Below are 71,826 nucleotides of genomic sequence, written 5' to 3' on the forward strand. Positions count from 1 at the left end.
TCAGGGGACATCAGAAGCTGATCAAGCAATGATATAGAAACTAGCAACAGCAATCGTACACGTGGTAATGGAATAACAAGCCGAGTTTAGAAAAGCATAGGAAACGGTTTTGCATTAACAACTCTACACCATACAGCGCAAAGAGACGGGGGAGAAGAGAGAAGATACACAATCGCTTGTGTGCATTCTCTTGTGTACCGTTATGTGTCTTTTCTCTTCTGTCCAGTCAGTTTGAGCTGTAAACTTTAAATCATTATGCCTTACCAACACGCCCATGGTTCCACCTTGATCAACGCCATAATCCGGGGAGTCGACGCTAAACAAAATCAGCTCTGCAAATGACTCACTGCCAAATGCGCTTATGGCTCGAAATCAGGGTTGGGCGATATCGGTGTAGAATTGTATCGCAATAGCATTTCAGAAATAATTTTTGTAATTGTATTTCTATATCGCTCAACATTTTTTTTATTCTGGATCTGCATTTCAGTATTGGAGTATATTTTCTGTGAATTCCTTTTATCATGATAAAATCATGGGCCAATGTATCTCGTTACATTTCATTTTAGGAATCAATGACCTCCACGCGAAAGCTACAACGACTGTTTCCTTTCTATTTAATGCTTACGGGGACAATAGGTACAGTGATTGAGACCTGTTTTTGCCTCCTTCCCGTTTTGCATGGGTGGCAGCGCGCGCGGCGCCGCTATTCGCTGAATTCAGGCACGTGACGAGCAACTAATCCATGGCTGTGCAGGAAAGCCGGCGCTACAGCCACCCGCCGAGGATGAACACGCAACTCTGGCTCCCGTAGGGAGCTTACACAGGAACACTGATGGTAGCTAAAGCGCCTTGATAAACGAGATTTTTACAAAGTCCGCCAACCATTCTCGTGGAAACACGCAAGCCACATGCGACGAGCGAGTGCTCCGCCGCCAATCGGTTCCAAGGGCAGCTCATTTCAGTGCTCCGCGGACATACGCTTCCAGGGCTGGTCGAGACACGGGTCTCGTGCACGGTCTCAGGAAGTAAGGTCACCAGGTTAACATTAATGTTGCTTTTTCAGCACCAAAGAAACTGCTTAGCCTGTGCAGGAAGGTTAATGGGTCGGCACACCCCCGGGAAGCTGGTTGTTCAAAACAGCACCAAAGAGCTTTGTGAAATGTGTACTCTATCCCACACTCAAGTGGTAAGGCCAAACTGACAAGTGTTTGAATGATTATTAAGGGTGCATTTTTATAACACCCACCGATTCGCTTCTGGGGGCTTGGGAATCCACAGTCAAGACTGGGGTTGTGTAGCACATTTTGAGAATTGTTCCGTATAAGGTCAGGAGTCCAGACCCACTGGCAAGAGAAACAATGGAAGCCCAAGAATAGCGCACCTGAAGGACAAGTGTGTGAGTAGTCCTTCTATTGGGCAGGAGATCGAACTATAGGGGGCGCTTTATCGAGGTTGTTGTCCCCACAGCCCGGTGTTTACTAACACAGCATAACAAAGAAATGGAACCTCGTCATGCACGGCCTGGACACGAGCGCTTCGCTCTGACCAATGCTGGCCTTCGAATCGTCATCTTCAATATCACTGATCAAAAACAAACAAGAAAATTCGGTTTGTTGCCCCCACAGCTGAAGCGTGCCGCTAGAGGCGTGACTGTTCGATCTCCTCCCCAATAGCGCAATCGACCAAAGAGCTCCAATTTCTATCTAAATGATAGCGGTCAGGGAGACGGATGCCTTGTAAGTAGGCATGGGCGAATAGAGGATTTTGGGTCCGAATCGAATTCGAAGCGAATAGTGATTTTGGCCGAATAATTTCGAATCGAATACTTCGAATAGTACAAAGCAACAAAAGACCACAAGATATGTCTAAACTATAGTTTTATATTTGCCCTTATTTGGTATAGGACGTACTGTAATTGTTAATTTTAAGTGTATTGAGTTCGGGAGCATGAAATGGTCAAAATGGTCGGAAGCTTGCACCACCTGGCTAGAAATCCAAGCCAGAGTAAGTCAAACCCGTTTATATCGAACTCGCAAAAAAACGTCTACTAGTTCGATATAGCGGGTAATTATATATAAAAGTTTTAATGAATTTGACTCTCAAAAATCGACTTTCTGCTGAAATATTACACAATGAAGTAGTCTTGCATCTTCTGCTGCTTTTTCTTCATTGTATCCGCGATAACGATATTTTTCTACGCTATCAACGGACTCCAAAATGCTCAGACCGCTGCCTTCTATATTCGCGCATTAGTGCCGAACTATGCCGAGAGCACGGAGTATGTCCGAGCAGGAGCACCTTCTCCTGCAGAGCGCCGTTTTGTTGTGCAAGTTGGCTTCCTCTTACAGAGAGGCTGCGTTGGGGGAAAATTAACTAACAAATCAAGCTGGCTTTTTTTTCTGATCGGCAGCGTCAATTGTTTCGAAGAAAAAATAATATTCTTTTACGGACGGAGCGGAGAGAGGGAGCACGGAGCACCCTCTCTCCGCTGAAGCTGTTTTCTTTTCTTCCCTGCGGCCGACGCGGCCGCCAACTCCCCCCCCCCCCCCCCCCCCCCCCCCCCCCCCCGGAAAAAAAAAAAGCCAGCTTGCAGGGCAAAACGGCGCTCTTGGCAGTTGGGTATATCAGTAGCGGCGGCTATTTTTTTTCGATGCAACCATAGTTTTTGCTATATATTATCACTGTAACATTACTGTGCACAATTTTTTTTAATAAAAGGATTAATTCGATGTGAACAAGTTCGATATAGTCGGGTTTGACTGTATTTAGAAAGGTTGAATAATCATATATTGTCGAAGAATTCGATATTGCCGAATAATTCAATATTGTCAAATGTTTAAATTCGATTCGAAGCGAGTGCCGAATAGAACAGAATTCGATTGGTTATTCGTAATAACCAAATATTCGCCCAACCCTACTTGTAAGGGTTTTTCTTCTTAGAGCGCAGCTCTTAGGCGCCCGTTTCCGGCTTCAGCGGCGTCGCTGTCGCCGTCGGCGTAACCGCGCGATGACGATGACGATGACGTCATCACAATGACGTGATCCTCGTCGTTGTTGTCATTGATGACGTCCAACGTGACGTCACTGATGACGTCAACAGTGACGATGACGATAAAGCTAAATTCCCCGCTAAATTTAGTAAAAAATATTTTCCTGCTAAATCTAGCCGAAAAATTTCCCCAATAAATTTAGCGCAAAAATTTCCCCGCTAAATCTAGCGGGAAACATTTCCCCGCTAAATGCAGTGGAAAAAATGCTCCGCTAAAGTTAGGGAAAAAAATGCCCCGCTAAATTCCGGCCAAGTTTACACGCGATGCTCTCACAAAAGATGTACATTTTCTTTCCGCTTGCGTTAAGCACACGTCGATCCACACCCATGTTAGTAGTGAGAAACTTTCCACCTTTTCCTCTCAGTACCCTTCTCTCCTTCTCCTCAAGAGCTGCGCTCTAATTTGGCGTTACAGGGGATTGTAAAGGTCTTTAATTTTTTTCGTTTCTTTCTTCCTTGTTTGCCTTCTCATTTTCTATTGTGAGTTATTTCGCCTTTTTTCCTTGTAATTTGCGCTAGCTCTCTTGCTTATCGCGTTCTGGAAAGTCAATCCAGACGTTGAAGAGAAGAACGAATACACAAGAGTTGTAAGTTCAACGCGTGTGCTTGTCATTCTGAGTATCTGGTATGTGATTGTTTCTCTGCGCTGTCACGGTAATATAGAATAAAATTATGAAGGTTTGGTTTGAATGTATACATATATTTTACATTCATGGGCAAAACACAATTCAGAAACTTTTGTTAGCCCCTTTAATATAACGTCTTTTGTGATTTTCAGTTATTTAAAAATGTAAGAAATGCCTCCCACACATTATTTCTGCAGTTCTTTGATCTCGGTGGTTTCAAAGGAACTAATAAGCTTAATTTACTAGGTTCTTTTAGGTGTGTTGCCATGTCCCGCGTGTGAGGAATAACGAGCCTTTTTTCGTTTTTGCAGAGTATCCAGAACATAAAAAACGTGCCATATCAAAACTATCACTATATTTAAAAAAAAAGATAAAACACTATAAACTGTGAAAATTTTATTCAGTTATTAAAGTAATAAAAAACATACTTTCCCTTGAAGCATGTCCCTTTTAGCCAAGACCCAACTTGCGAAGGTGTACGGACGATTGAAAGCAAGGCGACTGACCACCGCCTTGACTTTGCTCGTGTGGGCACGCCCATCCGATCGCAAGCTCGTCCAAGCTACGTTAACGCACACGCTGCACGTGCTTTGCATGCACAAGGCAACAGTCGGGCTGCCTCCATGCTTACAATTTTCTATGGACGCTTTAAGCACGCGCCAAATTGAGCCGCCATAGCCGACCTTTTCTTGTCTTACCTAAAGTCACTGACTACTGGGAAAGTAGCGTCATTACCTTCCCTGCCTGCTAGCCGAACAGAAACAAACACTAACATACCGAAGCAACGCCTCCTCTAGGTAATGCCTGTCACATGAGCGTTTTCACCCGGTTCCTGCCCTCTCCTATTACCCTCTCCCATTAGTTAGAGTTTGCCGCTTGAGGCGCCGGCACCTGACAGTCAGGAAAGCCCCTCTATCCTGGGAAAAGTGGCGCCATTCATTGTTGCATACATGCTGGAGGCCCGTGCCGCGCGCAAATTCTGGGAAATTCATGGCGTCTGAAATCCAGCTCAGTGCTGCGCTGTGCCGCCATGATCTTCCCAGGGGCTGCAACGTGGCACGTGCAACACTCAAGGCGGGCAACGCGTCTCATTGCCCCAGAGCCGTTTATACTGAGAGAGTTTGGCCGATGGGCGGAGCTTGTTGGCCGCTAGAACCAGCGGATTTCGCAATAACACAATATGGCGTTACTTCTTTGTCTTGTTCATTCCTGTGAAATCGCGTAGAGTTCCTATGAGTCAGATCCACAATATGGCGGACGGAAGTAGTCATCCCCCGGTTGTCAGACTACGCTGCTGTGGTTGTCAGACTGCCAAAATCTCCTTAAGAAGGCCAAACTCTCTCAGTATAAACGGCTCTGCATTGCCCGGGCCGGGCACGCCACCGTCATCACCGCTTGGTTGTCGCACGTGCATCGGTTTCGTGATGTTTTCCTCTTTATTCTGTCAAAAACAAATTGGGTTGTGTGTGTGTTTATACAGCCTAGAACTTGGTCTGCCTCACAGGGGCGACGAGTCTCCCAGCTGTAGATGAGAAATTTAGCCAGTGCGGTACAGCCGCTAGCCTGGGGTCTTTAACGTGCATCACGCAGTAGTGATACACGACCGCACGCCGATACGATGCTCATCCAGATCGAAACGGCCAGGGGTGGGGCTCGAACCCAGGATCCCTGGGTTCTGCAGCGCGAGCTTTCGCTCCACGTGCTCCGAGCTGGTGTGCGCTAGACCACTCGGCCACCGATCCCCCTTTTATTCTGTCACTGTCGGAGCGATGTGTGGTCGGGCTGCGCCGTCATGCAGCGGGAAGTGAGAGAAGCGGGGCGTCCGCCGGTACCCATTGTTAAGCGCACGACCTGACAGGCAGTACCGTATACAGGAGGAGTTGCCGAAAAGAAACCTTGCAAGGAAATTGGTTAATAGGTCTCCATTGCTATGGAAATCGCGACTTCGGCCCCTTAAAATATTTGAAGCTTCGAGAGGGTCGTTCTAATTCAGTCGCACCAAGATCACCACGAAGCATCACCGTACGGGAGGCTTTCCTCGCCTATATAAGCGTCTTTGGCGCTGTGTATGCAATCAATTTATTAATCATGGCCATCGCCCCGTATCCAATCATACACCTCTTTCTGCGTAATTCAAAACAGGAAAATTATTTTTCAATGCCTCCACGCACCGCACCGCATGTGGTGGTTGTACGATGATGTACGCTTGTTTGCCCGGTGTGGGCATAGCAAAATCTCGGTATACAAGACACCTATATATAAAGCTAGCCATCATCAGCGAATTTAGATTGGCTCACCAATAATGGTGAGGTCAAAATGAAATTGCTAATTCCATGAGCCAAAATGGCGACCATACGGGGAACTCGGTGCTACTTTCCCACAGTCCAGTTGCTTTAGTCTTACCGAGATGCCGAGGCACTGAAGCGAGCGTTGATGAGCCTCCACAAAGGCCTATGCTAGGGAGGAGGACACAGGAGCACCTAAAGTAGTACTAACCTCTCCTGCTGTGGCACTGATGAATTGAAGCACACGGAATAAGAGGAAACCAAAACTGAAGGTCGGTTATGGTGTCGCCTATGCACAGCGTCTGCAAAGTGTTTATAGAGAGTATTCACTGGCGGTCATAGCTGTTTGCGCAACTGCTGAGTGCGCGCTGACGGCGATCTCCCACAGTTCTTATGCAATTTGCATTCCGCACAATCAAGATTACCGGTCTTAGCAGCCTAGTAACGTGAGCTCGTTCTCAGAAAATGTGCTCCAAACATCGCCCTCAAACATGGCGCCCAGTGAATCCCCCTATATAGGGAGTATTCGCTGCCTGTCATATTTGTGTCTGCGGCTGCGAAGCGCGTGCTCATGGCGAGCTTCCACAGTTCTTTCGCAACGCGCATTCTACACCGTTAAGTTTGCCGGTTTTAGCATTCTACTAATCTGAGCTCCTTCTGAGCGTGCGCTTTGAATGGCGCACTCAGCAATGGCGTTCATTATAGGTGTTATTCATGGGGCGCCATATCCGAAGGCACTGTTTAGAGCGCATGCATGCCCAGAACGAGCTCATAGTACTAATAAGCTGCCAACACCGGCAACCTTGATGGTGTGGATGCACGTTGCAGAAGAAGCTCACCATCAGCACGCGCTCATCAGTCGCGTACACAAATATGAACGCAAGTGAATACCCCCTTTCGGGTGAGCAGTTTGGACATTTAAGTCAAATAACACTGTACACAAACTTCCAAAATAAAATAAAAAATCAGGGGATGCTTATTGGGCGGTCCTTGTCTTGGCTGGGTCGTGAATGAAGCGCTGGGGGTTGGAGATATTTGCCCTGTTCTCCACGAAAATGCTGGCAGTGATGAGTTCCGTCCGGTCCTTGTAGTTCTTCAGCCAAAGCGCTTTCTGGTCCGAGCTGGCCATGTCGTTACCCTGGGCCGCGGTGTCCGCCATTGGAGCCTTGCACGGAAGCTGCCTGTACTCGAGGTGGAAGCCCTTGCCGCTGCCGTAGCTGTCCGTCATAAACGAAATGCGGATCTCCGGAGACTGCCCGTCCGGGAATGGCACTTTGCCTGCGGCGGTGAACGTACGACATCAAACAAGGACAAAAAGGGATAATATAGAGTGACCTATGCCTGTCTGACCTATCCCAGCATAACATTTCCTGACCTAATTTATACTAATCTGTCCTGATCTAGCATAATATTACCTAGTCTAACCTGACCTAACCTAACCTAGCACCTAGCATAACCTAACCTAACGTATCCTAAGCTGGCTCAACCTGATATAACCTGACTTAAAGTGGTACTGATGCGAAATTCCAGCCAATGTTTAATGTTTATATATATCGCCAGCTATACTCCGCTCCCCTTGACAACACAAGTGTGAACGCGCAGGCACGCGCAACCAAAGCACTGCGGAGCTTCTAGTCTCTAAGGGTGAACGGAGTATTAGCGTTGAGATATTTGTCTGGCGTCCTCATATGGTTACCTTTCTTGACGTCATTAACCTGTGAATAACAAGTTCGATGGTGTTTGTAATCAGAATGGTGGAAGCTGGAAATCATTGAGCTTTAAACCAATACTGCCAACACCGTCAAAATCGAAGTTCTTACATTACTCTTATTTCTGTCGATGAGGAATCCTTTGCTGACGTCAAAGTCAGCATTCGGCCAATCGTGCAGGGCCGACCACCGCGACGCTTTTGATCGGTCACGTCGCCAATAGTTTGAATACGCCACCACTGCCGGCAATGTCTCGAGGGAACTTTTGTTTAAGGGCATGTGAGACAACCTTGCTGGAGCTCTATCTGTGTAGGGCCTATGGTAGGGCACGAGACGGCACGAGCCCTAAAGTCCCTTCATGTTTGAAAAGTAGAGCAATGTTCGTCGATGCACGAGGCACGTGTAACGTGCAGCCCTCGGGAAGATCATGGCGGCACAGCGCTAGAATGTACTAGAATACTTGGGTAGTGTTGAGACCGGAGGGGCTCGCCTGAAGCGCGTGGTATTGATCGCGACAGGTGTCGACACCGGCGCGTTATCCAGAAGGTGTGCGCATGCGCGGCTGCACGCGCGAAAATATGAATTTTTGGTGCCGCTTTGGTGGAGTGCACATAGGATTTCTGATACAGCTACGATCTGCCAGCGGTCGTACCGCGGCATCCATTACGCTGCGGAACGATCGTTAGACACATGATGCTTCAATGTATTGGACGGTACAAGCTACATTACCCTTCCTTTACATAAAAAAACAATTGCGTCTTTAAAGAAGCGGATTGCAAGTTGTTTCAGCGTGGAATTAGCTGCGACTTTCGGTTTGTCGGATGGTGAGCATTTTAAAGGAAACGCCCATTTCCTTGGTCACAAAGGCCAAACATTAGATACTTAAAAGAATATCTAAAACTCGGAAGCAGTTTTCTTTTTTTTTTTTTTTCCTATCTTATTTTATAATAGAACGAAACGGCACATACTAAAGTCGGAGATTGTTTTAGTATGTTTTTAATACCCCAGGTTACCTTCTCTGTCTTCATTTCCGCCCGTCTTCTTTTTCTTGACCTTCATCAGCTCGCTTCATTTGTCTCTCATTCTTGTGTTCATTTATGCGACGAACCACCCAAGCGACGGTCGCAAAGAGGTGAGAACCTTTTATTTCTTCATGGCTGCCACGACCATTCGAAGACCGCCCGACGCTTACTTGTAAGAAAAGGTTTATAAGCCGTGACAATTTTTATCACGCATTTTAACATTGAACCTAAAACGCCGAAAAGGGACGCCGTTTTCACTCCTTTCACTCGGATGTGGCCCGTTTTGCATCCAAGTGCAGAGCAAGAGTTCTGTCGCTGTTTCGCCGACGGCATTTCGGCACTACCCTCTCGCGTTAACCATCCGCAAAATCAGAACACAAGATTCAAAGCATATTACGATCGAACACACGGAACTATCAAATCGTGGTCCCGACACGCGCACTGCTCGAAGTGAAAAACTAGGGTCCCTACATGTCTGTCTGTCTCAGGGTGAAGACATTCATGGTTGCCCTGATTGTGCCAGAGCGTGACGCTTTCACGCACTCGGTGCGTGACTCAGGCGGTAAAATGGCGTCTATGCATTAGCCAAAGCTACGCGCTCGAGCTGAGTGACACCTTATTTTGCGCACTTCAAAGTGCATAAAAAAAAACGATTGGGCAGAAAAATGGCTGAGATGTCACCACTCAAGCAAAAGCGCGCGTGTGTATGAGGGCACTTTATGAAAAACACACGGAACTATACTCTGTTTCACCTTGTGTCGTACCGCAGGAAAGGCTACAAGCGCGAGCTGCTTGCCCTAGGACATATCTCGGCGGCACAAGCTCTCGTGCACCAAGGGCAGCTGCCAACGCTATGAGCTCGCGCTTCTAGCCTTCGCTGCGGCACAACCTACGGTGAAACGGAGTGTATAAAATCGTGGTACCGCCAACTGAACCGCTCAAAGTGAAAAAAAAAAGCGGGCTGCGCGATTTTTTTCCGATAACTCGACTACAGCGCCGCGACGAACTGTCAATACACGCGCCCTCACGAGCTCCCGTTGCCGAGCCGCTCCGGTCCCAACACTACCCAAGTAGAGCCACTAAATGAGCTGCGCTTAGAGTATCGGCACTCCGTTCCCCGGCATTGATGTGGGCGCCGCCATTTTGGCTCGTATGCAGAGCAGACGCAACTGCCGATCGTCATGACTCAAAAGTGAAACTTCTTCAGCATTAGTTTTGGTTGTGGAAAGGTCAGGCAATATTGGTTTGCTCTGTCACGAAGTATTTAAACATTTGTGGAGGGCGGAAAGGCGTTTCCTGTCATTTCAGATAAAGCTTCAGATAACTGGCAACCATGATTTTACGACACAATATGGCCAAGTGTCGTTACTCTGAAGCGTAGCTTATTTAGTGGCACTATACCCAAGTATTCTAGTAACTGTAACAGCGCAGCACTGAGCTAGATTTCAGACGGCATGTTCTTCCCAGAAGTGGCGCGTGGCACGTGCCTCGAGCATTTCTACAATAATGAATGGCGCCACTTTTCCCAGGATAGAGGGGCTTTAACAAGCCCTCTCGTTCAGTGCCGTCTGCCTTCTGTGAACTAAAGCACGGTGGAAGAAACATGTAGTAGATGACTCTCCGCCCTAGCGGCGACCACATTATGTTCGGCGCACCGAGCGCTTCACTCGCACGGGGATAGATGGCGCCCAAGTGTCGGGTTCCTTCTAGGGAGGCTCAAGTGAGGGTGGGTGCAGCTGCTAGATCGGCGATCACGAGACATGGACGCCATTTAATTGCTAAATTTTGCTGGGAGTCTATGGGGCAAAGGGTCGTTTTCTTTCCTAACTCGGGTCATAAAAGCCCATTAAGGTGCTTGAATAATTTACACAAGGTATAAATGATTACTTTTCCATAGCCACCAGTTTTGTTGCGATAGGTTAAGTATTTTTTTAACGCGAAAAATGGTAAATTCCGCCATCTTGGACGTTGGTGCTTGTCTGGCAACTTTGCTTTCTCCACTCGACGTTTGCAATTCTCGGAGCGAGAAGGAAGCGAGAGAGGCTGCGCCAAGGCGCTCGTTGCTTCCAATGGGAGGCGAGAGGAGGAAAGGCGCATGGAGCAACAGGGTTGCAACAGAGCGGGCGCCTGCTCTCGTGCAGGCAACACTGGCGCATATCCTTTCTCGAATCCTCTCCCTCTGGCGCCGCCATAAAATTGCAAACGCTCTCCAGGTTTTGAGTTGCGCCCACCCTCACTACAGCCTCCCTAGTTCCTTCCAAACCGAACGCTCCGGTTGTTTCTCCCAAGGGTGGTCCCGTATTCCCTCGCTCACTGCTCGCTGTTGTGCCCACGGAGAAAGAAACACATTTAGGTGATGACTCTCTACCCGACGCGGCGGCCACATTATGTTCGGCGTACCGATCACGCTTCACTCGCACGGGGATAGATGGCGCCCAAGTTTGGCGTTCCCCCAAAACCGACCGCTCCGGTTGTTTGTCCCAGCGGTGGTCCCGCATTCCCTCGCTCACCACATCTTGTTGTACCTCACCGCCGCCACGCCGCCACCAAGTCACCGAAGTCCGTAAATCTGTGTTCCCTTCCTCCTTTTTCTGGTTAAGGCTCACCTTCGTGCACGATGGTGGCACCTGTGATCAGCACAGCACCAAAACAAAACACGAGGCCAGCCACCGGCCGCACTCCACCGCCACACCACCACACCGCGAAAAAGGCAAGCACGCTACACCGCCGACACCGTGGCCACCCAGGGCCCGTTTGCTCGAAGCACTAACCGCGGCTAAAGTTAGCCGCAGTACCTAGGAGAGGGACTTTGAAATCACGTCACTGGCTCGGTAGGGATGTGAAGAAACATGGCGACGCCCCAGTGAGTCAGCGCCGCTCGCTTTGGAAATAATATGTCGTTGTAGCTGCAATATCGGGTGCGTTAGTCAGCAACGAACGGTGCAGGAGGCTTTCGCTTTGCCTTACGTCACTTAAACCGCAAAGCATGGGCAATGATATCGCCGCATTTCTTAGATAGTGTTTCGATTCTGGGCATTCCTAAGCCTAAATGAACGTGATAATTGTCGGCAGGGCAACGTTGTTGAAAAGCGGATTGCCTTGACTGAATCGGTCGGGTATTGATAGCACACAAAAGCAGACAGCGTCCCAACAGACTTCCTTCTAAATTATCCAAGCATTGCGAGGAGGACGCTGGAAGTGTGATTCTACGGTCCACACGCGCTGGCCTTCCTCTTATAAAAGATTCGAAGTAAAAAATAATAATAAGGCTTTAACGAACGCGCGTGCAAGGCAAAATTTGTTTTATACTTTTTGCTATAGAACGGTTACTACTGCAGACGCCAGCACGTGTGACGCGTGCAACTACAGTCGTAGCATGCACCTCGGTGTTTGGATAATTCAGAAAAAATGTCTGTTGGGACGCTGTCTGCTTTTGTGTGCTATCAACAATCCGCTTTCCAAAGATGTTGCCATGCCGACAATTATCGCGTTCATTTAGGCTTAGGAATGCCCAGAATCGAAAGACTATCTAAAAAATGCGGCGATGTCATCGCCCATGCTTTGCGGTTTAAGTGAGGTAAAGGAAAGCGAAAGCCTCCTGCACCATTCGTTGCTGACTAACGCGCCCGATATTGCAGCGACAACGACATATTATTTCCAAAGCGAGCGGCGCTCACTCACTGGGGCACCGCCATGTTTCCCCGCATCCCTGGCGAGCCCCATTCACGTGATCCCAAAATCCCTCTCCTAGGTACTGCGGCTAACTTTAGCCGCGGTTAGCGCTTCGAGCAAACGGGCCCAGAAGGCACCCAATACCGCAGCGCCCTCCGCGGCGGCGCGGCACAAACTACTCCTGTTTCGAGGCTAGCTTCGAAAACGATTTGTTCGGTCACTTCCCGCAGGAAGAACGGCCAGAGTCCTCACTTAATGTGTTCCTTCCACCGTGACCAAAGTCATGCATGCGCTCGATGCTTAATGAAATCGGTTCATTGTCCAAATGTCGACAACGTTCTTTTCACACCACACAGACGAAATTTGTTTATCAAAAAGACACCAAAACAATATTTAAAACAAATAGATGATTAAATCATATTTGACCCATTTCTGAACGTGAAACGTATATTTCTATTTTCATTTCAGTATCCGGCCATTTAAAGGAATGCTGAAACAAACATTTCAGTGTCTATAATACGGGGCGCACGATCTTTCCACGAGCCAGCAGCCGCCGGTGTGCGCGAGAACACGCAACGAAATTGACGTCATCATATCCCCGATTCACGCGTAAGCGTGAATGTTACCGTATTCTTCATTAGCTTGAGCACGTTAAACTCTTTGGGTGAATATACGATATATGTACTTTCGACAAACAGACTCTGATTGGGTGAATATATATATATATATATATATATATATATATATATATATTTGCCTTGTAAAAACACTATTCATAATAGATCTGCCTGGAACCTTTTAGGCCTTTCAAATTTTAAGTTTACTGTCCTGTCAAATTTCGATAAGAGCACGTTTCCCAACCACTTTCCGATCTGGCAACGCTGTATCGAAATAAATTGAATTTTTTTTGGCCCAAACTGCCAAGACGGTTAGAGCAGAAGGTAGTCTATGCAAAGCGCAGATTGAACGGTAATGAACCAGCTTATTTCGGGGTCGATTGGGATTGTACGCACGTATCGCCTTGTTGAGGTCGTTCCCACAGTTGCGCTGAGTCTTGTCCAACTCGAGGAAGTCTTTCTGGCAGCCTGGCGAGCTCTCGACGTCGAAGTCGTGGAAGTACACCTCAACCTGGCAGTGACCCGGCACTGGCTCTATCCGGTAAGTGCAGCGGGTGTTGGGCCCGTACGGCTGCGGGTAGTTGGGACTGGACAGCTGGCCCCGCTGCTCGCGTTGGCAGTAGTCGCACAGCGGGTTGGGCGGCGGAGGGGCTGCAACACGACGATAACATCGGGCACGTGGGCAGTTCTTACGCTCAGGTTTCAAAGATTCGGTTCCACGCCTGTCGGTAGCCACAGTTTAAATAAAAACAATATGGCATAAAACTTTAAGGTCTGCGTGTATATGTGAAGCGTTAACCCGATGGCGCGTGGGCACTTTTAATGGATTGCATAAATCGGTACAATATTTCATTTGCAATGTAATTTGGTGTAGGCGCGTGATGATGTGGTGCCTTTGATTTCTACAAATATGGAAGAATTCATTCATCTGTATTAAACACAAAAACATGAATACCTTCCATTACATGGTCTCAGCCTAGTTCTCGTGAAACCATCGAATGGCAGGGCGCAATAACGCTAAAAGTATTTTTTTTATTATTATTTCATATAAGCGCGTCATGTCTCATATTGGCATTTAATGATTTCGCTAAAAAGAAAGATAAGCTGGGCGTTAGTTTTTTTGTTTTTTTTTTAAATTCAAATTAGCCAATAGTTTTACAGTTTCAGACGATAAATGTGCAACTCACACTGTCAATTCTGAACTCAATTGTAGCGTGAACCTCCATGAAATAGATTTCTTTGCGGTATTCTCAAATGGTCAAAGCACAATTGGGTCCAAGCTGTAAAATCATTATTTCCTGCTAATACATGCGGTGCCACAGTCCTCTGGCTGTTTCAATAGATCACAGTAATCACAGGGTGAAAGCGGAATGTGACGGAAAAAGCACTAATTTACGGAGTAATTTCTAGTAGAGAAAGTCTCAAGCGGACCTTACTCCGTAAAACTAACCAGAAAACCCACGCCTGCATGTACAAAATTCAAATGTCCACCAAATGTGCACTCACCAGGTCAGTTTGTAGAGCGTGAAATATCAAGGTCTAGTTCTTTTTTTTATATATAAAAAATGATGGCAAAAAACTGCATGCATGAACGATGCAGCATGCACGGTTCTCATGCCCAACACGAACGCCCAAGTGGCTCAAGCTCGCATTCTCTGACCGCTACTTTCAGGGGGGATCCGGCACTAACTATAAACGTCACTTCGTTTATTGTTACTATTTTTGCGTTACACTGTGCCTCGCGCTCTATTGAGGTCCACAGGCCTTGTGTTCGGTAAGCAGTGATCTGTGGGGAGGACAAACAAGTCAGAGTGCCAGTTATAGTACGGTCTTCTCGCCAATACTTAATAATTATGAGACACTTCAAAATTCACTCATTATTTCTTTTAGTGCCATTACACATACCCTCTCGGATTAAGCCATTCATCGCGAAATCGCGGTTCAATATTTGCTGGGTTCAAAATTTGTTTACATCGTAACACTAAAAAATAAGGCAAAGTATTGATATGTTCGCAGATCTGACATAACAAGTATGTCACATAAAATCGTGTCAAAATTTAAGGGAAAACGAGCCTGCCTATATTTTTCTATTAACTTCAGATTTCTTAAAGTGTGCACGGCGAGGCACTTATGTGAAACAGGATTTGTTCTATGAACCTTTGTCACGTTTTGGTTTTCTCGAAAATTTGATGTTTTTTTTTTATTCGTTTTAGCCTTCGTCGCTTTCGTGGAAATTACCCATTACGAAGATTTTTAGTGCATTTTGTTTTAATTTCTAGCAAATCTCTTATCATTTTCTCAAAAGGCGACAATGAATGTAAATGGTTCTTGTGCGCAGACCGCTCGGTGTCTCTCAGCTATTCCGTTTGGTAACGACTTTAACTCCAAGGAAATATAGGAGGATTATGAAACTGTCTTCGTGCGTACAAGAAAGGCATTTCATAAGAAACTCTTGCATATGCTCATGCAATTGCAAATATTAAAATTTGCGCACAATTTTAAAATAAATTAATCCAAATGTGTTGGGTCATATTACGAGGTTCGAGTAAATTAATAACTACAGGTAGTTCACGAGTGATATTTAGTCGTAAAAAACATAATGAACCAGTAAGCGAAATAATTTGGACCTTTTCGTAAAGTTGTTTTAGTTGGTGCGTCTATCACGCTCAACTACCAGGCTACGAACATGACGCGACGGGAACATGACGCTACGTAACATGACTGGCGCGGCCACCACTCCTGTTTCTGACGGACGATGGTGGCATTGCATGAAACCACACGGGAAGTACCAGCGCATCAGTTGAGGCGATAGAAGCAGCCCTACTGATTCCTTCAGCTTCACGTTTCGTGACAATCACTTCTACACCGGAACGTTTCCGGTTCATCTTCCGCCAATGTGGCCAATGAGGGCAGCTCCGCGAGCATCGACATCAATCGCGATATCAGCGAAAGCAGCATCGCGCGAATCGTTATCCAGTGGGCGCGGCTACGAGGCCAAGAACATGTCGCTTAACATCCCACTTCTGTTCACTATGCAGGTGAGTAGAAATGAACTTCCGTGCTCCATTAGCTGCAACGACGTTTTTCATGTTTTTCTACCGTGCCCACGGGTGTGTCTAAAGCGTTTTCTTGACCTGTTATTGCTTCTATGTGGTGACATCGAATGTAACCCTCGTCCCACGATTCAGGAAGAGGCACAGTCAGTGTTTAAGATTGAATCTTTTTGTCCAATTACACGAAGGCTATGCACGTGTTGCGAATCAATTAGAAGAGATAGCTGAAGAAAATAAATGTACAAGTGACTCGCAAGCTCAAGCAATATCTGTTGGGACTACAGAAACTGATCTTGCAATTGGCAAATTTAAAGTAAATGGCGATGAAGAGACAAGGATGCCGTCTTTGCTTTCCAAGATAGTATATCTAAAGCAGCGTTCCGACGATGCCGATAGCCGTTCACGTCATTCTTAGTTTTTTTTTTTTTTCGGAACGTTGCTAAAGAAACTTGGGCCGATTCGGAAAAAAACTAGTCCGCAACGTATGCAATGAAAGTCTTGGCAAATATATTAACCCCGATACAATCGAAATGGCAGGTATAAACCTGCTAAACACCGACTATGATCGAAATTATTTTTTTTTTTATAAATATAAAGAAGCTGAGTTAAGATCATGCTCCAAGCTAAAATATACCAATGTTTCGGTTACCGAGGACTATCCAAAGAATTCACAATTCTCCAGAAAAAAGCTCTTAGAATTTGGCCGAACCTAAAGAGATGTGATTGAAAATTTCACGTTAACAAGCTCTAGATGTAGAAGAAATGATTTCTTTTTTTTTAATCCTGAGATTAGCGAAATTTATAAAAGCAGCGGAAACAAGCTAAACTATCCAATATCACACCTGCGACTTGAAAGCTAAATAATGTCGCTATTAAACAACCGCTTTATTCCAAATTTGTTTCACACAACATTTCCAGTTATGTTTATAACCGCTTTATAAGAAGTACGTTGAATTAACCTGAGACTCGGGTAGAGTAGAAATATCAAAACGTAGAAGGGACAGAAAATACACAGGACGACGTCTCAAACTCAAATTCCTGTCCAGTCTCAGGTTAATTCAACATGGTTAATATTCACCAGCTCGCCTGCACCCTTACGATTTTTATAAGAAGTATTCTTCAAAACCGCGATGACTTGTCGTTCGTTATTGATGCGTCATCAAGCGATGTTCTCATTTTAACCGAAACTTGGCTTTCGGGTGTTGTTGGCGAGAATAAAATGTTTTACTTTGTTAATTATTGATTTCACCGGTGTGACCGACTTGATACACGTGGGTAACCGCTGGATATAATCACAGTAAATGAAAATATTGAATGTTATCATGTATATATTGCCCCCCCACTTGATCTGGTTGGCGTACGTCTAAACTCTACCCGTAGAAATGTTATTTTGTGCGCCTGTTTTTATCCGCCTAATGTGCCCACTTATTTTTTATCTGACTTCTATGACCCGTTATGCGCAACAGCAACTAGGCTTCCTCTTGCACCCTCGTTTTTAGTCGGCGATGTTACTTTACCGCTTATTCACTGCACTTCGACTACTACTTGCAATTCAGCAATTTACTCCGACTTACTCAACCTGTGTTTGGATGTTTGTCTTTGCCATTTGTTGCTGAACCCACTCGAGTCTGTGATTCAAGGGTCACTGTACTAGATCTCACTCTCTCCTCTGACTTTCAACTTGCCTCTTTCATAATCTACCTACTGGGTATTAGCGATTATTCCATTCGACAATTCAGCTCGCTTACTTCAATCTTTATTTCAAATAAATCAACAAAACATTTCTTTGATTGTAATAAGGCACATTTTGATAAAATAAATGAATTAGCTGGCTTCCTTGATGAATATCTTCTTTATTTCTCGAAACGTTTGATTGAAAGCAATCGAACCATATTTAAAAATAAATTAGTCTAGTTAACTTGTACATTCCATATAGTTCTATTAAGTCTAATTCGCTGTCTGCTTGGTTTAATGTAAAACTTAAGCGCCTTAATGGTAGAAAGAAACATTTGTTTCGTACTGTAAAGCTATCTTGTAGTTGGGAAACTTATAACGTAGCGGAGGATTCTTATAAATTAGCCATCGAGGACGCCAAGCAAAAAATTTTAGTGTGACCTTACCCTCTAGCTCACCTAATAGTACAAAACAGTTCTAGGGTGTTACGAATTGGAAAAAAAAAGGAGCGCACTCCTCGCTCACTGAGAATAATGGGGTTGTTATCCCAAATGATCATTGTGCCTCTGCTCTAATTCATATATTTGTAAAAGCTTTTTGTAAATATGAAGATTGCCCCCCCCCCTATGTACCCTAATTTTTACTTTCTTTCAATGGAGCCACTGGTTATTGACGATGACTGGATTGTAAAGCTGATTGATAACTTGAAATAATATTCTGACATTGTTCTTAGCAATATAAACTTTAAGCTTCTTAAGAGCACAAAAATGTATATCCCAATTTATCTTTTCATGATTTTTCAGCAATTCCTTGCTTTTGGTGTAATACCTGAGGAGTGGAAAATATAAAAGGTGGTTTCACTTTGTGAGTCTAGTGATCAACGCAGCCCTCTTAACTGCCGCGCCATCTCCTTAATCAGCACACCTTGGAAACATTTAGAGCACATAATATTCACTCATTTGGTTAGCTGCTTAGACTCTTATTCTTAATTTTCCCCTCACAACATGGTTTTAGCAGATAGCTTTCTTGTGAGACTCAACTACTGACGTTCACCAAAGATCTGCTCTCCATACGTGACCATGGATCTCAGATTAATTGCGTGTATTTTTCAATTTTTGCAAAACCTTCAACGAAGTTCCTGATAAACCTTTACTTTTTAAATTCAGTCAACTTAACCTCGACCCTAACAAGCTGTCCTGCTTTACGTGTTCTTTTTTTTTTAAACTAATTCTCAGTTTGTTAACGCTAACAATGTAAATTCTTCTGTGAAATCTGTTACTTCTGGTGTTCCGGAAGGTTCTATTTTGGAGCCCTTATTGTTTTTAATTTACGTTAATGACTTCTGTCTACCTCCATTTCTTAGCCTCTTCGCAGATGATTATGCATATTATCGTGAAATTACTGATAATACTGACGTCTTTTCCTTCAAAATTACACGCACGCGGTAGCTGAATAGTGTGACTAGTGGCAAATGTCTTCTAATACTAAAAAAAGGTAAAGCTGTAAAAATCTTTTGTAGAATCACTACATCCTCTATTTACTTAATTTCTGACATTCCTATTAAAGCTGTAACCTGCTTGGCGTGCATATCACTTCTAACATATGATGGAAAACGCCTACGGATCACATTATCGATAACACCAATTTTATCCTTGGTTACTTGAGGAGTCATTTTATGTTAGCCCCATTGTGTTTAATACTGCCAAAGTAAAGAAAAAAACTTGTTTGTTTGAAAGTAGTCTTTAAGATACAGGTCTCACAAGCCACGTGGCTAACCTTGAGGAACTACAGAATCGCGCCGCCCAGTTCATATTCGCTATCATTGCTCAACTAATGTCTCAGCTTCGAAGATTAATTTACCACTTCCTCCTTTTTCATTACACCAAAAAATCTATCGTCTCTGCCTTTTCTACAAATTTTATAATTTCGATGCTTCAATGAAAGACAAACTCGCGTTAAGTCCAGCTCTTTCACTGCGCGTCAATCATTAATTTAGAGTCGGAATTCCTCATTGCATTACTTCCATTACCCTGCATAGAAAGAACACTTGCTCGTTGTGTCTTTTTGAATTTTGTTTCCAGACCCCTGCAGTCACAAAATTTGAGTACGATAAATGCTCCACATAGAGACACCTCTCTGAGATGTATTTCATTGTGCTCCGTTCGTTGGCCTGTGGCTGCCTTTCTTTTGATGAGCGAAGAGCGCTCGCGATGCCCGAGGCGGGTTTGCTTACGCTTGTCCTTGCCAGGCATCCAGCTGGTGCCCCCGGCGCAGTCGGTCACCTGACGCACCCGTATCGAGAACCCGGGCCGGGGACTGCCGCGGTCCGAGCGGAACACCAGCACCTTCTCCGTCTCCGGTTGGAAGAAGGGGAACTTTTCTGCAAGTCACGCGAGAAGGAATTGGCCTTTGCTACACTTCCTTTCACCTTAAAAGGCAACTCCGCTCAATTCCTAAAAAAAATCGGGATACCACACCATTGCACATTAAAAAGCTCGAATGAAAGGCACTGCGCCATTTGCTTCGCAAACAATTGAAAATATATGGTTAAATCGTAATTTAAACAAGATCAGAAATTTAAACTAAAACTTCGACTCCGTCTGGCAACATTCGCCTCGGCAGTCAAAAACGTGGCTATTATGTGGTACGCCATGTCACGTGATTCTCTACGCCCTTCCGCCTGTGTGCCAAACGCAAATGTCGTCTGCACCGGACTGTTCACAACGTTTTGGTGTCTACGACATTCGGCGACATCTGCCCACTGCGGCATCAGTCTGCGCACGTATTGTCTACGGATCTCCAAGAAACTAATCACAAACGGTGAGATGACGACGGCGGCTCTGACGAGGGAGACGGTGGTAACGGCGGGACGGCCGCACGGCTCCCAAGAAGCGCTCTCCGCATGCGCATTACGCCAATTACGTTCACGCCAATGAGCGCTGGGAGGAAACGTTGCTGACGACACGCGTTTCGCTCGCTCGGGGAAGCAAAAACAAACAAAAAGAAGCGATGGTGATGATGTTTAGTCCAACGTTTGCTACGCCCACGCCGTAGCCTTGAGTGCGCTGTTGGTTGCGCCTCGATTCGCCCGCTAAAGTCATCCGATTTCGGTAACTTAACGTGTCGCGAAGTTTGCAGGACCATTTAAGAAACATTTCTACTAGGCTAGGTCGTAATATTTGACGCGTTGTCTTCCTAGGTGATACTGAAGATTACTGCATTGTTTTTGTTGTTTTTTTTTTGTTTGTTTTTTTTCAAAGGCTAACGCTCCAAGTTAATGGCGCCTGTGGTGGTCCATCGGCCTGCCGCGCCGTCGATAAAAGACGACGACGCTAATCGTTGCTACGAGCCTGTCGGTACGAAAGAACCAGAATAACGTTTTCACCAAAGGCCAGAGTCGGTCGTAGCATCCATTCCGTCCTCGATAAAGAACGCGCTATAAATCGGTGACTCGGAATCTGAAGGCCCCGCGTCGGCTTCTCAAACGGCCTCAAGCAACATGGAACAAGGTAACGCTCACACCGGAGACGGCACGCTTCCTCAGTCATCGGACGCGAAGCTCGCAACCATCAACCATCAACCAGCATCACTGGTTCTAGGGGGGCAACAAGCTCCGCCCATTGGTCAAATTCTCACAGTATAAACGGCTCTGGTTGCGGGTCGCTCGCAGCGCCGACTCGCCGTAGCTATATAAATCAACTTTGATGTTTTGAATACCCGCTGAAAGGCGGCGCTGTAATTGTATCTAGCTCGATTTCGGTAGATGCGAGGGGCCCCGAATTCAAGTGTGAGTTTTCCGGCTGAGAGTCCTGGTAACGTGACTTAAGGTAAAACGAAGCATGGCTGTCGGGTATTTCGATCGCGTTTACACAGTGCACCACGGAGATGTCCTAGGATGTTCATTCTTTTCTAGATTCCCGTTTTGGTGGTTTTGTGTCTACCTCTACACTACTGTTATTTACCTCCTGGTGCACCAGCCACTAGGCCTGCTGGCTGTTTGTAGCTAACAGCAGAGCCGTATATTGGGAGAGTTTGGCCAGTGGGTGTGGCGACGAAGGCGCCGCAGAGGAGAAACGTAAATGAAAGGGAGGAGAGCGCCGAAGGAGCGAGAGAGAAAGAAGGGAGCAGAGAGGAGCCGACCGCCATTTTCCCGCAACGCTGTCGGAGACTGGTCGGAGAAGAGCACTGCTGAGGCTACGCGTCGTGTGCTACGGGGCGACTTCTTTTTCGCCTGAATAAAAGTTTGTGGCCATGCGTCGATCAAACTTCATTTATTAATTTTTAACCCACCGAGGAATAACAGTATATTCTTTTCTTGCCAGAGCCAGCCATATAAAAGGAAATAGTCGAGATTTAGATGCCGATCCCATGCATTCCGCCGGGAGAATGAACGAAAATGGCGGCCCTCCCCACTCGGCTGCGAGTAGCCGAGAGTTCGCGCGCATGCGCTCATGCCTCTCGCTCTGCGGCGCGTGCTGATTGGCTCGCTCGGGAGGAGAGCGGTACGGCGGCGAGATTATAGACTGACCAAACTCTCCTCATATACGGCTCTGGCTAATAGCATTTGTAAAAAACCGAATATGGAAATAACACAACATCCAGTCCAGCGGGTCGACTATCAACACCTCAATAAACCAGAAATCCCGCACCCTGAGAACAGGAGGCCCTAAAATTCTAGACATGATTTGTGATCTGAAATATCTATATACCAGTTTATGCATAGAAATAAACATACGTTCACCTTTCCCACCTTGCAAATTTTGAAAGCTTTTGGTGAACAATAAAGTTCAGAATAGTCTAACAACGTAATTAATTTTTCGAGGTTGCTCTAGACGTCCCACGAAACACATTTAAGATGATGAATGCGGTTTTTAATCACTTATTCATTGCGAGTGAGCACGACTGGGAAGGCATGCGTACAGAAAGCGTTATCTAGATTTCTGTGAAAACACACGTCGAACATCCGAGCGGCTACGTAATACTTGAACTTCGTCCTCTAGAACGACACTGACGCGTTTGCGAGGCGGTTGCTCAAAAGCAGGCGTCCACATTACGCGTTTTGCTCCCATGTCTTTCCTATCTGTTTAAGCGTTCGATTTGAAAATCTTGATCCCCTGGCAACCTCCGAGCGGAGAGTGTGCCAACCAGCGTCGTCCTAGTTTCTTGCGTTACTCATTTTCTAATTTTGAAAAGAACACACTTATAACTGGAACAGCATCGAATTTGTTGAACTGGCACTCACTACGAAGTTACAAAACAGCGGCAGGGATAACCCAACGCGTAGTCTCCTTTATTGGCGAACATCTCTTTCTGGGGAATCATGCGAGGATACAAACGGAACAAGGCAAGACACGGCGGTAGCTTTCAAAAGTTAAAGGTGCGACACCTGCCCTCGGGAGCGAGATGGAGACATACGGGAGAGGGTTAAAGCGCGGAAGGGGCTTGCGCATGAAGGCCGCTTGGCACATTTGGTTTTCATGTTTTGAGTGTGCAGACTCCTCTCGTAGCACACTGGCGCCATATATTGGGAAGGCCCGAAACACTTCCAACCTGCGTATATATTTTCATATTTTTTACGCGCACTTTCCACATTGTTTTTAAAATAATTATAACAATATTAAAAGGGCGATGCAACGATTTTTTTGTATTTTGCGCAAATACCATTTAGAACGGATCCCTGACGTTAATGACCTGTGAAATACCCGTTCGTTTTTCACCACACGCAATTAAAGTCGCAGAAAAAAAAACGAAAAAAAAACGAGCAGAGTTCACCCCCTCCATTCACAGCCAGAACATGCGGCCACGTGATCTGGAGCCGATTATATGCCGCCAATGTTGATCATAGCCATGCGCTGGGGTTGGCAAGGCACAGGACACGCGCTGAGTTCCAGTCATTGCTATGGTTCGGCTGTTGTCGTCATTGCACTGATTGGACACAGGACACTACCGGAATGCGTCTCGAGCTATCGATTATCACGAGCCCAAATCGAGTGCCCACGCAATGCTCGGGTCCAATCTATGACCCGCATTCAGATATCGTCACTGGGCAGCTACGTCATCAGGTTTTGCGAAGGAGAGATTAAAAGAAAACACTCGGTTTTGTCCTCGAAATTGCAGAGCAACAAAGGAGTTTCTTAGTCAATGGCGTTGCGTGCGAGTATCCTTGAGTCCCACCAGTGCCAGTAAGCTCGTGTAAAGTGAAAAACATTCCAATTGAATGTCGTTGCACCACCCTTTAAAGCGTCTATTTCTCGCTGATAACGCGTAGATTTTATCTCTCAAATAATACAAAACATTCAGTTACACGATTCGGAAGTATTTCAGGGCCAGCTGATAGATGACGCCAGTCATGTTAGCGTTTAGAGACACGATAAATCCAATGTGTAAGACAGGCAGTAAAAGGATACTGAACCGAAATATGGATTTCGCAAAGCAAAGCTGCAGAAGTGTTGAACGGCAGGCTACGAACCCCAATACATCACTCGTCGTACATCGATATCTCAAACGGATGGCCGTACTTTTGGAAAAGAAGGGCGCGATCAAGGGAGTTCTTTGACGTAGCTGTCCTCTGGGAGAATCAGCGAATGAGGAGAAGCGGTCTCGCTTCTCTTCTCCTCGTTTCGGTTCACCAGCTTGACGGGACGTAGCGAGGAGGAGAGAGAATGGGAGTCGTGACGGTGCCTTGTCTCGTCGGCCTCGTCGGCCGGGTTCAATCGCGCACTTCTTTTCCAAAAAAATACGGCGATCCGTTAGACATATCGCAGTATAATGATTCTTTTTTTGTTTTTGCAGCTTCCCGCTTAGCCACCCGGCCTCGTTTAGTGAGCTCAAAATTTCGGTTCAGTATCCCTTTAAAAGAAGAGGGTCTCTGCAATGTAGCTCCCTTTGCCGTTGGTAGCGCTGCCAACTAGACTCGTTTTCGCCTCAAGAACCGTTGAAAAAAAAAGTCCCTCGTTGAACATTACTCATTTGTCTCTTTATGTAGAGAAATACGATAAAGGTAGGTGCATTTTCGATGATATATAAGCTATATTATCGAGACGTTTCGAAAACCAAAGCATGGCCTCTTCCTCCGACAAGCGGCTCTTGTAAGAACTACTTAATGCGGCGTATGAACAATGTGCAAAACTTCTTTCTTTCTGATGTGAAAACGAGTGTGGCAACAAGGGCGGAATGCTGAGGAAGCCCGAGGAGAGCGGAGGGATGAACTCACGAACGGTGTTTTCCGGAAGGGTGCCGCACAGCTTGCGGCCGTCCACTTCGAGGTGCTCGTACTGGCAGTCCGGGTTGCTCTCCATGTCGAATTTGGTGAAGAGCACCTCAATGGCGCAGGTGGCGCTGTCGAAGCGCCGCACCATGTATCGGCAGATGGTGCGCCCGGGGTACGGGCCCGGAAAGTTGGGGCTGTTCACGGTGAACTCGAGCTCCATAAAGGTCCGGTCGCAGTTGTCTACGGGCAGGGCCCCGTCGCTCATCCTGGGACCGGGCGCCGGAGGGCCGCCGGCGGGGGGAGTCCACTCCGCTGAACAAGGGTCGGTCGAAGGAGGACAACTAGAGTCGCTCACAGGCTGAGTGTTCGTCGGCCATCCAGCGCCAGCTTCATGCCTTTGACAAAACTTTGGCTCATGCAGGCACACGTGCTCGCGCTGGCGCCGGCGTATCTACGAAATTCTCGACCAAACGTTTTCAGAACCTGTGGTTCTCCATAAAACCTCGACATTCGACTGATTCATCCAACTTTTGTACGTTTCTGCAGAATTCGGCCAAGTTTAACTTTTGAGTAGTGTTTCCCGACTTCTACAGTAATACGGAATACTTTATAAACAAGGATATTTTGCAACGTTCTTTGAATTACCAGTTGAACATAAGAGAATTAAATCACCCACAAAAAGTAAATATTCCTTATGCACTATTATGTTCTCTTATGTTCAGCGGGTAATTTCAATAATTATGAACCAACCTGCTCAGCTTCGACCCGTAACAACACTACAACGTTATTTCGGGGGAAATATCCCAGATTGGATTTGAATCGATTAAAGCGTGCCATGCTCGCGTTTTTAGTGCGGTAGATGCGAGGACACACTTGAAAGCTCTTCGTGGAAAAGCTTCTATGGTCTAAATGTCGTAGTTATGCGGCCGCAAAAAAAGTGGGCTACCAGATATCCTTTTTCGACACAGAACCAATTTTATCCCGTGAGCCCCCCCGAAGCATTTTAGGTCCGTTCTTACTTTATACATTTCAAAAATATTATAAACATAGATAAAACAAGAAAAAAAAATTATTTATGCCAATAGCATCACATTCCTTTTTGAGTTAAATGTACTTCCGAACTAGTAAAAAAAACTTCTACGCTAGGAAAAATGTACATTTAATAAGTTAGAAATAAACGCCCATAAAACAAAGCCCGTACTCCTTCGATCCAAGAGCAAAAGTACAGGTATCGACAAAGGTATAATGTGTGAAACTCAAAAATAGAAATAGTCAACATTTTTAAAAGGCTTGGCGTGTTACTCACATATCAGATAACTTGGGACAAGCATAAAAACTACGGTGGCGTGGAAACTGTAAGCTTCGAAGGCTTAACCTCAATACGTCGCCCCACTTTACCTCCTGCAGTCAAACTTCTTACAACTATACAACTCACTATTTCATTCGCACATAAATTACACTCATTGAGCGGGGGGAACACTCAAAAACTTGCAAAATGCACATATTACCGTAACAAAATGCTACTAAATATAGAAAACGTTTCATAAATGACCAACCCCCTTCTCCATTGTTTCAGAAATATTGTATAATCTAGATTAGCAACATGCATGCATATCGTGCAAGCCTAGGCTATAAAAGCAAAATGTGAAAACATACGCATTTTCTTTTTCAGTGGGCATGTTCCTCTAGAAAAACGGTCACATGTCCCACACGTAGCACCGGTTTTTGGATCATTTGTTCGTGCAGATAAAGTTATGGAAAACAAATCATAAAACGTAACCACCAACATTTTTGAATTTCATAAACATTTATATACGACATGAATTAACATCAAAAAGATATTTGATGTTAATATGTTTTGGTGCGAATTTGACTATATAGAAACTGCAGTGTGCATTTTTTGTTTAAATGTATAGCCGGTATCTGAGTTGTTCCATTGTGCACTATATTTTTTCCGTCTAAATGCGTTGCATAATAATGTTTCTCTTTCTGTGCGGAGTATTTTTGCGCAATGTAGGTATTGTACTGTATGCTTTCGTGATCTTGAACTGAACGATTTCTGGGCAGGAGAATTGGGCAAGCAGATTTTTCAGCTTTTCCCCAACCTCCTCAATCGCTTTGTTGTGAAATAAGGTATTAGTTAAGTACCCGCCCTCAAATAAAACAAAATATCTTAACCCTCATCTTTTAATGTAAACTTGGTGATGTGGACCGGGAGAAGCAAACACACTGAATCATTTTGGATGTAACAAAGAGTCCCCCCCCCCCCCCCCCCCCCCCATCCCCCAAACAGACATTACAGGGCATTTCTAAAATTGTGGGCCAAATCGTGCCTGCGAAAAGTATGTATCGCACAAAAACAGTTTATCGTCGCATTGGTTTCCGCCAAAGGGCCCATTAGGAGAAGCGAATATTGTTCGTTATAATTAGTTTGTTAATTAGTCTGGAGAAATTAATTTTTAATTATTAAATTTATAGGTATTTGACGAGCATCACAGGAAACCAATAAATCAACATATTTTAGAAGTATAGAAGGCACACATATCATTTTATTGCATTTATTGCACTACGAAAACACATTCCATCTGGACACGTTTCTAGGTTTCTTTTTCCGCATCTTCCTGCCAGCAGTCCTGACCCATATGGCCGAGGTGCGCAACACATGTGCGGCACAATTCCTTCCCTCCTGCGAGGGAGGCGATGAGGTAGCTGCGCGCTTCGCCCACGGGGCCCAGGACCGCCGGCGCAAAGATGCGCTCAGATAGAAAACCGAAACCTACATAGAGATACGTCACAAATCACAAAAGGAACTCACGTCTTCCAGACGGCGGTGACGGCTGCTGTGGCCAGGGGCCCGGGGGATGTCCGTGGTGCGGCGCTGGCGGTGGCGGAATCCGCGGATCGGGCAAGCCGTGCTGTCCGGGGTAGCCGCGGGCGCCCCCGGCAGGGGGCGGATGTGCTGGCGGCGGAGGGTAGTGGGGTGCCGGTGGTGGGTACTGCTGAGAGGGCGGTGGATACAGTTGGGACGGCGGTGGGTAGTGGGGCGATGGGGGTGGATAGTGCGACGGCGGCCCAGGATAATGGGACGGCCGGGGCCCGAGTATCGAGTGCGCAGGTGGCGGCGGCGGTGGGTAGTGTGGAGGCGGCGGTGGGGGAGGGTATCCTCCCTGAGGCACGCCTCCGTGGTGCCGAGGATACTCGTGTCCGTGGCCATGAGCTGGCGGGGGTCCCGGCGAGTGAGGCGGGGGTGGTGGCGGTGGCAGAGCGCCGGTGCAGGTTGTCTGGCGGCCTTTGATAAGGAAGTCAGATGCTTTGCCATCCGATGAGGAGTGGTAGTAGATATACATCTCTGGTCCGTCGAACTCGTAGCTTCCTGTAAAACAGCGGGGCAGTGTTACCGCGAAGATGTAATTGCGTTTTAGAGCGCACCTCTTGTGGTACGTTTATGGCGCGTTCACACTGGAATCGGATCCGCGTTCGCGAAGCGGATCCGCGCGTTCTCAGCCGCAAAGCGGCTAGGATCGAGCGGTTGGAGCGCGTTTTTGCCAACCGCTTCGGGACCGATTTCTCCCAACCGCTCTCACGAACCGCAAAGCGGCAACCAATCACAACGCGACGCTGATGTGACGTCAGTGACTTTCAAAACAAGATGGCACCTGTCGCTGGTGACGCGTCGAAGGCACTGTAGTCCTAGCGCTGTAGCCTTAGCTTTCGACAAATCATCGGAGAAACTTCATATTCACGTCTGTCACTTGAATCCGCCGCGAAAAGAAGTGACTCGTAAATTTAACGAGCTTCGCACCGGTGATTTGGTTCGGGTAAAAGTTTGTTTATTATTCCGGGTGCCACAAGCCCAAGCTCGCTGCCTTGTTAGTCTCTGCCCGTAGAACGTCGGAACCCGCCCCTGATCGACCGAAATGTCAGCTTTTCTACCCACTAGGATAGTCGCGTGAACTATTGAAAGCTTTCGACACCGTGCATGACTACCACGAAGGCCGATAGAGACGTCGTGAGCTTGATTGCGTAGCCAACGCACTACCGCGGAGGGGGCAGGGTACCTGCGCTAGCTCGACCTGTAACGTTTGCTACTAATAAAATAAATAAAGGGAACCTACTCAAGGAATAAAGTGTACGTGCCAGACAATGCAGAGGTAATCCATACGGCGTTTATTTGAGCTTAATGTCAAACAAACAGTAGACTCGATCGACGAGCGAGTGACGAGAGGAGTGTCCGCCACCAACCAAGCCACGACCGGCTAGCACCGAACACATTCCCCCGCACCACGGTCCACCCCACCGCCCACAACTTCGAAAATGATAAGAGCGAACAACAACGAGGGGGGAAAACTGGCCCTCTATCCCGAAAACAAGGTCAGCTATTCATGCGGGAAGGGTCCACTTCGAAGAAAAGGTCAGGGGCATCCTGTTCTGAGTCAGCAAGGCGCGCCTAGCTGGGCTTTGCTTGTGGGCGAAGTCGAGGGAATCACAGGCGAGTTTGGCGGGTCCATGCTTCTTTTTTCGCTGCCTGAACTCGTGATGCGCGCGAACATCCCGGAGAAAAATATCCCGAGTGCCAAAATAGCAAACGTTTGGCTTTGAATCTTGAATTAAAGTGGATTTTGGATTGTAAAACAGGGTTGCCAAACGACAGTCTCAAAAGATCACGCGTGATCGCCGAGAAACCGCCAACCACCTCTCGGTGTGTCTGAACGGGGTCGCTCGCGAACCGCATCCGCGACCGCTTCGCGAACGCGCATCCGCTTCCAGTGTGAATGCGCCATTACACCTGAGAAGAAATCCGATGCCGCGGGAGCGGATTCGCTCCCGGCGGCGGCGGCGACGAGCGGAACGTTGTGCTACATCTATTTCCTTCGAGTGGCGGCGGCGGCGCCGGCTGCGACAGCAGTTCTGGCAACATCCCGTCAAATATGACCAGAATGCGCGAGACTTCCCACCTCTGCTTTCTCTCCCGGGTGTTGCCGCTCCCCAGTGTCTCTGGTTTTGGCTCGAAAAGTAGGCCTGAGCTACACGTTGACGTTGCATCCGATGAAGAACGCGTACTCCTGACGTAGGCCGCGTCGCGCTGAGCAGGAATGTCACTTCCGGTCAGCAAAACGCCTCGTTCAGCGGGACCTATGCGGCTCGCCGCCGCGTTTTCCGCCCAGCGTTTCGCCCCAGCGGCAAAAGCCGGGCGGATTCGCTAGCGGCTCCGCAAGTGTAAACCTACCAATAGGCGGTCGTTTCCGGCTAGAGCGGCGTCGGAGTAACCGCGCGGTGCGTTATGATAAATGTCCCATAATGCTCCGCGCGGGACTCTCGCGACGTCATGTGTGACGTCACGAGGGTCCCGGCCGGTGCATTATGGGGCATCTCCCATGATGCAGCGCGCGGGGAGGAGGACAAGGCGGGGGAGGGGGAGGGGGAGGGAGGAAGAGGGAAGGAAGCGGAGGAGGAGGTAGAAGGAAGGAGGGGGAGGTGGAGGGAAAAGAGGAGAAGGAAAAAAGGGAGCAGGAGGGATGAGGAGGAGGAGAGGAGGGAGGAGGAGGAGAGGCTTGAAGCATGAGGGGAGGGTGAGGAGGAGGGAGGAGGGGTATTCCCCACCCCCAGTACCCTTCCCTTCTCCTCCTCAAGAGCTGCACTCTGATTCGGCGTTACAGGGTGTTGTAAACATCTTTCATTTTTTTCTGGTTCTTCTAAAATTGACCCGTTGTCATCAAAAATTTCAGCGTGGTGGAAAGTCCTTATTTAGTGCACTCTTATTCTAAGCGGTAGAAATTGGAGCCCGTAAAGTTACTGTCTGAGCAAAATGCAAAATAACGCTGATGTCATGTTCATGCTAACTAGGCCATTCAAGAGATTCTCTACCAGCATGAGAAAGCCACTACTGTTCGCTCTGTTGCCATGTTTGTTCTATGTGCACTTATTGGCCCCAATAACTAATTGGTTTGGGTGCTTGCAGTGATGACATTCTTACACTTGAATGTTTGGGGGTTTGTCGGCGTCCAGAGGATTTTGTGAGCCAACTAAAAATACTGTATTCTAAGGGGCCTTCCCAAAGGTCCAAATGTTTTAGACGAGGGCAGGATGGGCGCAACCGGTGCTGGTTATGCTTCGAAAATGCGACATTAAGATACGCTGTCAAAACGATCAGTCATTAAGCTTTGCTCAGCCGCAGACTGCTTGAACATTTCAGATGAACGAAACAGCGTTTCCTGTGATTGGGGAAAAAGCTTAGGATTTATTCGATAGGAATAATGACTTTAGGCATCGTTATGCCTCAAGTGTCGTACTACTCTGAATTCGTTTAGTGGGTAGAGTGTGACCCACACCCACTGCTCAACTTTTTATTTCAGTGCCAACCCGCGTAGGGGCAGGAGATAGTGATATCGGTTCTTGGGGTGTGCCACTCACTGGTCGAGTAGTGGTCCAGGCGGCCGCAGATCTGGACGTCCTGGACGCGAAACTGGTCCTGGTTGCAGTCCACGTCGAACCGAATGAAAAGCAGCTCCAGTCGACACATGTCCGGCCCATGACGCCTCACAATAATCCTGAAAATAATGCAACCTTGCGCTACACAATTCTGCAGTCCGTTGTTCGCAGGGCTGCAAAATAGAGACTTTCTTTAAATAACCCGCACGTAGTGCATAGGACGGGCACATAGCCGGAGGGGGGGGGGGGGGGGGGGCAGAACCTGCGGCCCCTCTCCACTCATTTTTCTCCCCTCATTTTTGTGTAGGGGGGGGAGAGATCATTAGGACTGCTTCACGGATGTCAAGAGTAAAGCTCTTTTTTCTTTCTTGCTTTTTACGAACGTTTCGGTTCGTGCTGTGTACACCGTGGCCCACCGGCTTAAGACTATAGCCTACAGATTTGACGTAGATATAGTGTTTACATGCAAATCGAGGCTGTGAGACCTGTGCAAGTCGGTGAACAGAGAGGGGCTCCGGCCGCCCCGCTGCACCAAGAAAGATGCTAACAAGCTCATCACGTGCAAGACTGAACAGATCTTTCCACGCCTATACCTTCCGGCGCTAAATGCTTCGACCACACGATCACTGGGTAAACGACCGGCTCCAGGAGCATCACAAAGAGGTAGGGAATGCCACACCCAACGGTCAGCACCCCATAGACACGCAAAGACGGGAATGTCGCGGCTGCGCTTCCGACTGTGGTGGCTGTTCGTGCCATCACGATCCAGCTTGATCCACGATGTGCGCTTCGTCATTAAGTAGGACGAAATCTGCAGAGGGATCGAGAGAGAAAGCAACAACAGTCCCAGTTTAAAATGTTCTTGCTTCTATTGCCTAACGTGACGCAGCCCGAACTTTACAAACTCTGTGGTCAACAACTGAACTAGTAACCATCGTAACAAGAAACTTATACGGGCCAGTTGGTACATATCCACGATGGAAAAGTGCCGAAAAATACGCGGACAGACAGAAAGACAAGACAGTGCGCACTCTCAACTAAAGTTTATTTGAAATGTACACATATATACCCGACAGGCATACTACTCTTCACTCATCTTTGCCCAGCCCGCGTTTCAAAAACACATATTCATACTTGGAAAGGGTTAAATAAGTTTCGCTAATGCAAACACTCCCACGACTTAGCCTCGCGTATTTCCCTTGACACTTTGCTTTTATATTTGGCTAGGATCTCAGTGTTGTGAAATGACGGCCCGCAAGGGCACTTACTGAAGTGAACCGCAAGATGCTCGGAAGGTGTCGTCCTTGTTGACGCAGCGTGCTCTCGCGCGCGGTCATTAACGCAACTGCCATTTTGCCTCACACAACTCGATCCACATGTCAGCGGAATTGTATAAACTAGGCCAGTCGTACATTCCACGCGCTTATTTCTGTGATACAAAGTACAGAAATAGGTACGTGGAATATATCAAGATTGGAGAAATCACCGAATAAGTGCTGATTTTATGAACCAAATTGGCGACCATACAAGGAGCTTGCCGCTACTTTCCCAGGATTCAGTGACATTTGTTAAAGGGCAACTCCGGTCCATACTTTCGATTTTGAGATTATGACTGTTTTTAGTGCAGTCAGCGCCCCTGAGTTGCAAGGTGTAATTTTTTTTGTCGTTATTGTGCGTAGTTTTAAAGCTATCGACACCTGAAAGTTTTGTTTGGGGCGCGACAAACAAGACCGAAACTAGCCGCTCGAGGCCCCGGCAACACTGGAAATCAGCCGCTATGTGAACGTGACGTCAGGATCGTTCTCGTTCAACAAGTACGCAGGCCGAGCGCCACCTACCTCTGTTGCGCTAGCCGCCTAAAGATAGAAGTAAGCTGATTTTGTTTTAATTCCGTATACGTTGTAGTTATCGAGCATACGTAGCAAGAGTTAGTGCATATACCCAAAAGCTAGCGACTGCAAAACCCGTGAACTCGTACGGTGCCGTACTCGGCGGCCACCGCCGTGCGTGCGCTATGCCGTACTCGTCGCTTGTATACCCAAAAGCTAGCAACTGGAAAACAAGTAAACTCGTTCGGTGCCGCACTCGGCGGCTGTCGCCGTGTGTGCGGTCTTACGTACTCGTCGCTAGGCCTAAATTGTCATCTGGGCTCCGTGGATGGAGCGCCGTTGCTTTACGCCGCGCTGCCAGTGACGTAGAGTACTGGAGGCCCTCTCGCTTTCGCGCTGCGGGTCAGTCCCAGACACGAAACTTTGAGGCTCTCAGGCGCGGGCCGCGGCGCCCGAACACACGTGTGCTGGGCTGTACACGACTGTTTTTTCGTTCTTTTTTCCTCGGGCGCGTAAACGCCGAAGTCCAAAGTCCACTCGTCGAACGGCGTTCATCCACACCTTCTCCAATTTCCGGTCCGTCGGACAATTGTGAAAAACACCTCCGTGTTGCGCAGCGGGTTGTTTGAGCAGCCCACAGCGCTACAAGTTGCACTCCGCATCTTTCGAGGAAGAGCTGGGCAGTCTTGGGGGCACCGAGTTGCTCGCTAAAACGAGTCTTAAAGTCCTCACCAGCAAATAAACAATAGGCTATACCGAAGCTACATGGGCTACAGATAAAAGCAACGGCTAAACACGCCAATCACAAGCCGAAGTAGCGGTGGTAGCGGCTCAGAGAAGCGCACTCCGGGCAACGCCCGGACCGAAGCAAAAAAAGAGAACGATACGGACGTGACGGCCCAATGTTGCTTTAGCGATCGGCCACCCGCTGGCCGCCCGCTAAGGAGCAGCGGCTCGCGGCCGGTCGCATTTCTGTTATCGGCATTAGTTGAGAATGCGGCGTCTTACGGACGTAATATTTTGGCTGGGGTCGCATTTTGTGTCACTACAGCGATACCAGTAATTTATTTCATTTTCCGTTTTGGCCGCAGTTTCCCTTTAAAGGCAGCGGACTGAAGGAGGTGGCTCAGTCAAAGTAGCCTGCTCCAACCAGGGTGTCGGACCGAAAAAGAACCGAACCGAAAACCTGAACCGAACAGTTATTTTTGCCGAACTGGAACTGAACCGAACCGAAATCTTCGCACCATCTTGGAACTGAACCTGAACTGAACCGGAAAAAACAAACATAACGGTAACCGGTTCAAAATGGTTCACCTAAGCCGAGGGTGCGCGTTCGTGGCTTAATGATTGCAGTGCTTTGTCATCGCGCTGAGGCTCCAGGTTCGATTCCAGGGAGCGAACTCCTCTTTTAATTATTCCTCCAACTTGATGTTCTCGTAATTTCGAGAACCTTGTCGTCTGATCAAATTACGAATGTTCTACGCGCCGAACGTGCTACGCCGAATGTTCCAGAAACCCACGTTGGTATGCAAAAGATGCTCCGCGTGGCGGTCCGGAGTTAGTCACGCTCTTGCACTCGATCGTGCTACTCTGCCGACCTTCGGCACCTGCGACGATATATCTTTGTATTTTTATTTTATTCACAGGTTCGCCAAATTCAGCGTTTAGTTTCTGCTCATTCGTAGCCTCATCATCTGTCAATCGGGATATTTCGGTGGAGGTGCTGGGTAACGCAGCCTATGAAGCGTACCCCTCCAAGGCGTCGCAGCGCGAGCCCGATTCCCGGCTTAAGGGGACCATCCCCAGGGACTACCGAGACCCGAGAAAGCCACCGCACCCAAGGCCTACCTACCGAATTCGGATTTACGCCCCCCAACTACAAGAGGGCAATGAGGCCCACGATGGACAATCAGTCGTCGCCAACCCCGACCGCCGCCACCGTCGTATACCTACCCGTCGCACCAGGGTCTCCAACGCCTTTCCATGGTGAGGCCCACGACGACCATCAAAGATTGCCTGCAATACTATGAACGTATGGCCCGCCAGAGCGGGCGGTCAGCTGAGCACTGCTTGCAGAACATCTCTTTCTAACTGGAAGGAACTGCGAGGCACTAGATGAAGAACCACGAGGCTTCTTTGACTTCTTGGGAGGTGTGCAAGCAAGAACTGAAGAAGGCGTTTGCCATCCAACACCGACGCGGCAGGGCCCAAGATTTCCTTCGCACAAGAACCCAAGGCCTAAATGAGAGCATCTCCACCTTTGTCGAGGATGTTTTGCACCTGAGCGCCCGCGGCGACCCTCAGACCACAGGGAGAAGAGGCTGCAGCAAGTGGCAAGGGGTGTGAAATGCGAGATATTCCGCGGTCTCGTCCGCAATCCCCCAACAACAGTCGGCGGGTTAGTCACGTAGGTCATAAATATAGAACGTGCCCCAGTAGCACGCGCCGGACACTACCAGCAAAGTCCAGGCGTCGCTGCCCTTTCGTCTTCGAGCTGTAACACCCCGGAAATTCGCGAGACCATCTTGGACGTCGTCCGGAAGGATATCAAGGAGCTTCTACATGCCACCGCAAGGCCAGCGTGGCCCTCAATTGCAGAGATTGTCAGGGAAGAAGTTCAGCAAGCGCTGCAGCAGAGGTTCTCATAAGTGCCGCTCCGGAACCACCGACATTTGAGCTACGCTGCAACTGCACGACGACCACCGCCCTTTGCTGGACCGTATACGGCGCCACCGCAACGTGAACCTCCAGCTGTACAGTACGTCTGCCCAGAGCAACCTTTGCGGAGGATGACGGACGAATGGAGGACGGCGTACCAACGCCCGCTGTGTGTTACCACTGCGCGGAAGCCGACCATCTGTACCGGCGATGCCCGTGCCGGCAGCTCGGGCTTCGAAGGTGTCATGTAGTGACATTGTATATTCGTTGTTATCGCTATCAGCGCCTATCACCAACGCAAGCCGCGTTCGCTTATCATAACATGCGCAGTGTATATAAACGCTCATACGGAAATAAACCGTTGTTCTGTTCCAACCGCGCTGTCTGAAGGATCTATTACATTGGCGACGAGGTGAATCGACGGACGGGCGAGTCCCGGTCGAGTAAGGCAAGATGTCGGTCGGCAGGGTCGGTGAATATCGTCTCGGCACGAATGCGTCCTGGGATGAATACGTCAAACGGCTAGAGATGTTCTGCGCTGCAAACAAGATAACCACGGACGAGCAAAAACGAGCGGTTCTGCTGAGTTGTTGCGGCGAGGACACTTACGGGCTGATCGTGACCTTGGTCAAGCCAGCAAGACCGACGGCGGCGAGCTACGACGACATCAAGGGGGCGGTGCGGAAGCACATGCATCCAAGGCCTTCGGAGCTGTATGCAGGATTCTTATTCTACCGAAGAAACCCAGCTCACGGTGAGGCGGCATCGGAGTATGTTACGGCACTCCGCAAGCTGGCTGAAGACTGCGGTTTCGGTGATAAACATATTCCACTGGACGTCATGATGAGGGACCGGTTCGTATGCGGCATCAAGAACGAAGCGGTTCAACAGCGGCTGCTCGCAGAACGTGACCTTACGTTCGAGGTGGCGTACGACATGACGCTGACGGCGGAAGCAACGGAGAAGCAGCAGCGCGATATACGCAAGCAAGCTCAAGACGGAACCAAAGAAAGCGAGGGTCTGGTTCAAGCGGCACGCATGAAACTGGACACCAAGGCGGACGACGTCAGCTGCTTCTGCTGCAACGGTAAGCACGCTCCGCATGTATGCCGTTTTAGAAAGGCTGCTTGTTTCAAATGCAAAAAGGTTGGACACGTGGCAAAAGAATGTCGTTCAAAAGACGAGAATCAGACGCCGCAGAAGCCAACTGAACCGCGCAAGCGGGAGGGGAAAAACAAGGGCGTCTATGAAATGAGCGCATTGTTTTCTGTATGCGAAGTGAGTGAACAGCCTGAAAAGTTTATGGTAGAAGTGCACATTCAAGTGCAGAAAGTTCCGATGGAAGTCGATTCAGGAGCATCTTGCTCGATTGTGAGTGAAGAGACGTTTCGGTTGATAGAGAAGAATCAAGGCCAGATACCGCTGCAAGAAGCCGGCACAAAGCTTGTAACCTGGTCGAATGAATCATTGTCCGTGGTGGGTCGGGCAAACGTGGAAGTGAAATTTAAAGGCTGTAGAGCAGAGCTACCTTTGTTAGTAGTAAAGAAGCGTGGTAGCAGTTTACTCGGACGTAGCTGGTTTGAGTCGCTGGGCATCCGTTTGAGTGGAATTCAGCAGATCAAGGTGGAGGACGTGACATCGCGTTTTGCTGAGGTTTTCGGCAGTGACCTGCCTGGACTCAACGGACCGCCAGTTCACATAGAACTTCGAGAGGACGCCCGCCCGGTGTTTCTCAAGAGTCGTCCTGTCCCGCTGGCCCTCAAAGACGACGTGGCCAAGGAAGTGGATCGCCTGGTGCAACAAGGCGTCTGGGAGCCGGTTGAGTACTCAAACTGGGCGACACCGCTGGTAGTAGTGACGAAAAAAAAAAACGGAACCTTGCGTTTATGTGGGGATTACCGTAGTACCGTAAACAAGGCTATTAAAAGCAGCGGATATCCTTTGCCCACGACCGCGGAAATGCTAGCGACGTTGGGGTCGAGTAAAATTTTTACCAAGCTCGACTTAACTCAGGCGTATCAACAGCTCAGCCTAGACGATGAATCAGCAGAATTAATGACCGTCAACACAATTAAAGGGCCATGCAAGGTCCGGCGGCTGCCGTTTGGAATCTCGGTGGCGCCGTGGGTGTTTCAGCGAGTCATCGACACGTTATTGGCGGGCATTCCGGGGGTGAAGGCTTATCTTGATGATATCTTGATATCGGGGAGCAACGCAGACGAACACTCGGAAAGGCTTGCAGCCGTGCTGGCGCGTCTGCAAAGCGCGCAGCTAAGAGTAAACAAAAAAAAGTGTGAATTCAGTCAAGCAAGCATTGAATTCCTGGGACATATAATCGATTCCACAGGTATCCACCCGAGCCAGAGCAAGACGACGCCATTCAGCAAGCGCCACCGCCGACAAGCAGGAAGCAGCTTCAAGCTTTCTTGGGGTTGTTCAATTTCTACGCCAGTTTCCTCAAGGGGAAGACAGAAGTGGCGGAACCCCTTCATCGGCTGTTGGACCACGAGCAAGAATGGAAATGAACAAGTGAGCACCAGCGGGCGTTCGAAAAGCTGAAGAAGTTGCTTAGCTCGGATGCAGTACTTGTTCCCTATGACCCCAAGCGGCCGTTGGTTTTGTGCTGCGACGCGTCGCCTGTCGGGGTAGGGGCCGTGCTGGCGCATAGGGCTGATGACGGGAAAGAGCAACCTAGAGCGTACGCCTCATGAACTCTCGGTGCTAGTGAACGCAAATATGCGCAGATTGACAAAGAATGTTTAGCAGTCGTCTTCGGAGTGAAAAGATTTCACCAGTACCTGGCCGGAAGAGACTTTACCGTAGTAACGGATCATAAGCCGCTGTTGGGGTTGTTCAACACTGAGAAGTGGGTGCCAGAAGTGCTGTCGCCCAGGATGCTTCGCTGGATTTTGTTGTTGGGGGCGTATAACTATCGCATTCAGTACAGGTGAGGCGAAGACCACTCCAACGCTGATGCACTCAGTCGTCTGCCAATCGTGGGAGACGAAGACGAGCCACAGCCACCGGGGGACGTGCTCCTGCTTGAAGCTGTCGAGTATGCTCCACTCCAGGCGGCAGACCTCGCAAGGATGACCAAGGAAGACTGCATCTTATCGATGGTTAAGGATTGGATCCTCAGTGGCTGGCCGTCGAGGCAACCGGACAATGCGTTCGCGCCTTACGAGGTAAGGAAGTCCGAGTTGTCGTTGCATCGTGATTGTATACTGTGTGGGAAACCGCAAGTAGCAAGAGAAAGGGTACTTCAGTTGCTGTTTGCAAACCACCCGGGAATGAGTGCCATGAAAGCTTCAGCAAGAGGGCTTATGTGGTGGCCAAAGATGGACAGCCAGATTGAAGAATTTGTGCGGTACTGTTAGCCGTGTCAAAGTAACCGCCAAAGCGACCCCAAGGCTCCAGTGCATTTCTGGGTCAAGCCAGATCAACCGTGGAGTCGTCTACACATAGACTTCGCGGGGCCAGTCAAGGGAGAAGTGTTTCTAATTGTAGTTGATGCGTTTCAATCCAGGACCCCGGTGGACAGCAGCTACCGTGGTGGAAGTGGGAGGCCCGGTGTCGTACACGGTCCAACTGGACAACGGGGAGCGCCATCACAGACACCGGAACCAGCTGAGACGAGCCTGGACGGCGCCTCAAGGGGACGCCAGTACAAGGGTGGACTACCACGTCACGCTCCCACCGACAGCGGGACCCTCGCAGCGGCCGGAGGCGAGCCCGGAGTCGGCAACGCAAGCTCCGACTCCACCACGAAGATCAACACGCAATTGACATCCTGTTGTACGCTATGGCATTAATGATTAACCAAGCGTTCTTCATCGTTTTGTGCATCTAATCGTAGGGGAAAGGAGTGTCATGTAGTGACATTGTATATTCGTTGTTATCGCTATCAGCGCCTATCACCAACGCAAGCCGCGTTCGCTTATCATAACATGCGCAGTGTATATAAACGCTCATACGGAAATAAACCGTTGTTCTGTTCCGACCGTGCTGTCTGAAGGATCTATTACAAAAGGTTCGAACCGAACGCCGCCTCCCCCCCCCCCCCCCTCCTCCCCCCCCCCCTCCCCCGTTCAAGGAGCGAGGAACGACCGAAAGGTATCAAGTAGTTCCTGCGGGACCACCATCCCCTGGGCAAACTCATCTCTGAGGATCCCTCTCGTCGTCCCCGCGCCGTCACGTGTCGCCTCTTAGTCGGTCCCTCCGAGATAGCCTGTTTTCCAGTTCTCGACAGGCAAACTAAGCGCGGTGACTCCCGGAGGTGAAGTTCCCGTAAATCGACGACATAAAGAGCCTACACAAACACCGGAGCGCTCCCACTGTCCCAACGCCAAGCATCACAACGACGCTCCTGCAACGACAGCAAACAACCTAAACGTTGTTTTCGACGGCCACGAGGCATCGGCACTCGTGGACACCGGAGCAGACTACTCAGCCTTGACTGAGAGGCTCTCTCGCCGCATTCGAAAAGTGACGACACCGTGGGGTTGGCCGCAGATACGAACCGCTAGAGGACACCTCGTCACGCCTGTTGGAAGGATCACTGCTCGAGTCGAAATTCACGGTAATACGCGTCCTGTAAAATTCGTTGTTGTACAAAACTGTGCCAGAGACGTCATTCTCGGCATGTACTTTCGCCGTGAATACAGCACCGTCATCGACCTTGGAAAAAATAGATTGAGGCTGGGGACACGTTTACCGCCTTTAGAGAACCCCCAAACAACGTCAGCCGCCGTCCGAGTTGCCGTAGAAGACGTGAACCTGCCACCGCGATCAAGTTTTGCTTTACCCGCCGTGACCGATGCAGCTACCTGCGGCGAAGCTGTTTTGTAAGGCCACCTTTAATTTCTCCTCGGAAGAAAAGCAAGCGTCAGGAGTAGCTGAACTTCAGAATGGGAGCACTGTGGTGCTCGCGAAAATCTTCCGACAAAAAAGCAACACCTCACGAAAGGTGCATCGGTAAGCCAGGGGGCCGAGAGACGACAAATTTTCGTCACGCCGGATGAACTGTACGAGTTGAATGTGATACCTTTTGAACTATGCGCGGTGCCAGCAACTTTCGAGCGTGTCATGGACACCGCACCGGCGGGACTAAAGTGGCAGCGCTGCCTCGTCTACCCTGATGACGTCGTAGTGTTTTCAGGCGACTTTCACGAGCACTTGCGACGACTCCGAGCTATTCCCCAAGCTTTATAAAACGCCCGACTTACCCTCAAGCCGTCGAGTGTCGGTTCGCCTATGACGAACTCAAGTTCCTAAATCAAGTGGTTCGTAACGAAGGCATTCGCTCAGACCCAGTGAATACTCGCGCCGTCACGGCATGTCCAGCGCCGAAAGACAAGAAGGCCGTGCAAAAATTTCTTGGACTCTGTGCCTACTATCGGCGCTTCGTTCGGGACTTCGCAAGAATTTCCGCACGGCTCAAAAACCTGTCGAAGGACGCCGAGGAGTTCGGATGGGCCTAGGAGCAGTAGCAGACAAACTGAAGTGAAGGCTCCAAACTCCTCCTGTTCTCGGACACTTCGATTAGGATGCAGAAATTGCGATTCACACGGACGCTAATAAAGCAGGCGTTAGAGTGATACTGGCTAAAGTGCAAGAAGGCACCGAGCGAACCATTGCCTACGCAAGTTGGACATTCTCCAAGGGAAGACAAATTACTTCACGACTAAAAAAAAAGTCTTGCAGGCCATCATGAAGTTTCGACTCTGCTAGCTTGCAAACCTCAAGGACACTTCACGACGCCTCGCTCGATGGAGTCTCCGATTACGAGAGTTCAACGTGACTGCGTTCTACAAGTCAGGCCACAAGCGCAGCGACGCCGACTGCCTGTCCAGTGCGCCTGTCGAAGCACCTTCCGGCAGCAGCGAGAACGATGACGATGAGTGCTTTCTAGGCGTAGGGAACACCGACGACATGGCACGACGTCAACGAGACGATCCTAAGCTGCGCAAACAAATAGAGCAGCTGGAAGGGCGCGGGAGTACCGTGCCACGCGTTTTCTCACGCTGACAAGCCCTGCCGACCTTCGCCATTAGACAGGGTCTACTCTACACAGGGAACTTCGGGGACAATAACTCGCCGTGGCCGCTGGTAATCCCGACCGACCTTCGAGAGAAGACCTTTCAAGCCTGCCATGACGACCCGACGTCCGGGTACCTTAGTTACAGCCGGACACTAGGCCGTATTCGTGAAAGGTATTATTAGTCCAAGAACCTAAGACCGTCCACCTCCACGTTCGATCATGCGGCGAGTAAAATCGACGTAAGAAACCACCCATGAAGCCGGCACGTGTCTCCCATTTAATACCTCCGCCAACTGCATCGTTCCAGCAGATCGGAATGGATCTACTTGCTCCTTTCCCGCAGTAAACCCTGGAAAGCCGTTGGATAATCGTAGCCACTGATTATCTTACACGATACACCGAGACAAAAGCCCTTCCATCAGGGACTTCTGTGGAAGTGGCCAAGTTCTTCTTCGAATCCGTCCTCCTACGACATGGCGCTCCTCAAGTACTCATTGCAGGTTGGGGGTCATCGTTCATGGCGCAGCTGCCGCTAGAAATTCTTCATCTGAGCCACAGCAGACATCGTAGCTTCACGGCGTACCGCGCGTAAAAGAACGAGCTGACGGAGTGGCTGAGCAAGACAATCGCCGACATGATCTCCATGTATGTCGACGTACAGCAAAAGACGTGGAACGAGGTGTTCCACTACGTCACGTTCACCTACAACACTGCGGTTCAAGATACCACTCGAGTTGCCCCTTTCCAGGTGGTACATGGTCGGGACGTAACGACGATGCTGGACGCAATGCTGCCCCACAAGCCAGCTGAAGATGGGAGCGACGCCGCCCAGGTGGTTGCGCAACGGGCCGAAGAAGACCGCCAGCTCGCTTGACTCCGTATTCAAGACCAGCAACGTGTCGACGCTGGCCGCTACAAATTTCGTCATCGCGCCCTTTTTCAGCCCGGAGACAGGGTGTGTGTGTGGACACCTATTTGTCGCCGCGGTCTCAGCTAGAAGCTGCTAAAACGGTACTTAGGACCTTACAAGGAGCTTGGCTGACTCGGGGATCTGAACTACGAAGTGATGCCTGACGCAACACGAACTTTATCACATCGCCCTCCATGACCGTTGGTCGCCCACGTTGTGCGCCTCAAGCGGTACTACGCTCGATAGGACTGTGAACTGTGTTTCGGTACTGAACTCGATAGGATAGTGTTTTACAAGCCTCCATAGTTATCCATTCTTTTTGTTTGTTTTGCTGTTTTGTTTTTTGGCACATTGCATCGAGGCGATTCGCTTTTCAAAGGGAGTAATGCCACCTGCGTCGCCGTTCCGGTGCGTACGTTGTCGAATGGCTACCGTGCTTAGCTATCTCGTGAATCCTCCAGGTTCGATTCTAGGGAGCAGATTCCTTTTTTATTCATTATTTCGACTTGACGTTCTCGTAAGTTCGAGAATTCTTGTCGTATGAACGAGTTACGAATGTTCTACGCGCTCAACGTTCTACGTCGAATGTTCCAGAAACCCACGCTGGTAGAAGAGATGCTCTGCGTGTTGGTCCGGAGTAAGCATCGCTCTTGCGCTCGATCGTGCTACTTCGATGCCATCAACGCTACCTCTTTGTATTTTTGTTTTCGGCACTAATTCGCCCAATGCGACGTTTAGTTTCGGTTAATAAGTGGCCTTATCATCTGTCATTTGTGGCAATATCACGAGAGAAATATTTGAGAATGAAAGATTGGCAAAGCTTTTTGTTTTAGTGTATTGATCATATACTGATAGAAAGAATTGCAATGCATGTGAAATTGTGGCTTTTCGTGGCGCTTTTGTGTTAGCTCTATGATTAATTATGTATCATGTGGTCACATGACGTGATTGTCTGAAGACGTTCAGTTAAGTAAATCGCTCCAAATGGCCCCGTGACGTCACGTGACGTCGTCGGGTGACTTGTTGCGTCAAGCAGATTTCAATTGAGGACCTGTTTAGATTAATTAGCGTCGTTGGCACCATGACGTCACTTTACATCAGGACTTCGCGCCGCGAGGCAAGTGACACCGTGACGTACTCGACTGTCATGAGACTGAGTCGGGTGCTCGGGTTAATGAAAATAAGCATCACGAAACATTCGGCTAATGGATCATGTTGAACCAAATGTGACATAAACCGGATTTGATTGTTTCAACAAGCAGAAATCGCAATGACCACTAGCATACAGTGCAATGACGTCGCATGCAAACCATGTTAAACAGTTCAGTTTTATGGTGAAATATGATGTTCAGAACACAACCAAAGTGAATGCCCAAATTGAAAAGTTGTGCAGTATATGAAACAGTCTCGCGATGATATCCGAGAAAAGCCTCGTGATGATATCGGCCCTAAACAAGTGCCCGTAAAACCAAACATGACATTAGCATCCCGAGGCGGTATTTTGAGATTATTTAAGTTTATGCAAGCCCAAATGGGGATTTATGTTAGGACTAAGAAGCTTTGTCTGTCATTTGCTCTAGGTTTCTGTAATGAGAACTATCATTACATCTCTGTGTATATTTGTTTTTGCGGTAAGTCATCGTGTATCGTATTGTTTTTTTATGCTTTTGTTTTTCTTAAGAATACCATTTAATATTTCACTCTTTCTGCACGTTTCGTGTACTTGCCTTTAAACACATCATGTGAGCACAAAGTCCTTTTTCGGCCTACCCCTCGAACCGGTGTTTCGCACTGCCAAACAACGAATAAAAAAGTAAATTTGCGCAAAACGGCTCAACAGCTGGCGTCTTTTAGATTATAGTCCTGCCATGTCGGTCTCAAGCGGTTGTGTGTACTTCATACAGTCAATTTTATTGATAATAATAAAATATATTTAAATGCTGAGTGAAGATCGAAGAACATAATTAATGGGGGTTGTGTGGATATTTAGAAAGCGTGTAGTTGGTCAGCCATTTCAAAGTTACGAGGAGTCACTTGCTGTAGATGAGAAATTTAGCCAGTGCAGTACAACCGCTAGCCTGGGGTCTTTAATGTGCAAAGGTTGAAGCCTGGGCGAGTTGGTGTGACACACTTAAAAGGTTAAAGCGCTCTGTCTGTATTCTTCTTTACCCTGCCCGTTGTCTTTTGCGCTGTTTTAACCTTCTAATGTGCACAACGCAGTAGCGATACACGACAGCACGCCGGTATACGATGCTCATTCAGATCGAAACGTGCAGGGATGGGGTTTGAACCCAGGATCCCTGGACTCTGCAGCGCGAACCTTCGCTCCAATCTGCGAACATTAATAAAATGCCGATCACCTTAAAGATATACATTATAAGTAAATGCTCCCCAAATTATCTGAAATATGACCTGGTAAAACTTTTCCGGCGTTTTTATGCATAAGGAGCATTAAAAAAAAAATTATTCTGAAGCTGATATTGATAACTATCTGTTCCTGAGACATATATATAACTACTAGAAATTATAAAGGTTATACTGTATTGCCTCTTTTATGTTATGAATAGCAATAGTATGTGTCTGTGGGCTAGACGGAAACTAAGTACAGAGGGGCGCGTAGTGGAACTATGACGATTACGCACGCAGACTGTAAGAAAGTAACCAATTAAGTAGTCGCCATGTCAAAAATACTATGTTCTGTTCAACAAAAAATTATAAATTCGCAAGGGTGCCGCTTATTTTCAAATTGAATTCACCGGCATCTTGGTACAACAAATATCAACCGCCAGGCTATGCCAGTTTATCGGATATAAGAAAATTTGTACTTGGGTACGCGCAAGTTTAGGTCACATTCGATCTTAGTTTGAAGGTGCATATAAATTAGAGTGAATAATTTTGATCACTCATTTCTGCATGATTATTCACCTGCATGGCACTGCACAGTGTAAACAATGATGGTTAAAGAAAAAAGCGTTGTGATTGCCGCTCAGTGTTTCTATATAGGTAGAGCGAAGTAGCTTGTCCTAAAACGTTTGTGATACTTTGAAAATATTGTTGCTTTTAGCTCAGTTGTGTCATCATATATACTGCGAAACGTATTTCGTCAATTATTTTTCAGATATATGTGGAGACGAGATTTCCATTTTATAATTTTATGCACTGTAATTTATTCGTTAGTTCAAGAGCACAACTACGATTCAACTATTCATTCTGCGGCGCGACGTTTTACCAATCACAGGTATTTTAAGCATCCTACCACACTTCTTGATAACTTTTTGATTCAGGCAAAATATAACTGACTTGGGCAAACAAATGGATGTTGGGTTGTATAAACCCAATATCCATTTGTAGAGTAACCTGGATTTAATTTTAGTGTGGCGTCAAACTTAAATACAACAATTTCTTATTTTGTTACCTGAAAATAAATGTGAAGTGTACGAATGATAAATTAGTATATAGTTGCTTGTTTCACGTTGGAAATAAATAGTAAGTATTGCCAAAACAGCGTAGAAAGTAAATTCCGATTCTCAAAATGGCGGTTCGAACCGGTTGAAGCCGGTTTGACGCGTTATTTTTACTCCCCGGAACTGAACCAAAACTGTAAACCTTAACCGGAACGGAACCGATAAAAATTGCCGTTCGACACTCTCTCTGCCACCCCCGAGGAATTTATGTCCAGGACTCGAAACGTAGCGCCGCGGTTACCCGGTATAGGTTCTGTCGTCGTCATATTATAAAACAATGCAAAAAAGACGGGACAGAAAGTCGAAGAAGGACACGGGATATACTTTGTGTCCCGACTTTTTTGCGTTGGTTTGTAATATGTCGTTCAACAAACCAGCCCAGCCAGCTCTCCTGTTCCTGTCATCGTCGTCATCGTCCTCCATGGTGCTGAAATTAGCATAATGAACGGCTCGGTATCAGTATCGTCTTGCGGAGCTATGAAGAAGCTGCGCTATGAGTTCCTTCTGCCGGAAGAGGGCTTTGCGCGCCGAGAATCTCAGAGGCCATGGTGGATACCAGATGGTTACATATGGCTGAGGATTTTTAACCGTGCATCGTTTTCGGGCCCCTGATTACTTCCTAGGCAGAGAGACAATGTGCCGGTAGTCTATCCTCGTTTCTCGCTGATCTCTCTGTGGGAATGAGTATAGTGAAATAATTTGGGGGAATTTACCAGTGGCAGCAATTGTTTTGCTCTAACTTCCTTTAAGGGCTGACCTGCAGAATTTTCTTCTCCCGCGAAGAAAACCAGTTCCCGGTTTCTTTCTCCATTCCCTTTCTTCTTTTCTCCTCTGCTCACAGGAGCGGGACTGTGAGCTACTCCAGTGCCGGATTAAGGCATTTGGGGGCCCTGGGCTGAGGCTGTTATGAGACCTCTACCTATGATAATGGTGGTGGGGGAGGTAACGATGATGACGGGAATATGTATATTTTCGAACTTGTTAAATCAAGATATGTTTCATCCTATGCCGAGCCTTGTTTAGTGCCGAGCCTTGTTTAGATCCGTAGATTCAATGTAATTACAGTTTTTCTTGCTGGCATTGAGCGGATGCGATTGTTGAGAAGCTACTTCACAAAGAATCAACCCCTGTAGCAATTTACAACACAGTAATTTTGAGGTACAAAAGTGAGGTCAAATAAACATTGCGAAAAATATTAGGATTTGTCGTTCACATCCAGCAACTTAGCCACAAAAACAACAACAACAACAACACTAAATTGCTTCCGTTTAAATGTTGACTCCGTTCATGAATTTGTTTTACTAGAATTGCAGCAAGATTCACAGAGTACATGCCCGGGCCAGTTTATACGAATTGGACAATAGGTCGACTTGTAGCACAGGTGACCCTTCTGCTAACATGTCGAGTAAAATCATTAATCACACAAGAATTGAGTTATGCAGCAACAGAAAAGGTACCTGCAAAATTCCCATTCTAATTTCGCTTCCCCTAAATGGCATGCCTCGCAAATTGACAACTGCCACAAAAATCTAGAGCCCTCATTCTTGTAATTGTTCCAAATTATTGGAGGTGTTTTAACTTCTCACTAGCCTTTTGTTAATTAATTACTGGCATGAACAGTGAAGGAAGTGACGTAGGCAAGAAAGAAATTTCGTTGGTTGGAGCAGTCTTTATCGGGATCAAACTACTGTAAAACTCTTTATTTTCGCGGCCCCTAATTTTCGCGAATCGGTCACAGATGACATAATCGCGACCACTAAATTTCGCGAATTCCAGAAGCCTGCAATGAAAATCTTAAGGACCGAAATTTTCGCGCGCCCTTAACTTTCGCGAATTTTTCAATTCGTGAGATTCGCGAAAATTGAGGGCTCGCGAACATTAAGGGTTTTACAGTACTTTGTAAACGCCCTTCTAATAACTGAACCCCCGTTTCGCAAACAAACACAAACTTCCACATTTAAAGCATGGGAGCGATTCTAAGACATCGACCGCTGTCGTTCTTGCACATTTGCATTTAAAGAATTTATGATGAGAATCGAGAAGATGTTTTCCTTTCGTATCTACACGCTGTCTTTCTGAATGGGGGAAATGCATCGCATCAGATTTAGTACTCATCTTGTTCTTTTTAAATGCGGTAATTTAGACCTCGGCGGCCATTTTGTTCTGTGACTCAAGGTTAAAAATAAGAGGCTATACCTCAGAGGTTGGGGAAACCATTGCAGTATTCATATCAGACGCTGGAAGGAAGAGCGTTCAGTAGCACTGGCAGACCAGATATCGACTCTAGAGCACTTCCTTGCATGCAGTACCCATCAAAAACTGTTGAGGGGCGCCGGCTCCTTGAAACGCCTCTTTGTTGGTGGCTATAGAGACGGTGTCCGGAAGATTTACGGGCAGCTTTTCGCTTGTTTCTAACTTATCGTTCTGGAATAAACTCCATATGGAGTTTCGCGAAAAGGTTTAAAACAACATGTGAACCATCTGCGTTGCTTGCTTAACGCTTGCTTAACTTCCTGCCCACAATTGTCCGTAAAACACGCTAAGGGGGTCCCAGCACAAAAGAAAGCTCCATACCATCCTCCCATCAATCTCCGATTTAAAAAAAATCTAACAAGGGGCACGGGAGGCCGTGTTAAATTTTGTTGTTCTGGCACGCTCCTGTACAGCGAGCTCACAAACGCCAGCTGATCTAGAGACGGGAATTTTGTGGCACCCTTGTTTCCTTGTTGATGAAAAGAGAACGAGAAGGCCATTACGCCAGAGGCCCTTCGGAGTATTTCTTCTGCTTTCTGCCTAAACTATCTTAAATAAAATTTAAAAAAAAAGACTAACATTTTTAAATTTTCAGGGGCCAGCATGGGGCCCCCTGACAGCCTGGGGCCCAGGGCTGCAGCCCCCTTAGCCCGTTCCTTAATCCGGCCCTGAGCTACTCGCTCGAAGAAAGGAGCAAGGTCGCCCTCTTTCTCGGACGAAAAGGAGGAATTGAAGTGACGGAAGCGAGCACGGACCGTTGGCTCGTCTTTTGGCACTACGACTGGCCTCGCCCCGATTTTATTGGGGTTCCAAAATGGTCCCCAGCAGGTCTGTAGTCATTAAAGGGATGCTGAAACACTTCTCGAAAAAAACGAGTTAGAGGTGAATTTTGGCGTATTTTTATACCGTGAATCTGCACATTCCCTTTCCCTAAAGATGCAACTGAAAGCAAGAAAACGCGAAAAACCTCCAACCAGTCGTGACGTCATACTAGGATCTTTGGGCCGCCAAGCGCGTGTCGCTCGTGTGGGCAGCGCGTGCAAAGGCAAGCTTGCAAGGTATATTTTTCCGCACTGACGGAAGTCGTGACGACTGTTTCTGACCTTTTTGAAAATAGCAAGAGTGCGCGCGCATAGCTTTGACAGGCGCTGAAGATGCGCGAGAGCGGAGATTCCGAAAACTCCTAATGTGACGTCACGCCCCGGGAAGGAGGGGCTTCGGTGGTACTTTAAAAATTAATTTCTGAAGCCTCCGAGCACCAAGTTAAAAAAATAATCTTGATATTCCTGATCCTGGAGGTAGAATGAAGGCCATTGAAGTGTTCTTTCTCAAATACAGAACCGCTTCAGTTTCCCTTTAGAGTGACGAGCGTCTTATTAAAGAATGGCTAAACGCATGAGACGTGCAAGAGGCAGGAGGGTTGGCGCATCTCCTCACGAAGCTTCCGGCTAACGACAAATTATTCCAATTTTCCACTGCTTGAGTGGCGCTTGCTCTCTTATGGGGCGAGGAGAGCAGGAAGCAGTACCTGCAGTCGACGCTTCCAGAGCCCAGGGCGGTGCTCCTCAGCTCAAAGTAGGGCTCTGCCAAGACCCGGTCACACTGGTCTCCGCCATTTTCGGGGCCCGGGGGCACGGGCGGAAGGGGCGGCCCTCCGTGGCCGATGGCCGGATGGGGGCCCGGGCCCACAGGACCTGACGGCCCAGACGACGACGGATGGTACGGGGAGGCTCCAGGGCCGAAGGAGGGCGGAACTGGACAGAGACGTGGCATCACCGGGATAGGATTAAGGTGTAGGGGAGGAAGGGGAACCTTGTTCATCTCACAACTCTAAAGAACGCATCGTCGAGCGCTCCGTCTGCGCCCAAATGTAGCGCTATTCGCGACTCCAGCGACCTATAGACAATCGCAAGCATAACGCCCTGACAGGTGCCCCATGCGTGCAAGCACGCGCAGCGTACACCTGAACATAGCTTTGGCAAGCTTGAAACTGCACGGCCTTTCTCGCACGATTAGAAACATAGCGGCGACCAGTTGCCCTACATGGGCACAGGGATCGCCAATATCGGGCAACTATGGAGGCCCAAAACAGGTCGTGTCGTACCACGTGCGAGCTCAACGCACAACGCTCGGGTTTCAGCAGGCTAGTATTGGACTCAAAACGGATTCCCTTGATTTTCACTCACTACGTTTCAAACCTGCGGCGATATGCTGGTGTATGATATGATATTATATATGCACACTTAAAATTTTTACACCCTTATTCGTGTAAATGGCTCGTCCTCTGGCTAAAGCCTTTATTCGTGTAAGGGTGTTAGCCGCCGGAGGTGGTGAAAATCGTGTTAACTGCTAACACCCTAAAAACAATATGGCGGCAAGTATGCGACAGGCGATACGAGCCTGGCGAGCCGTACGCGGCTTCTCGCCGGAGCAAAAGCATACGGCTCGCACGCTCGTTTGGTGTCATCTGTAGGCGCAAAAAACTTTCCAAACATCTCTATGTCCGAGCGCCAACACCGCAAATAATACGAGTAAGGCCGAAACCGCTGGAGACTGAACAGCCGAGACTGTCGCCGAAGTCTCGCTCGGCCTGCTCAATGCCGGTCGCATTTTCATCGCATCAGAAGCGCTTATAAAGAAGGGATAGCTTTACAAAACACTGACAGGCTGGCTTTATTGAACAAAACGCCCACTTGCCGTGGACAAGTTGACAACGAATCGCTCCGACACCCTCTGTCGACAGCGGCTAGGAGGTATCGCACTCGCGCTCCGTGCGGCTCTCGATTAACTATTGCCTGTGCTCACCTCTGTTACGTGCGTTATCCACTCATGAACCTTTGTGCGTGAACAGCGGCATTCAGCACCTAGAACACGCGCTGGGGAAGCCGCCTAACCTCCTTTTGTTGCAATCAGGCAGCATAACACGGCGACACAGCTGCCAGGGGAACCGAACAACTCGGAGCGATCAACACGACGGATGGACTAATGGCATAGAGCCCTCTAATAGTTATAGATCACCAACCGCCACACTTTTCAAATTGGGCGGCGACAACCCCCATCTAGCGACGAAAACAAAAAGTGAAAAACATTTGAAAAAAGAAAACAGCAGTTTTTTTACTGCCCACCGCGCCGTTACATTCACTCACGACATCGACATACACACAACACTGTACATACACACGCGCATACAAGCACTGATCAATAGCACAACACACAACAAATAGTACATACAACCTACTTATACAAACCGACAACTGCCCCGAGCGGTATATATGCCCTCCTATTTCGCGCATCGGTTAGCCCAGTCACCACGCTAGTCTTAATCAAGATATGAAAAGATTACGCCAATTTTATTTTTCAATAATATTTTTTCTGCATTTGTCCTAGGTAGGTACACATATCCCTTAATAACTTCTTACAGCATAATGTATTATAATGATACGCGCCTAACTTCTAGTAACTCAACGTGAGTGACGAGAAAAAAAAATCGTGTGAATTCTGTCTGGCAACCACACTCGCGGCGTGGTTGCTATGGCGACGCTGTCGGTACGGGCGCCGGCAGCCGTCCAGCTGGTTCGGCCGTTCGGCTGGTTCGGCTACGGCCGAGTGCGCGAGTCCACGGTGAACGCCGCGAACGCAATCGAGAAAACAAAGCGTCGACTACTGAAGCTGTACGTAATCGAGTTTCCGCCCGTTCGCTGCCGAATTCTTCGTAGTCTTCTTCCGCCCGTTCGAAAGGGAACAGCCTACCAGTACGATTACCGCCGTGGCTTCAGTGGCTTCATCTTCGGAGGGAACTGTCAACTGAATTAGTTCCAAAACGCGGGTGCATCAGGCAGCGCAACGTGGCGCCGTCCACGCACAAAGTCGGTAAGTAAACAAAACACTCAATGCCGTTCCATTCTTTTTTTTTTTTATTTTTTTTTTATTTACGGGGGCGCGCGGTGTTTCTGGGTGGCTCAAGGTATGGGAAAGCAACCGGAAAAATCGGCGCCTGATCGGCCATGGGGTGAAAATTTCAAGGCGTATCGTACGCAAACGACAGCGTTTGCCAGCGGAAGACTCGGTCGTCCGTGGCGAACGCATTTTTAGTATTTTTAAGGATGTTCTAGCTGCAAAAGAAAGGAGCGCCTTAAAATTTCACAAGGTAAAATACACTGCTGAGGAAACGACGCCCCTTTGCGTGCAGGCGCCGATTTTTCCGGCAGAGTTTAGCGCGCTGTGAAATGCAGTGTGCATTTAGGGAGAGTTTTGGCATAATATAATGTTGCTCATTGGAAATAAAAAAAAGAAATGCTGGCATCATATGTTTACACACTCTTAGTCATTTTTGGAATCTTAAGTACCCTTTTTGTGGCAGGTATTGGACGCCAGCACATTTTACGTAGGAACGAAGAGTGGAATCCGGCCAATTCCCTTCCACATTAACATCAAATGAGTGCTGTGAAAGCAAAGAAGAAAGTGAGGGTGAAACAGTTCCTGCAGTAGTAAGTGCCAGAAACAAGAAAAGTCCCCCGAAGTGGAAAATATACTCCCTTGAAAAGGATTCAAAAGAAATAGAGGTTATCAGGTATACCGCCGAGCGTCACAGACCTGAACACTCCATTTCAGTTTTTTAAATGCCCATGCCCTGATGAGCTGTTTACAGCGATATTTGAGGGGACCATCCTGTATTGAACTCAATGCCACCATGAACACCATTTTCGGGTTCTGGTCACACCTCCACGCAGGATGTCCTGCTTCAGATCAAGGATATCCTTGAAAGAATCTCCTGTACGACAACGCGGGCGGTCCTGGCCCTGGATATAAAGGGCGCCTTTGACAACGTCAGTCACACGCTGGTGTTCGAGAACTTGGCCTCAACTGGGTGCGGGCCCCGGATGTATGATTATGTGCGGGACTTCCTGAGCAACTGGATGGCCACCATCGGAATCGAGTCCATCCGCACAAGCACCATCCCGATACCGAGCAAGGGCAACCGGCAAGGCTCGGTCCTGTCACCCACCTTGTTACCTGGCAATGTGCAAGCCGCCTCCTCTACTGGAACGGATTCCCCGGATGAAGCATACACTCTATGCCACTCTATGTGGACGACCTGACGATTTGGGCTACGTCGGGATCGGACAGCGGGAGGCAAGACTTCCTCGAAGAAGTCATTGAGACGGTGCAGAACTACCTCGAGGCCGGCAACCTCCAGCGCGCCCCCGATAAGTCTCAGCTGTTGCTCCTCCGCGCGGGCAAGCCAATTCCCGAAGAAGAAGAAGGCGGACATCCGCCTCACGTTAAAGGATGGTACCCCCGTGCCGGTGGTGAAGCGGGTTCGGATACTGGGGCCTTCACCTCCAGCGGGACGGCGGAGCCAAGTACACGGTCGACCGACTCGTCAAGACAACCACGCAAGTCATGCGCATGGTGAGAAGAAGGATACCGAGTCACAGACACGGGCTCTAGGAGTCGGACCTGATCCGGCTGACCCAACCACTCGTCGTGAGCCACATCGCCTGCGCAAATCCGTATCTCAACCTGGCCTGCTGTCGAGAGGTAAGGGCAAGATGGACGTGATTATTTGCAAGGGGTACTAGCTGGCACTGGGGGTGCCGCCGTACGCGTCGAACGCCAAGCTCCGGCTGCTAAGTGTAAACAACACCTTCCAGGAACTCATCAACATGCACCTAGCCAGTCAGTGGGAGCACCTGGCCCTCACACTGAGTGGGCGGCATGCCCCGAGCTCGCTCGGCATCCCCATCCCCGCATCGCAATGCGAGGCTATCCAGCTGCTGCTGGCCCTTTGGGACAAGATCCAGGTGGCACCAATCCCGTGAAAGCTGAACCCATCTTTGCATCCAGGTCGCTGGATGGCTCCCGGTCCCTTGATTCCGCTTGGTCCCGTCGTGTAGCATAGGGCCCCTGGTAGCGATCGGTTGCTAGCCCAGCATTTAAGCATACTCCAGCCTTTTTGTATGTAAAGCAAAACAATTACTGCAACTGAATACTTCTTACCTGACAATAATCGTAGTTTGCACTGCTCAATGCCCTTCTGTTTTATCTAAAATACCGCAACTAAGTACTCCGAGTACCGGTCGGAGCACTGCGGTGCAGGTGAAGTTTCTACTTATAAAAAAATGTCTGCCCAAAAGCTTGTTTCGGTAACACGAGCTGCAACAGGAAGCCTGATGCAGAGGCTTTAAGAGCAAGCTCCATGCTTTGAATGTTGCTAAGCATGCGCGCTTGTGCAGTGCAACTGTCGTTCAGGACAACGTGCTCATTCTTGGCATTTCAGTTTCACTTGCACTTAAAGGGATGTTGAACCGAAATCTGGATTCCATAAAACACGGCGGCAAAAGCGTGTAACAAGATGCTACAAACACCAAAACATCACTCATACAGCGATATTTCGAATGGATGACCTTACTTTTAAAAATAGGAGGCGCATTTGACAGATTTGTTTGTCTTGTTTCTCCGAGAAGGAAAGGGAACGACCTCGCGTCTTCTCCGCCTCGCCGCATTGAGGGGGCGAAGCAGAGAGGAGAAAACGAGATATCTTGACGTCACGCGCGTTATCGGCCTCGTTCAATCTCAACCTCTTTCTCCAAAAATACGGCCGTCCATTCGAGATATCGCCTTGTGACTACGAGTAGTGTTTTAGGGATTGTAGCGTCCCGCCTACGGCTTCTGCATCGTTTTCTGAAATCCAAATTTCGGTTCACCAGCCCTTTAAAGGGAAACGGAGTGTGGCAGCGATTGGATGATTTCTTGTGTCAGCCGGAGTTGCCTACCATTACCACTGTAGGGCAGCAAAGGCTACAGGCATGCAAGAGCGACTTTGAGAAGCGCTTTCGCAGAACAAGAGCTTGCGATAGAGCGTGTACTAGCTCGCACTTGTCGCCTTCGACCGCGCTGTCACCCTGGCAAGCCTTCGGCAACACCTTCAGAATGCCCGCATTCTTCAAGAAAGCCACAATGTTATGAATATACCACAACAATGCCTGGCTTTTATTTTTTTCTATAAAAGAGCATTTATGAAACTTTGAAAATGCAGCAGTGCACGCTCATTACCTTCGGTACTGCTTAGTACGTGCTCACTCACGCTCACCTTATCCAGGCTGAAAAGCTTGTGCTCGGACGGGGCGTATTGAACACTGGTGGTGTCTTTTGACTGAAGTAATATACAAAATATGAACAGGAGTGATAAAGAAACACAACATTTAATGCCGGTCATCTCCACTTTTAAAAAGTATCTCAACGTGAGATTAATTTGACATTTCGTAGCAAGGGTGATGAATTCCAGACAGGGTGACACAAACCGTTTTGATAAAAACGTAAAAACAAAATGTAACTACTCCATACAGGTGCCTAATAGTTTGATGACTAGGAAACAACACGGAGGACTAGAGAAATGTGATGAATATAAATGAATAAAGCTGGTCATGAATTGAAGCATACTTAGGTATGTGAGCCACACAACTTGCAGCTGCCATCTCAAGAAAAACAAACAAAGCCTTTAATGATTTCGAAAATCGGAACAATCCTGGCAGGAGTTTCACAGACTTTGGCGATTGCACTATGTGATCAGCAATCAGGCTACAGGTGTTTTCTTGATTGTATTAATCACCTTGATTGCAACTGGCCGTAGCTGTGAGTAGATTAGAATAAGACAAAGCCTCTCAAGAAGGCAGCTCCTATTGTACGTCTTCTGGCCATGGGCGAAGCCGAAAAGCCAGTAGGCCGCCATGACCACAGTAAAGCCTTCGAAAAGCCAAATGGTTCCCTCCTGCATATTAAAGCAGAATTGATTCAGTCAGAGAATAATAAAGGCCGCACTGATGAGTCTGATTTTAAGCATGAAAGGCTTTTAGCTCCCGGCCACCAAACTGATGACATATCTTTTTGGGAACTAATGCCAAAAATCACTTCAAAACATCCCAGGTTTCGAAGTTGACTTTTGCGTTGGTTTTCTTATTTGAAACCGGCTTTGAACCTACTGGGTCTCCAAGTCAGTTTTGGATCAGAAACGTGTACACTAGCAGGGTTCAAAATTTGCTGTCAAAATTTTGTTTTCTTGAGACAAGGAAAACAAAAAGGAACATACACACCACCATCTCAAAACCAGCACAGCATACAGCTGTCATTTATTTCCACAAGTCATCTTCCTTGTCATCCCACACGCTACACATGCTATGGAACCTATTCCTATACACACTATGAAACCTATTAATTCCGAACTACAGCTTTAAAAAAATTATCCAACATTCAAATTACTTTTTTGTATGACATCTCACTACCGAATTCTAAACCAAGAGCGCATCATTCGTTTAAACCGTTTGAAGCAATCGCCTGACGAGGAGCCCGTTGTCGTCACGCTTTGACGGCGCACTTTAGTTCACCTTTCTGCCGCCGTCTTGGGGTGGGGGGGGGGGGGGGGGGGGGTCTCAGGCATTGTCCCCGCGCAAATATTACCACAACTGTTTAATTGATTGGTGCGGCACACAAACTTCTGTTCGGGCTGGAACTTGGTCAACATTGTCTGAGATGAGCCCGACGCCCATTTCAGACATCAAATAAAATTTCGAAATTGCTTTTATAATCTCTTTAAAAGTTTGAATGCAGGCGTCTGGAATTCGCAAACTTTAGTGGCCGCGATTATGTCCTCTGTGACCGATTTGCAAAAATAAATGGTTTTACAGTAATGATCCAGATAGTGATTTATTGGGAATTAACCAGTGCTGTTAATAACATGCTCTGTATTGTCCGCTCTGCTGGTGTTTTTTCTGCCGTCATTGCATCCACGCAGTTTGAAAGTGCACTGCTTTATGCGACAGGTGGCACGCACACACCGTGGCACTCCACTTCATAGCGTGGCATGTGGTGGCAGCAAAAGGCTCTGCCAAAAACATGCTAAGCACAGCATTTGTGGCGGCAGAAAAGATACAAGGCTATTATCTTGTTCCCGAGAGTATAGTATGTTGCAGGTTAAGACGGTACGGTGAGGGGAAGAAGCTCCGTCTACACTCTTTCCACTTTAGCAGAAAGGATGCTATAGAGAAAAGAAGGAAACTGCCAATCGTGGCAGGCAAACCCTTTTTGGACTGGCAGAAGTGATGGGAGACGCCAGGCAGTGTAAAAAAAGGGGAAGGGGGTGGACTGCAAACGTGTTTACCAGTAATAAAAAGGGGGAAGAGTGAAAGGAGGTATTCTTCTGTAGATTCTTCTTTCTCCCGGAGCTGTGAATGTGCCATGGCCGGACTGGGCTCAACTCAATGCCCCAAATCATATATAAAAAAAAAAAATTATTGCCGGCAGAGTTTTGCGGACTCCTAAAATGCCTTTACGGAGAGGTTCCACAAACCCTCTTTCCAGAACCGTTGGCCTAGATTGCGGGCATGGGCATCTGCAGTACGTTTTGCAGGAAAAGGAGGGGGAGGGGGGCAAACCTTGTTTTCTTTCAAAGTTATAGGTTTGAAAGCTACACCCCTTCAGAATAATCCCCCCCCCCCACCCCCCTTTTTCCGCCACTTTGCTGACGCCCATGATTGTGGGCACCTCATCACTTACAAAATGTTTCCTAGGACCCATGTGTAGAAAGTAGGAGCCACCATTCAAGCCCCTGTCATGACTACAGTGCAGACATATCACAATAGCAGGGAAGAACAATAAATAATAATGGACAGTCTGACCGGAAACAATATTGGTACAGTTTCAGACTCGCCACTCAGCTTGCCAGCTGAGCCAGGCTAGAAAAACGAAATTGGCAAAGTGAATGAGTTGCGAGTATAAAGATGCAACAACAAAACCCTACTGGAGTTCTTAGAAAATGTTGGGGCCTTCTTGTCAATGGAAAAGGCACTCAGTAATTAAATCCACTACTCTTTCGGATAGTGAGATTGGTATCGTGGTAAGGTGGGTGCTTGTCCCAAGCTCTTGTTTTAGCACCAGTGGGTGTCAAGTTACACACAGCCAGAAAACAAATCAGCATAGCCAAACGAAGCACAGGAGAATTGCATCCGTAAAATAGCCGATGTTCCATATTTCAATTAGTTTTTGATCTCACTCTGCGCAGCACACAATTCATAGCAGATGATTGTCCCTTTTTGGCTCTGTTCGCAGAGCCAAAAAGGGACAATCGACGAACAAGTCTGTTCGTCAAACGACGAACAGACTTGCCAGTCTGTTCGTCCTTTTGTTTCTGTCAGAGAATGATACCTACCTAGTAGCAAACAAACTCATTATTATTCCCTCATGTTAGCATACGATGCGTCTGATAGCGGTATTTTATAGCGAGTTCGCTTCACACGCACTGGCACCGTTCGAGTTCTCTCCCAGAATGCATCGCACTCGCAGAGTGTTGCACTGAGAACTGGACTCAAACGAATTCGCCAAATGCACCAAGTGCGGAAGACTGATGCTGCCGCCATCTATGTTGTAGAAAGAATACCGACCTCAAACCGAAACTGGCGCCTTGCTGTTCGGAGTGATGGGTGGGAATGCGAGAGTACAGTCGCTACCAACGTTTATCTACAAACGCTGGTCGCTGCAGCCTGTAGTTTATAGTTGCGATGACTTCAAGCAACTCGGCTGTCATAGGGATAGTTACAGACGGCGTAAATTTCTGCAACCAGCTGTCTACAAAGCAGCTGGTTGCGATCTTTCAATTCTCATAACCGTTTACACTTAAGAAAATGGATGATGCTGTCCGAGCAGAAGCTTGATCCATTTCAGCATGGCATTATGCGTGGGCCACTGAAAGGGTACGCCTTAAAACTAGTCTGCTGGAATACCCAGCAAAACTTTTCGATTTCGATCGTCATTACAGGTGGATCAGATATTAGCTTTGGTGAGGGCGTCGAGAACGAGAGCTTTCTCGAACAAAATATGACGGGGCAAGTTAGCTGAAGTAGGTAAATGTTAAACATGATGATGTTGCCCAAGCCTCGGGTAAGATCACTAAATTTAGCTTTCTCTGATGCTTATTGGGCAGTCAAAGTTTCTGCTGGGGCAGTTTTGTCGACAAATGTTCAATTTTTCACCCGCACAAGTTGGTGATAAATATCTCGGGGGCCGCTGATGCATTTGTTCTGAGCATTTCTTTACACACTGGTATATTTCAGCGTTTTTACGGCAACAAAGCGACTTAAAACCTCCAAATAAAGCACGGTTTGTCAACTGCTTCCTTCATGAAATAGGAGACGCTCACAGTTCAAGCTCGCGTTTGATTCCGTTGCCCGCGGGACGCAATTTCTATCAGGAAATCTACTTTTTTTCCTTTCAGTTCTTCGACACATCGTAGCAGACAAACTTTCGTCATCTGCTCCAGCACCTTGCCGGCCTAGCCGGAGCGAGGCACGATAAGATTGCATTTTGGCGCAATCTCGATTTTTTTTTTTTTTTATTGCGTCAGTTTTGCCACGGGGCATCAGGAAAGGGGGATAGGGTTAGGGAAGTAAAGATTATAGGTAGGCATGCAACCCGGTTTCGCGCAGGTACGCGCACAATGAGTCAGTGTATGAATTGTTTGTAGTCCATTCATCATAGTCCGAGGGACGATTGCTGCGAAGGCCCACTTCTCTGAGCAGGCGATCGCGCACAGGGGCTGTTTCGGGGCACGACCACAAGAGATGTTTTATGTCACATGCATCAGCGGGAGCACTGCAGTGTGGACAATGACCCGTCGCTGGTAACGTCCGATCTCTCCAGCGGTGACGGACCGCGGGGGGTGAGCGCCACGCCTGCTCGGATCCTCCGCAGGGAAGTCTCCTCCTCTCGGGTGAGGTTACGAGGGAGGGGATGTGAACACGGGGGAATGAGAGCACGTGTTCGCATGCGGAGGAGGTGAGAGCTGGAGATGTGAGCCAGGAGTGGGTCAGGAGGGAAAGGGGTAGGAGAAGAGGAAGTAGCGGTTGGAGCGCGTGCAAGGGAATCTGCTAGCTCGTTGTTTGAATCGCCGTTGTGGCCGCGCACCCAATGAATGCGGACTGAGGTGGGATAAGACGAGCAGAAGGTATGAATTTCCTGAGCTACCTTCAGGGTGCCGCGGGTAAGCTTTAAATGTTTAATGGCGGCGAGGGAGTCCGTGTAAATGTTGACTGAGCAGAAACTGGGGGCAGAGGGCAGGCAGCGTAAGGCATCGAGGATTGCTTGCAGCTCCAGTGCAAGTGAGGATGGGTGATCCATCGAATACCTATGTTGATCAGTAATGGAAGGGTGGGAAGGGCTGTGGAACGCCGTGGTCCCACAGAACCCCTCAAGTGATGCGTCGGAGTAAACAGTGCACACGCCGGGGTGAATGTCAGGAAGAGGAGGAGTCTTGTTCGTGGTGGGTCTGTTAGTGGTGACCTGGCAGTAGGCCCAGGGTGGCAGTGAGGGACGTCGATGAAGAGCGAGGCTACGCTTGCGTGCCCGGTTCGTCTCCCGCTGTTCAATGAGCTCTGTTAGTGTGTTAAGTTGTGCGTGTTCCTGCAGCACGGGAATGGGCGTGATGCGAGGTAGTCCAGTAATAACTCTCATGGCCTCGCGGTTAAGGGCCTCAAGCGATGACCACTGCTTTTGAGTAAGTCTGTGAAACTGAGCTTGGTACAATATTCGGGGCTGAAAAATAGCACGAACAAGTTGACGCGCTGTATGTGAGCGGGCACCGCCAGCTCGGCGCGCGATGCGGCGGATGAGTCCGAGAGTGGTACGGGACGACTTACGGATGTCAGCAAGCCAGGGGGTGCCCGAGGTAGAAGCATGGAGCAAAAGGCCGAGTATACGGACGCGGTCCACTTCTGGGATAGGTTGGGAGTCAATACTAAACGTCATGGGTGTAGTGGTGAGTCTGCGTCGGCCTGCTTTGTTGCCTATATGCACGTAGCATGTCTTGGTAGGCGACAGTGTAAGCCCGAGTGGTTGAAGGTGGTGGGCCATGGTGTCAAGGGCCACTTGAAGGGCAGTCTGTTGCCTTGTTAAGGACGGCTGTCGAGACCACAAGGTGATGTCATCCGCATAGGCCATGACGCCAATATCTGAAAGTGAGGATAATGCTTTCACCATTGGGATGAAAGCAATGTTGAAAAGAGTCGGTGCCAAGACCGAGCCTTGGGGAACACCGCGATTGGAGACAAAATGGCCCACAGAGTGCCCCCTAATGCGTATGCCAAAGGTGCGATTCGAGAGAAGGGAGTAAATGGTAAGGCAGATGCGGTGTGGGACACCGAGCGTTGCCATAGAGTCTAAAATAGCATGGTGCATAACGTTGTCGTAGGCCTTCGAGATGTCCGTTGCCAGAACCGTGCGTACAACGTGGCTGTGTGGCGAGCACTGGATGACGTCGCTAGCAAAGATGTCGAGGCCGTCTTCGGTACCAAAGTGCGGACGGAATCCAATCTGGGCGTCGGGGTAGCAGTGACGTTCCTCCAGCCACCACGATAAACGGGCTGCAACGAGGCGTTCGTACAGTTTGCAGATTGTGGGTGTGAGAGAAATTGGGCGTAAAGCAGAGAGGCTAGTGGGTGGTTGACCGGTTTTCGGAATGGGTACGACGATCGAGTGCTTCCAGTCAGGTGGGATGAAGCCTGTGCGCCACACTTCATTAAAAGTTTCGAGGAGTGATTCTAAGGCAGCACCTTCCAGATTCCGAAAAACTGCATACGGCAGACCGTCGTGTCCCGGAGCGGTGTTGGCTTTGACCTTCTCTATGGCAGAGATAGGTTCGGCCAAAGTGAAATCAGATGCAGCGGGGTCCTCCGAATCTTCAACCGGATTGGGAGGTGGCGGAATGGCAGGACGGTCGTGATGCGGGAAGAAGTGAGCTGCCGCTTACTGGGCAAACGCGTCCTCGTCCAGTGCCATGGCTAGGCGGATGCTCTCGGCATAGTCTTTAACTGTGGGGGACTTTTCCATGGCGTGGAATACTCGCCACAGATGTCTGTTCCCCCGGGTTGAAGAGAGGCAGTCACACCAATCCAACCAACGGGAACGGCAAAGTTGTTTTCCATATTGGCGAGCTTTGGCTGTAACCTTGTGTAACGCGACCAGGGCTGAGCTGTCATCCGGGTTCCGTGATACGTAAAGGTCCGCTTGCCTACGGTGCGCCCATAGATTCAGGAGGTAGGTATCTGGATTTGGTTGGTCTTCGTCAACCGTTGTTTTGGTTGTGTGTGCCGACAGTACCGTAGACAGCGTTTGTAACGCCGTCGCTGGGGTGAGCGTCGTTGTGCGATCATCGGCGCGTACGGCATCCCACGACGTGGTGCGAACGAAGCGCCGTAACTTGCGAAGTTGCGTTTCAGCGAGGTGGATAAAAATCGGAGCGCGATCACTGCCCCAGGTATCGGGTTCAACGTGCCAGCGTGGATTGCTTGGTCCAAGCCACCATGTGAGGTCGGGTGACGACAAGCCAGCGCGTGGTCGGGTATGGGTGCCTGGCAGGTTGAGGAGGAGGAAGTCACGGTCCGAAAACGTGTCGTTTATATGAGTACCCCGTGGGCTGTCTGCAGAGTAACCCCAGGTGGAGTGGGCGCCATTGAAATCACCGCCCACAAGGATAGGAACGCTGGGGTGTGCAGCTCGGAGATGACGAAGCCAGCCTAGGTTGGGGGATGAGGAGGAGGGCCGGCCGTAATATGACACGAGAATCACAGGGGTGCGGGCAGGTTGGGTGAGGGCAGCGACGACCTCTTGGCGAGTGTTGCACCATTTCTGTAGATTCAGAGACGTGTGGGGTACTGAGGAGTTTACATAAACCGCAGCTTTGCCAGGGTAGAGGCTATTATCTATGTGACGGCGGTCCGGAATCGAAGGAGTATGGTAGCCACAGAAACCAGATATGCGACATAAGGCATTATGCTCCTGGAGGAAAAAGGCCCAGGGAAACAGCTTGCCTTCTTTTATGCGAAGGTTAATTTCAGTTACTTTAGAGGTCAAACCTCGGCAGTTCCATTGCACCACGATGGATGATGTATTAATGGCCATTGGGAAGGTTGAAAGCTGATGCGATCATGGCCATCAGCTGATGAAGGAGAGTCATTATCGCAGCCACCGGGGCGGCCGCGGGCTGGGGGTTAGCGGTTGTCGAGAGCTGTGATGCTGGAACAGTCAGCGGAGCGGAGGCCGCCGTATGGGGTTGCCGCTGACGCCTGAGGCGCGTCAGCTCTGCGAGGTGTTGTTTCGTTTTTTCTATCGCCTGATCAAGTGAAGCGAACTCGTCGGAGTCGGCTATCTTCGGTAGCGACGGCGAGACGGTTTGGCGAGATGCTTTCCGTGACGTCAGTGCACGAGCCTTCTGTGCGTACGTACATGGGACCGATGAATCGGATGTTAGCGGTGGGAATTCTTCGTCGTCTTCTGTAGCGAGGAGGGCAAATCGGTTAGCCATGGTGCCAGGAGGCGGCTGACGACGCGGTACACGACGTTTACGTGGACAGAGGGGTGACGTAATTTCGTGGTCATCAGACTTGCATAGGGCGCACTTGGGGGCGGCTGCTCCTTCAGGGGAGGTCTGAATTGCAGTAGGATTAGGGCACGCCTTCTGGATGTGGCCTTCACGAAGACAGTTGTAGCAATACATACGTCGCGGCTGGAAAGGCTTAGGGGTGACGACGGACCCGTGGTAATAAAAGTGCGTGGGAAGTGAGCCCGGGCCTTCAAGAGTTAGCAGAAAGGTACCGTTGGTGCCCAAGCACCTGGCCTGCAGCACCTTGTGAGAGGCAGTGTAGAGGTTGTCGAGGACCTCCTCAGGGCCCTCATTCTTGTCGAGACGGTAGACCACACTTCGAAGAATATTTGGGCCGGATGCGAAGTACGCTTGCACAGGGACATGATGCGTCGCACTGAGCGGTATCTTGTCGATCACACAGAGTTTCTTTGCATCATGAAGAGAAGCCAAGTGAACAGTTATACTGTTCGAGGGCTTGTGTAGCACGAAACCTCGGTAGCCAGATGTTCCTAGAGCCGAATCGATGGCAGATTGGACGTTCCTTGAGGGAACCGAGGTGATGTCGAAGCGCAGAGTAGGCTTGATCTTGACCCGAAAGGATTCGGAGCGCGGAGGAGCGGTGTAGGCTTTAGGCTGATGCGTGGAAAGCGGGATGGGCTGATGGACACTCTCGTGTGGTATCGGTTGCGGTAGCAAAGCTGATGGGTCGACCGGAAGAGTGATCGACTTGGCCGGCAGGCCTGAGCAGTCCATTTCAGCTGACGACGAAATGTCGGTGGTGGCGACGGTGGCTAATGTTGTGAACGCCCCCGACGTGGTGAAGGTCGATGAAGTGGCACTACAGGTAGCTTCGGCCGCTGAGGGCGGAGAGGCCATGGCGCCTTTGTTCGGCGTGGCCTCGCTTGGCGGGGCCAAGCTAAGCCTAACCTGGCCACCGAATTTTCGGTGGACCTGTAGATGCCGACGGTGTTTCCAATGAATGGTCCTACGACCGCATGATGAACCAGGAGGTGACGGCAATCGAATAGCGGAGGTCGTGGCCCCGGTGGGGCGCTGAACTCGAAGAAACGAAGGAGAAATCGCACAGCACAACGCAGTAACGTCAGCTCAAATCCTCGTCGTCTTCCTCTCGATTTTCTCAGTGCAGCGAGTGCATGCACGCGTGGGGTGTCAGCAATGAAACGAACTCGGAGAGTGCAACCACTTGTGGAGTGCCGGCTGAAACGAACCCGCTCCACGCTGCGGGTGCCGTGAAACAAACTCGCTAATACTTCTTCAGTGCAAGCCGGTTGAGACCTCAATGACCAAAATCGAGCTCTCGGTGAGATGGAATGGCAAACTGAGAATGATTTCATGACCAGGGGCCAAACAAATAACAGGTGCATTGTATGGTGAGAGTATTAGCACCGAGAAGTTTGGGAGGCGACCTTTTACAGCGAGCCGGGGTGACGTCCTGCTGAGGACAAAATTTACCCCCTCACTCGCCCTACAAAGGCCGAGACGGCGTTAGCTGTCGGCATATTACTTTCTTTTTTTTTTTTTTTTTGTGCGCATTTTACGTAGGAAATGCGAATTATTATATGCGGCCTTATTGAGGTATGGTCTGTAGCTGCAGGCGAAACTTCAACCAACATTCCGAGCATGAATCACAGATGGTATATGAAAAGGAAGAAATGCCACCACACTTGCAGGAGCATTGCAGTATATTTACATCTCGCACAATCAACGCTGCTGATGATTTGACTAAATTAAGAGGTTTTTTTCAACTTTGTTTCTAAACAAAAACGTCTCAGCGAAAAAGCTGCACTCTGCTCGAGCAACATGTTAAATATATTCTGGGCCATGGGGAGAAAATTACAAGTGAGACCGCCAAAAGGCCTTTGACTTAGATGCCATTTCTATGCCCGCAAAGCGGGGTCTGATGTTCTCCTAAAGCCCGAGACAAATGGACGGCAGAATCGTCCGATCCGACAGTCCGAACGCCGCTCCGAATTGAGACACACGCACACGCTTCCGACCTTGCAAGCGACACAACAATCCGCTCGGCTCCGCCCAGGAGATCCAACTACCAAGCACTCCAGCGGAGGTCCGCGTTAATAGATCTCTGGTCCCAGATTGATGGTTTAGCTCGCACGAGCGAAGCTAGGAGCTCGTTCTTGTTAGCGCGTGCATTCTTTGCCGGGGCCATCTTTCTCGAATGGATCAGCGGGATCTACGCGTCCGGCTTCCCGTCGCCCGTCCCGTTTTCTTATTCGTCCCGACAGACCAAGTATGTCATCATGACGTTCGCGCTAGCTGTGCTGTCATTGGCTGGATGCATCCGACAATCCGTCCGCCGTGCGAAACTATCTGGCGCGTTTGACGCATGTCGGATCGCCGATCTGACGCCTGAAGCGACCAAATTTTTCGGATCAGGCAGTCGTACTGTCGGATCGGACGTCGGATCGGATGGATTTTTCGCGCATGTGTCTCGTGCTTAACTCATGAATCTGCAAAGAACAGAATTTCAGTGTCTGAAACACTTACACCGCCGCTTCCACAACCCCTTGCACAACCGCCTTATATCGTGTGGAGGGGGCGGGGGCGGTTCATCGACGGAGTTGCCTCCACCGATAGCTTTCCATACTTATAACCCAATTATAAGGGTAAACGTGACAAACACGGTTGGAAAAGCTATGAAAATTCTGTCGGCATAAGTCTCACCCAGCGCCTTCTACACTGGGTAAACGAAGCCCCGCTTCTCAACGTGCTTACAGCTCACAACGGCCGATGTTGACGGTGCCTTTCCCATCCTTAGTCTGACTGTCCACGCTCTTTTTAATCTCGAAGTTTTCGGGTGGTAGAATATGATACCAGCTTCTTTTTGGAAATTGCATTGCAGCGCTGAACAGTAGGTCAGCATGATCACAAACCTCCGATCGTGAGGAAAGGGGCGCAGGGAAGTCAGCTAGATGCCAGCTAGATGCCAGAACGCGAAGCGGAGTCCGTCACCAGACGTCACGGTACACCTCACCCAATCAAGACGTGGCGACCGCAGCGACACTTGTGTTTGCTCTGAAGACTAATAGTACGCCGTGCAAGCAATACCATTGATCTCCACGACAATTTGCTGGATCGCGCGTCTCCGCTTGGTCGTTGCAGCTCAGGTGCGGCCACCGGATGGCCACCTTGGGACAAAGATTATCAGTCAACCTTTTGGAGCGTCGTGGAGGCTGCGCGGCAGTAAGTTGAAGACATGTTTTCTGCTCGTTCGTTGTCATTTACCGAAGAAGTTTGTTAAAACCCCGAACGGTGAGAATGGCGTTTGAGAACACGTGGAAATTTTTACGAAAGCTCAGCACCGCAAGAAAAAGGGGCAACTCGTCTAACGCAAATCTTACCGTTCTGGCGGCATGATCAAAGCTTCCTTGGCATGCCAAAGTGCTGCATCTTTGTCTTCGCACGCTTGAATACCGATCAAGAATTAACGCCGTGTGGATTTGTTTCGTGAGTGCAAAGAGCATGAAGATGCATGTGCCTCTGGAGCAGCATTTTACTTTACTCTTACGACTGTATTTGTAACTTGCGGCACTTGCAGTCCAGAAGCGGGCATGATCCAGTGGCGAAAAAGGAGGGGTAGGAGGCTATGGCGACGGCCACAGATTGCACACAACTATATGGACGGGCTTCATACTTTTGCCTTCGAAAACCTACCTTCTTCCACAGCATTGCTCTATTTGTGCTGTCATGTGATCCATTTGAGTAGATTTGGAACATAGCCATGGTTAATCCATAATAGCAACCACCGATTTCGTTTCCTATTGATAGCAACTCGCTGGAACAGCTGGGTGATAGAGAAGACGCCTATGTACGACATACCTTCAAAGCTCTGCCATAGCATTGATTCTTGATAAGTATCCAAGCGTGAAAAGGCACAGAGACGCAGCAGTTTGGCAGGCCAAGGAAGCTTTGATCACGCCGCAAGACCGGCGAGACTCGACGTTCGACAAGTTGTGCCTTTTTCCTGCGGTGCCACGCTGTTGCAAAATATTTTATGCGTTTTCAAAGGAAATTCTTATTGTTTACACATTGCGAGCGTTTGGCGCTCCTTTCACTAAACAAAGGGGAGCGCCGCCGGAGACTGACACTCGAGCGTGCTCTTCGTGCTCCGAGCATTTCTTGGAGCAGAAGTGACTTCTTTGCGCTCCGTGATGTCACGTCCACAAACAAGATGGCTGTGCCATTGTTGAGATTGTTGAAACAAAAGGCGTAGCCGGACAGCTGCTCCTTTTCAGTCCATTAGTGGTTAATCCAGCAGGTAAAAACAATTTGATTTGAAAGCCAAGACAGCAATTAGCATTCCGGAAAAGGTTTGTTCATGTGCCTTGCCTGAGAACAAAGTGATCTATCGAACGAGCGTGCTGATAGCTCGGCGACAGAAAAGCTGCCGAGAAGACAGTGGGACGGCTGCCCTTTTTAAACTGCTTAGTCCAGCTGCAGCGAATAAAGATACTTAGATTGGAAAGCCGAAGCATCAGTTAGCATTGCGGGAAAGGTTTGTTCGTGCATCTCGCCTGAAAACAGCTTGCATGGTCAAATATAAACAGCTTGCACGGTCAATAAATAGATCAGCCAAGGTGCCTTTCCCCGCACGTGCTCGAAGCGAGTCTCCAAACCTCTCAGAAATACTTAAACGTTCGTAGAAACTTCATAACGTCGCCGTCTCTTTTACTTTGTACCCTGCCGCTCTACACTGGCTTTAATTAATTTACCACCGAAATAATTTTGGCTTCTCCCACCCGTATCCACGGGATGCCAGGTTCGTCATAACCGTGCGGTGGGAAGGAGCTTGTGCGGCTCGTCAATAGATTTGGTCTGTACGCCATGCGCCGTTTAGTTGCTGTGCCTGGAGTATGAAACTCGGAGCGTCAGAGTAGGAGTAAAGGAGTGTGGACTTAAAGGGGAGCTGCAATCATACTTAAGCGTCTACCTCTTTTGCGGTTTCCACGTCTCTTTTGGTTCGGGTAAGCCAGCGGGCACGGAGAGAATAACTAAATATCAGTGAGTCATATTTTAACCGGACGACGCGGAAACCTCCTCCACCTACGAGGGCGACCCGCGTTGCCGAAAGCGCGGAATATGTGACGTCTTTGGTCCTGGGCTTACTACGGGTCAGAGCCGCTAAAAGCATTTTTTTTAGTCGATACAAAATATAAGTGTCGCGAACCGTTTCAATTATGTATGAAAGTAGTTTTTGTTCAGTATTTTAGATCAGAAAAGAAACAAATGCAGTTTATAAAGTACGGAAACAAGAAAAGACCCGTCGACAAACCCGCCACCAAGCGGTGAAAAAAACGGCGCATATTAGAAAGGCGTAGTGGGATGAGGCTCCGACGAACAATGCGCTTAGAAAGGTCCCGGATGTACGCGGTGGCGCTGCGGTCGTATACCGGCTCGAAAATCCGACCGGTTCCGAGCGTTCCCAAGGCTTTCGGCGCGGGCTTGGCTGGCGATTTGACCCTTTGGCGGTATGGCAGCGCGAAGTGGCTCCCGTTCTGAACTGATCTTTACCCGGTGTTTGCCGTCGTTTGTGGCCAATGAAGTGCTATGCCGAATTAGTCATTAATCGCGCGGCAAATGCAATGCGAGCTGCCCTGGCCGCCCGCTTCATACAGCCTAGTCAACACGTGCTTTAGTGGCACCCTCTCGAGCCGTTGACACTGAGTGCGGCAGCCGTGAGCGCTCGATGAGCTCACTACTTCACGGCCACTCAAACCAGGACCTACGACGTCATGAAGGATGTTATTTTTTGCTTGTTTTTGTAAATCTAATTTGCCTATAACTTTTAAAATAAAGCGAAATTTGAGAAAAGAAAAGTTTCTTTAAATTACTACGTTCAATGCGCTCAGGTTCGGTCCAAATTAAAAACCAGTCAAAAAGTTTTTGCAGGGCCACTTTAACGCTCCCAATGACGACAAACGAGCAAAAAACATGTCTTCAGCACGCTGCCGGCCAGCCTCTGCAACGCTCCAAAAGGTTAATTTTTCGTGTCCCAAGATGGTCGTCCGGCAGCCGCAATCACGGAACGGGGAAGCGCAATTTAGCAATTGTCGTAGAGATCAGTAAAAAAATATGGAACGCATACCCTCCTAGCATCCATCAGGTAGGGATAAGCATTCTGTGCAGTCTATATGCCCATCAATGTCAACACATGTAGCCATTTGCAGGCAGTCGCATCCTTTCGAAGATCAATCTGGCCTTCGTCAGGCACCAGCTTTCGCTCTCAGCACACAGCCACTGTTGGTGCGCTTCGAGGCTGCTCGCATCTTCACCCTCCACAGGCGGGGCAGCCCCGGTCTGTAAATGTAGAATATGAATATGGCAGGTATTATTTGATAACACTTTGTTTTGGCCGTGTAAAGAAAATCTGCATTCCATTTTCTAACATATCTGTTATGAAATAACAAGGTCAGGTGGAACGGCTCGAGTTCGCTGACTGAAAGACAGAGGGCTTAGCCTGAACCAATATCCTAGCAGCCTTCGATATTGGTGTGGGGGGAGAGAAGGCTGAACCTCTAAAGATGTCTTCAAATGATTCTCTAATTGCTTAACTCCAAAGTTTCAGGCTGCTGCACTTCAATGTTCTGAACTTTTTCCAACATACATTTGCGCTGTCGCTAACCATGTCCCATTTGCCAATTTTTTACACGCCCCTTCTCCTCCAATCAGAACAGCACGAGAGTCCGCCGTGAACAGACTTGGCATCATCGTGTGTCATAAATCCCCGATGATTGCCCATTAAAGTTAAGGTTCGAGCACAAGCTCATAGCATCGCTAGATGGTCGCACTGCACGAACCCTCGTGCAGCCTGAGTATCTACTAGTACTGTTAAAAGCGAGCGAGTTGAAAATGAATACTTGAAATCGAAAGAATAAAGCGCGAGGGACAAGCACAGGACAACCACGTAAAGCCTGGTTCAAACAGTTGCGTTTGACCGCGTTGCGGCTGCGAGAAACCAGGACATCCCTGCTGCTTATATCGCGTGCCAAGATGATTCTTTGAATTGGAATCCACGCTTCATACGAAGCACAGATGTGCCGGTGACTCGTTTTCGGTTCTAAACGCAACGCAGACAAACACACTCAAACGCAAGTGTCGGAACCGACCTTTACGGTACAGGCTCACAGTAACCGCTCATTCACACTGGAAGCGGATCCGCGTTCGCAAAGCGGTTGCGAACGCGGTTGTATAAAGATCCAGTACATTTGCACGCGCACTTGATGTCATCGAGTGCGCGTGCAATTGTACTGGATATTTATACAACCTCGCTCGCAACCGCTTTGCGAACGCGGATCTGCTTCCAGTGTGAATGAGCGGTAAAGCTGTGAGCCCGAACCGTCTCGCACGTCTAGCCTTCGCTTTAGTACATCTCAGGATAAGAAGGAATGTATCATAATAGAACCGATGTGGTCTCACCATTCTGAGCAGAAGTGCGTGAGTAACCGATGCTATTTTCGTGGTCGCTTGCACGTAAACAACCAAGGAGCTTGTACACAACGCCGGCATTCATCTGGCTTGAAAACAACTTGAGCGTTGGCTTGGCTTGGATGTCAGCTGCCCATTGTGCTTACTTGAACTTCACGAAATCCTCTAAATTGAGCAGGCTGCTTCTTGACTTCTGCTGTCGGTGCGTATGTCTGCAATTCGGCGGTTTCCGAGTTCGACGATTCGGAAATCATGGGTGTACCACCGCAACACCCTCTTAACACGATTTCGGTAGCCGTAGGATGTAAAAAGGATGTACGAAGGGTGTAGGCCTTTCCGTACACCCTTGAATATTCAAAAATCATGTAAAAATGGTGTAGGAAGGGTGTGAGCTCGGAAAAACACCCTTTTAACACGAACATGGGTGTTGAAATTTTTAGTGTGTGATATATG

General features: G+C 48.5%; 2 protein-coding genes across 2 annotated transcripts; both read right to left on the reverse strand.

Annotated features, from left to right (window-relative positions):
* Window positions 1-6,832: 6,832 nt before the first annotated feature.
* On the reverse strand, window positions 6,833-25,182 carry LOC120840456 (cubilin). Its single transcript, XM_040211009.3, has 4 exons — window positions 24,921-25,182; window positions 19,941-20,087; window positions 13,377-13,631; window positions 6,833-7,238 (listed from the first exon to the last, which is right to left on the reverse strand). Exons 1-4 carry the CDS (start codon window positions 25,180-25,182, stop codon window positions 6,937-6,939), a joined length of 966 nt encoding a protein of 321 aa, XP_040066943.1. The 3' UTR covers window positions 6,833-6,936.
* A 2,533-nt stretch (window positions 25,183-27,715) lies between these two features.
* LOC120840451 (pollen-specific leucine-rich repeat extensin-like protein 3) lies at window positions 27,716-50,245 on the reverse strand. The gene is made up of 3 exons (XM_040211003.1): window positions 50,029-50,245; window positions 31,329-31,465; window positions 27,716-28,290 (listed from the first exon to the last, which is right to left on the reverse strand). The coding sequence occupies exons 2-3, from the start codon at window positions 31,435-31,437 to the stop codon at window positions 27,716-27,718; spliced, it is 684 nt and encodes a 227-aa protein (XP_040066937.1). The 5' UTR covers window positions 31,438-31,465; window positions 50,029-50,245.
* Between the last annotated feature and the right edge of the window lie 21,581 nt (window positions 50,246-71,826).

This window comes from Ixodes scapularis, unplaced genomic scaffold, assembly GCF_016920785.2.
Source record: "Ixodes scapularis isolate PalLabHiFi unplaced genomic scaffold, ASM1692078v2 PGA_scaffold3__209_contigs__length_174095766, whole genome shotgun sequence".
Classification (NCBI taxonomy): Eukaryota; Metazoa; Arthropoda; class Arachnida; order Ixodida; family Ixodidae; genus Ixodes; species Ixodes scapularis.

Coding starts and splice junctions, on each gene's coding strand:
- LOC120840451 (XM_040211003.1), bottom strand. CDS start 31,437: ATGTGTCGACTGGAGCTGCTTTTCATTCGGTTCGACGTGGACTGCAAC. Junction 28,291..31,328: donor CCTGGACCACTACTCGACCA/GTGAGTGGCACA, acceptor GCTGTTTTACAG/GAAGCTACGAGTTCGACGGA.
- LOC120840456 (XM_040211009.3), bottom strand. CDS start 25,182: ATGAGCGACGGGGCCCTGCCCGTAGACAACTGCGACCGGACCTTTATG. Junction 13,632..19,940: donor GATGCCTGGCAAGGACAAGC/GTAAGCAAACCC, acceptor GTCGTGTTGCAG/CCCCTCCGCCGCCCAACCCG. Junction 7,239..13,376: donor CGACCTCAACAAGGCGATAC/GTGCGTACAATC, acceptor TCACCGCCGCAG/GCAAAGTGCCATTCCCGGAC.